The sequence below is a fragment of the Magnolia sinica genome, chromosome 11 (assembly GCF_029962835.1).
Source record: "Magnolia sinica isolate HGM2019 chromosome 11, MsV1, whole genome shotgun sequence".
Lineage (NCBI taxonomy): Eukaryota > Viridiplantae > Streptophyta > Magnoliopsida > Magnoliales > Magnoliaceae > Magnolia > Magnolia sinica.
In genome coordinates this window covers 30,032,859-30,104,947 of record NC_080583.1, presented here as the reverse complement: position 1 = coordinate 30,104,947, position 72,089 = coordinate 30,032,859, and the positions used below count along the sequence as shown (strand labels likewise).

General features: G+C 40.8%; 1 protein-coding gene across 3 annotated transcripts; it reads left to right on the top strand.

Moving 5' to 3' along the window:
* Positions 1–29,836: 29,836 nt before the first annotated feature.
* LOC131218994 (protein SYM1-like) lies at positions 29,837–61,840 on the top strand. 3 transcript variants are annotated; one of them, XM_058213933.1, is made up of 6 exons: positions 29,837–30,337; positions 57,410–57,638; positions 58,899–58,993; positions 60,904–60,990; positions 61,145–61,269; positions 61,389–61,840. In XM_058213933.1, the coding sequence occupies exons 1-5, from the start codon at positions 30,035–30,037 to the stop codon at positions 61,175–61,177; spliced, it is 747 nt and encodes a 248-aa protein (XP_058069916.1). In that variant the 5' UTR covers positions 29,837–30,034; the 3' UTR covers positions 61,178–61,269; positions 61,389–61,840. The 3 variants fall into 3 exon arrangements, with proteins under 3 accessions (XP_058069916.1, XP_058069917.1, XP_058069914.1); XM_058213934.1 differs by lacking the exon at positions 60,904–60,990 and having other exon boundaries at positions 29,838–30,337; positions 61,389–61,839; XM_058213931.1 differs by lacking the exons at positions 58,899–58,993; positions 60,904–60,990 and having other exon boundaries at positions 29,841–30,337; positions 61,389–61,836.
* Positions 61,841–72,089: the final 10,249 nt, after the last annotated feature.

The following is a 72,089-nucleotide window of genomic DNA, read 5'->3' as shown; positions in this document are numbered from 1 at the left end:
AGCCTAAATAAGGGCTCTGTTGGTTAGACATTTGTAGCCTAAATCAAGGTCTGATGAAAGCCCGATTTTGGTTCAGTTCTCAGCCCATTCAAGGTCTGATTTCAGCATGATTTCTGGCCTCATTTCAGCATGATTCAAGGCATGGTTTCAACTAAGATTGTGGCCTATTTTCAGCTCAACTAAGGAGCATTTTCAGCAGCGTTCCATGGCTCAACTGAAGCTCGTTTTCAGTGTATGGCACGACCTAGATGGCGGCCTGACTCTAGCTCAACTCAAGGCCCTATGAAAGCCTGATTTCGGACCCTCTTCACGGCCCGATGAAGGCCGATTCTGGCTCCCTGTCGGGGCCGATTTCGGCCTAGTTCTAGGCTGTTTTTAGTCCAGTTTTGTGTGGCTAATATGGCCCTAATCTTTGCACCTTTTAGCCATTATTTTTGGCCCACACCACGGCCCAAAACGACCTAGTTTTGGCCCACTATGCGGACCATTTGAAGGGCGATATGCATGCCAGCAACACGGCCTGCCAAGGGTGTTCTCACTCCAAATTTTTGGTCTGATTGAGGGCCATTTGAAGGGTGCCTTTCGGTTCTGCTTTAAGGCCCAGCTGAAGACTTATCCAGCTCAGGTAATGGCCCAAGGTTCAGCCATTACACGGCCTGATCGAGAGAGCCAAACGGCCCTATAGTAACCGGAATCTCAAATGGCTAATGAAGGGGGGACGTTTACTGTTACCTGGATTTTTAACCTGTTGGGGTGTACCAACAGCTCACCCGATTGTTGTAATGACTCAGGGTTGGCCCACGCTGACCCGGCTCAATCCGATTTAAATGAATTGACTCGGTGTAGTGCAGAACCAACTTAGCGCGTGTGCTCTTACTCCCTTCTTCCTTACTTTCTCCCGCCTTTTGTTTATCCCTCTCTTAATTCTCAGAGTGCTACTGGTCTGCACTGGTTTGACTCAACCCACGTGGTCCGGGTCGACTCAGTGCAGCACCGAGCTCGCTCTCCTCGAACCTATATCTCTCCCACTCTCTCAGCTCTCTATTTCTTTCTCTCACTGTCTCTCCTGGATGCTGGTGGAGATCCTGAGATGAGCCACCAGATTTTATAAGGCTGAGGCACGTGTGGATGGCCCATCCAATGGCCACGATTCAATGGTCGAATGCACACATTTATCTCAGATTTTCACATGCATGGAATCCATCCATCACAAGGGGTGGGTTCCTGCTGCTATGGCCCACCGAAAAAGCATATTTTTATCTTCAGTGGGGCTCATTCCATGATGGTGGGTCATTAGATTGGATGGAGAAGCTAATGTGGTTGGCAATGGCCGATTTTTGTCTATGGTCTATTTTCGTGATCTGGTCCATTTGAACGAATCAGATGGGACCCATGATCACAGTGGGGCCCATCTTTACCACTCACCATCGTCGTTTGCTCACACCTAGTGATATTTTCCACCTCATCTGAATTTCTTGCGAGATGAGAAGTTCCTAACGAGAGAGCAGTTGCAGCCTAAGAAGGGACGACTGAGAATCCATCCATGGAGTCCAAGGCTTGCTTTGTTTGCGCCAGCTAGGATTTCCCAGAAGGGAAATGTCTCCCCACACCGCTCTCTCCTACGGACAGCTGCCTGCTCACTTTCGGCAGTGAATGGAAAGCTCGGATTACTGTTCTAAGGGACGGTTGGGATTGAGGGAGGCTTGTTGACGCGAATTGCTGACATGGAGGAGCCCACAACGGCTCTATTTTTACAAGAATACAGCCGTCCGTCTGAGACCATCTGACGTTGCCCAGACAAGTGCACATCCACGCATGCATGGGGCGATTTGGGCGACATGGGACTGGTCGTACCGAGGTTTCCCATCTAATGGACGGTTCAGATTTGTCAAAAGATGGTTTGACCGCCTTGGTTATTCATCGAGGTAGTGACAATTTGACCGCCTTGGTTATTCAGTGCACGTCGGGTGAAAGTTCTCCCAGTGTATTCTCCCTCTGCTGTGGGGTCCACGGCCGTATATCTGCCTCATCTGCACCGTCCATTCTTTTTGGGGGCCATCATCAGTGTTTCCTGGCCATTGATCTTGAGGATGGGGCCAATCTAAAGGTCTAATGGGCCGTTCTTATCGCCTGTATCTCGATCCCTTGGCCTGCGCCGTTTATTCTGGCTGGTGGGCCATTCAGTCCATCTTGATGTAAGTGGGCCATGTGTTCTTTAGTTCTAAACCTGGTCTTAACCTAATCCCTCTATCTATCGAGGTGTCATCTAATGGTTAAGTTTAGTTTAGATCATGAGAATGTTTAAGTTGAAATTTTGTTTGTGTTAAGTGGAGATTTTGTGATAACGCCCGAATATTGAAAACATGGGGCGTTACAATCTACCCCCCTAAAAAAAATTCACCCTCGAAATTTACCTGCGTCGTGTCGCTGAATAGGTGCAGGGGGTTCTCCTTCATCTTCTGCGGTGGAGATGGCATACATACGGGTAGGGAGATCCCTCTGCTACACTGGGGCTCCAGCTCTGGGTGGTTGCGGCCTCGCTGCTAGCCTGACTGCTGCCTAGAAGGGGGGAGGACGATTCCCCCTGGGTGGAGGCGCAAGGCCCTTATCCCCCATTCTCTTATAGCAGAAGCGAAATGTATGCCCTTCTCTCCTACAATAGTCACAATGCCTGTCCGTAAGTGCGGGTGGGGCGGCAGCTGGTACGGTCCTGAAACATCTCTCTGGCAATGGTGGAGCAGGTGGGGCCTGCCTTGGCCTGCCCCGAGGATCCCTAGCTGGGAGGGGCGTCCTCGTGATGCACTCAAAATCCTTTTCGACCCTCATGGCCTTGTCTACCAGCTTCGCGAAATCCCTAAAATCCTAGGTGCATAGTCATGACTGAATTCCCGGCCTGAGCCCCTCTTTGAACTTTTGTAGTTTGTACTCTACATCCTCCAGGGCCTTGGGCAAAAACCGAGAGAGCTCATCAAATTGAGCCTCATACTGGGCAACAGTCAAACTGCTCTGCTCCAGTTTTAAAAACTGGGCTATTTTCACATTCCTGCATGACCGGGGGAAGTACTTTTCCAGGAACTTCGTCCTGAATCCAGCCCATGTCCATGCGTATGTGGCTGGGACGCCACGCTGTAGACTCTGCCACCAATTTTCCGCTTCTCCCTCTAACAGGTATGTGGCCAAGCTCACCATATGTGAATCGGAATAATCCAGGGGCCACATCATCTTAGTAATTCTTGTTAACCAGTGTTCCACCTGCACTGGATCTGGCGCCCCTTCGAATGTCGGTGGTCGAAACGTCTAGAATCGTTCGAAGATATCCACAACCCTGTCATCTCTGTCTCGTGATGATTCCTTGCGGTCCCTATTTCGTAGGGTTTCCATCATGAGTGCATGTATGTCCTGTTACTACCACGCGAATGGGTCCTGCTGCTGCTGCATGGTTGCAGCCATCTGCCCAATGGCTGCAAAAGCTGCGGTCCTAGTCTGTGCGTCTACGAATGCCTCAGCAGTAAGCATCCTATAACACCCTGTACTTTCAGTACTCGGGTACTACCAAGTAACCCTACTTAGTGTAAGTACACACCTAGCTCAAGTGAATGTTCACATGCATTCTAGTCAAAATCTAACCATTGAAAACGGTTCCCGTCAATATATCATGTTATCCATCCGTTATTCTTCTAGACGGGCCATCACGTCATCAAATAACCTATCCTTAGGATTCTAAATTCATTGATAAACAGATCTAACCACTCATTGTAAGTTTAAATCTAGGGACCACAACATCCACCGTTTGTCAAGCTCGCAGCTTCCTGTGGGATGATTCGACACTTGCCTACACGGCATAACCACCCAATCCTAAAAGAAACAGTTAGAGTCCGGCCATGATAGCCTGGGGACACTTAGAAGCATCGATTAAAATATTGGGAAACAAATGGGTACACTTCATAAATATTTAAAAATTCGTAATAAGTTGATATATAATTACAATCCATATTATAACTAAACACCTGCGACATTATTTATATGAACTTCAATTATAAAAATTTGTATTACGTAAATTAATAAAATTTATGATAAATAATGTATTTCGAACAATTTAAGATTTTATATAAAAATTTAAAACCCAAAACATATATAAAGATACAAATAATATATATTAACCATTGTTTCTTCTCGTTACTATTCATATAACTAACAATCAGTAACAAATACAAATTATACATATATAACAAAGTACATTATTTCTTTTTACTAATGTAATTTTACAAAATAATGATAATAATAATAATGAAAAAATGATATTAATATTAGTATATGGTTGGTATTATGTAAAAGGGTCCTACAAATGATCCACTAGGATCTTTTGACCGTTGATGCTCGGGTTGAGGTTGATCCGACCGTTGAACCTATGGAATCGCCCCTTAAAGAACGTAAATGAATTCGTATGGCCCATCTAAGCCCTGGGCCCACCCAATCTTTGGCCAAAGTCCCTTATAAGGCCTTCCAAGATGAATGGACGGTATGGATTAGTCACAAAACATCACGGAGGTCCCCCACACGAAGTGAGAGTGCACTGAATGCACCATGCACGAAGTGCACGGAACGGGGCAGCTGGTTTGACCTGCGCTTTCCATAAATGGAGAGTTTTTCTCTCTCTCCCTCTGTTTTTGCCAACCGACGGACGGGCGTCCATTTGGAACGTCCGTGGCCCACCATGATCATCCATCTGGATGATCTAAACCGGCCATCCGGTGCAAAACAGAGGCCTGACCAAAGCCTAGTGGGTCTCACTGGTAGATGGACGATGCGTGCACACAAACGCTGGCGCAAACAGGACCTGGAAACACAAAGTTTTCGAAAATGGAAACTATCTCCACTGCCAGCTCAGTGATTCGTGTGAGAGGAGAACCTGCAATCCCAGTCATCCGTCCTGGAGAGATCCTAGCCGTCCTAGCTAGGTCTTTAGAAAAGGAAAGAGGCTGACAGAGGGAACCAGCCGTTTCCTTCTCCATCTAAAAGCACCGCCCAAAACCCTTCCAACCTTCGAATTCTCTCCTCCACGAGTTCCTTGGAGCCAGCCCAGACTGTCCATGGAGGACAGATTAAAGAGAAACACCGCCATTTGGAAACCGCCATTAACGGTGGAGCTTCTTCCTCGTTCGAGCTGCACCAAACCGAGTCGATTCAGGTCGAATCCGATGGTCCAGTGATTCTGATGGACCTGAGCAGATGAAAGAAAAGAAAGGAAAAAGAAAGAAAGAAGAAAGAATCATAGGGAGGGAGAGCGTCAGCCAGCTGCGGCAGCAGCTCGAACCGAGCCGAATCTGGGCCGAGTTAGGCCATGATTTGCTATGTCCGTTGCTAAACATCCCAGCATATGCAGAAGAAAGAAGGAGAGAGGCAGAAGAAAGAAAGAAAGGAAATGGAGGAAGAGTGAGAGAGGGTGCACCGGTGCTGCACCTTGACTCACGGCCGAGTCAGCCGAGTCCGGCCCAAGTGAGGACAAGCTGGATCGTCCCTAGACGTTCGGTTGTTGTCGCTGGACCTCCAGCAGTAGTAGAGGAAGGAGAATAAAAGAAATAGAAGAAGAAACAGAGAGAGAGGAAGGGAGAAAAGAAAAGAGATGGAGAGATGGGTCGAGGCCGAGATGGGACTCACTAACGCAACTCGCCCCAATTCAAGCCAGTATAATGGCTGGGTTTTCTTTCCTTTTACGGAAATAGAAAAGAAAAGAAAAGAAAAAGAAAGGGTAGAGGAGAAGAAAGGGAAGAAGAAGAAGGAGAGGAACGTTGTCCTCTTCGTGGCACTCACTGCCAAGTCGACTGGGCTCGACTCGGCTGAGTCATAAGGCCTGGTCCAGTCCAGCTCCTTGCTGGTCATTTCCAGCCGTGGGAGTTGAAGAAAAGAAAAGGAAGAAAAGAAATGGAAAGAAGAAAAGGGAGAAGAGTGGTTGTGTTGGGCCGAGTCAACTCGACTCGAACCGAGTCAACTTAGTGAGATTTTTCATCTCGTTTCATCAATTAAGTTACCTTGGCTATCAATAACATTTTTATTATTCCTATCTGTGATAGCGATTAAGGTCATTTTAATGCTGGCTAGAAACTGTAATTAATATTGCAATGTAATAATTGGTGATATTGTTATCCAACCATCATTAGGTTTCTATTTTTTAATTAGTAATATCATTAATATCGTTGTTCGATCAACTAAGAATTGAATCCAAAAACCTAAACCTAAACCCTAAACATCTAGCCTAGGCGTAAACCCTAAGTAATCGAAACTCTAGGCTAATACCCTAAACGTAGATAATGTGTTAGGACCAGGCTAATTATAGAATTTTATAATTCATGATAGGTCATAGTATCTATCATCATGGGTAGATTCATTATTGATACTTAGGACTAATAGCAGTAGAAAACATTTATCATTTTCCTTATGAAATTAGTATAATACGTAATTATCAGTAGTAACCCTTATTGTATTATCATTGGAAAATATTCCGTTACTATTACTTGTATTATTTAATAGATTATCAGTCATCATAAGAAGACTAGATAATGTTGGTATATCTAAAAGTGAACTTATGAACCACCATTATTCATATTGATGGATTAATATCCCCACAAGGAATATTATTTGACCCATTGCACAGTATTAATAGTAATGATAATATTAAAAATAATTTAGGATTTAAATCCTAGCATTTAAGCGTTTAACTAAACCCTAGGATGAAAACCCTAAGTCTACACTAAAACCTTAAAGATAAAATAATTAAAACCCTAGGCAGTATGTAGAACTTGGATCTAATTGTACATCCTGATTTATGGTAGGATTTGATTTTAAGGGAACGCGCATTCCCTAGAAATGCTGGTAGGCGATGCAAATTATAAGGTGATGATTCTTCCCTTTGAGTTTTCCATCTTCTCATTGCTTAAGTTATAGTTTGTATTTTAATTTATAATTAATATCTCCTTTTTATAATCACATACGTTAGCTGGTAGAAATTGAATTGCTATATTACATGCTTAATGTTCATCCTGTATATTTGTTCATGCTTGTGGATTATTCGTGGATTGCTTATGGAACTTAAACTAGTACATCAATGGGAAACCCCCACTTATAGATGTACACCCATGGGATGTAACTTGACTGATAGTGTTTATAATGGACCTTCAACTTGGTGATTATTGAATGGTGGTTTAAATTAAATGTTGATGTGGGCCTACCATCCAAGGGTCGCTGTGTCTAAGTGGTTTTCAAAGATGGTCTTTTATCGCATGGTTTTGATACTCACTACATGTGGCTTATTTTGATACTCGCCCTACGTGGCTTTGTTTTGATATTAGCCTTACGTGGCTTTATTTTAGTATTTTCCCTATACGGGTTCGATACTTTATACTGTGCAACAATGCGATGATAAATCCCATATATTGTAATATGATTGGCCACTAGTCGACGAGGTTCCATTAAATATCCTAAGGTGGTAGTCTCAAGAGCCGGGGATGGTGGTATGAGACTTATGCCCAAGCTGTCGGCCTATGCTGGCAACTAACTGTGACCTTTGATCTTATGTAAATTAGCTGGTTGTAATCGGACTAATAATGGGTTGGCTAATCATGCATACATGGCACAGACCAGCATCTATTGATATCGTACGTGATGTACGTATCCGGCCATCCGGATGTTTTTCCCGGGTCGATGATTGTATGGGTGACGAGCCCCATGTCCGTCTGGATATTTTTCCCTAGATAAGATTGCATGGGTGATGAGCCCAATGTCCGCACGAATGAGCATCCCTGGGATAATGATTGCATTCACACATCCATACATATAATAAGACTGCATTTATTTTATTTTGGCTGTCTGGATGTTTTATACTATTTCTTACCTAATGCGGCGGTGTGTAATCTTGAGGGGAATTCACACTGAGTTGGCTACTCATCCATCAAATATATAACCGTACAAGTAGCACAGGTGGCCAAGGTGACAATTCATGTTTATATTGATGAGGAGCAGGCTATAATTGACAAGTATGCATGATTGTAATTACTAAAGGTTGCTACAGGATTTCACATCCCAAGACTGTTGTAATTTACTTTGTTTCACATGTAATTTATTTCATTTTGTAATTGTAAGAATTGAGGCATTGTTTGTATAAGTCATTATGGCCTTTATGTTGATTTGTCCACTCTACGCTCATCTGCTTACTCTGAATGAATGAAAAAAATGTATACTCGAATTTGACCATCCTTTAAGGTTAACACTCAGGTTTTTGGTAAATGGGTCATATGCTCGAGTCATGAAAAGTCGGGGCGTTACACGTCCTCTGTTCGAAATATTGTGAAGGCAATCCTGACCGGATAACTTGGGGGAGGGAGAATCCCCCATGGCTTCAGACCTGGTATCCAGGTTTTTCACACCTGGTGGGAGGCCTAGCGTATATTCCGGACTACGCTCTCTCTGGCGCTCTGGCGACGGGAGGGGATGTATGTCGACCATTCTGGTCTGCTATGACCATAGCACGGGCGACATGGGTCCCTATAGTGTCAGAATTTCATGGTTCGGATAATATAGTGAATCACCATAATGTGTCTATAACAGCAAGATTGAACACGCGATGTTACATTGCATCTAGGCCATGGTTAATTTCTTTATAGCCATTAGTTGGATGGCCATATGGGTAAGTCATACCTTTAATAAGTATTATGGCACTCACGTAAATGGTTTGTCTAAATCAATGGGCATGTGGTTATGAAACTTTCAAATGAAGCTTCTCCAAACTAAATGTGCTGGGACTATGAAACGTTGTGTGTGAAAGTCCTAGGAAATATTTACCTTTTGCAAGGTCATGGAAAACAAGGCATTTGGAAAGGTTGTTTCCAAATCCTTGCGTTCTTGTGGGGGTCAAAATTTTCCGTTATCAACATAACCTACTGTGATCAGCATAAGGAAGTACCTATACTCAAGTCACTAATATGTATGATGTGTGTTCGCAATCTCTCCATTGGTTCTACGCACATTTTCTTCTAGGTATTTGTGGAAAACAGACTGGGACTCCTAATACACTTCTCTTACTAAGCCCATATCATCCCAGCTCCTTGGGACGTGTTTTAGTTCTAAACCCAAGCCCAAAAAACCAGCCACATCTTATATGTGACACGCAAGATCGCATATTAAAAAAATAAAAAAATAAAAAAAGTGTGGTAGCAGCGGTCCCAACACAAGTCTCATTTTCTTTAACCCGTTCATTGTTTTTCATGCAAGTCTAGATCGCCTAATCAGTAAGGTACCTATTATTGTGTGCTGAGTCATTCGTATAGTGGGGCAATCTAATCTAATCCATGGTTTAAATATCCCATACACTTGTAAGGTTGGCACGTATGCCTCCTTAAACTTTGAAATACAAGTTAGAGCATTAGATATAGTCAATAGGATATCCTGTACTCTTAACACATATTTCATCTATCCATATACAAACATTATATGGATTTAACGAAATATGTATGTTATTGTTGAGATTGCCTACAATCTAACACATCTTCTGTGTGTTTTTGTGATTCTTATAATCAATGATATACAACTATAAATTCTCTCAAATGTAGGCTATAATCTTAATATAGCATCAAAGCTACGATTTTGATTTACACTGGACCCAATGCTTATGAACCTAGATTTGTTACCCATTAGCTAGCACATGGAACTCTACGATCATATGTAACGTATTTAACATCACTTAAAAAGTCGTTTTAGTGAACCCAGGATTCTAAATTCCTTCTCGATACTAGGGATTCCTTTATAGGTTCAAGTGTTTACTTTACTAATATTTGGGGAAGCCTAAGTGTTTCGTTTCTACGTTTGTTCATCCTAACTGCTTTCTACAGGGAAATTTCCTAGATTTCACCTAAGTTATTTCCTTATAAATTTTGTACGTTAATCCCACAGCCTGGCTATCTCAGACTCCGCTCTGATACCAACTGTAAAGACCCGGTTTCCAGAACCCAAGTACGAGACTCGTTCCAGAAACCCGAGGGTTAATAGATCCGAGAACTAGCGGAAGTATCAAAATTAGAGTGCGATAGTGTAAGCAAGCATGGATAATATCATAAATTCTGAATATTCGGCCCACTCAACTGAGGGCCATAGTACAAAATTTTTAGAGTATCAATGTATCAAGTCAAACATAAGAGAACTACTACTACTGATTAAGCCCAAAGTAATCGACCGCTCCTTGCTACAGCTCATCTTCATAATATCCGTCTTCAGGCTCCACCATCGCGGCGTCAGGGCTAATGCAACCATCCTCTCTGTCTACACCTGTGTACTTTGTACAGTTGAATATTCGATGAATGAGTGGCCAACTCAGTGGGAACTCCCCTCAAGATTACATACCACCACATTAACCAAGCGTTATTCCAGATAATAAAATATACAAAACATTTCATGATGATCTTGTTTAAGTGTATGGATGCATGAGTGCACATCAACTGGGGATGCACATCTAGTTGGCCAAATGAATAGACCTTTTAAATAGTCAGTCCACTCATGCAAGAGAATGGGCTTTTCAAACAGTCAGCTCATTCAACTTGCAAGGTAGTGGGCCTTTCAAACAGTCGACTCACCTAGACATGAATGGGCCTTTCAAACAGTTGACTCATCCATGCCTAGGGATGGGCCTTTCAAATAGTCAACTCATCCCAAATAAGGGAATGGACCTTTCAAACATCCAGTCTACCCAGGCAAGAGAATAGGTCTTTCAAACAATCGACTCATTCAACTTGCAAAGGAATGGGTCTTTCAAACAGTCAACCCACTCAAGTAAGATAGTAGGCCTTTCAAATAGTTAACCCACTTTTAATAAGCGAATAGACCTTTCAAATAATCGGTTCATCCTTAATAGGGGATTGGACCTTTCCAACAATTAGTCCATTCAAAAATAGGTGTTCCATGTATGCATGATTAATTCTAGCCATTATAATCCGAATTTGTAAGCAGCCAATTTAGGCAGACACTCAAATAGGTGTCATAGTTCAAGCTTTATAAGCATGTATTACATAATTATCCTTTGAGCAAAATTTGGCATACTACATATATAGGTTTCCACAAATAAATATCATAGTTTAAGGGTTATAAGCACGTATTATATAATTATCCTTTAAGCAAGATTTGGCATACCATATATATGAGTTTCCACAAAATAGATATTAAGCATGCAATTAATTTTAATAACTATCGCAAATAACCATAAAAGTAAAGTCATTAATTATTAGGTAAAATTAGAGTTGAACTAACACATAAGTTAACATGGGAGAGGAAAGATCAAGGGGTAGAATCCTCACCTGAAGTGTTGCAGTCCTGTTCTTGATTCAAGTTCCCAAGAATATCTTACGGCCTAAATTTGTGAAAGTAACTTCCTAGAGGACAGTTTGCATTAGTCAAGTATTCCTAAGGTATTTGTTTACTAGCATATTGGGGATTTTATGGGGTTTGAAAAGGGCCCATAATTAAGGTTATTTGGGCCCGTACCTGGGTGACCAAGCCCATCAACCGTGGCCCAACAATATGACTTGGACTGGGCTTAGAACTGTCCTATACCAAGGCCCGAACTGGGCCTTTGTTTTGGCCCAGCTGTTGGGTCCAATACAAGCCCAAAATGGGGCTGTTAGGTCCGCTTTCAAATGAGTGTGGCCCGCCTACACTTAGGTAACGTGCGGCCCACCTGCTTTTTAAAGTGAGTCCCACTGTAGAAGGTGAGGCCCACTATGGTGTGTGGCCCACTGGATTTGGACTGGGCCTGATCTTAGGCCTGGACTGGAGCTAATTTCAGCCCAGATCCAGGGCTGATTTCGGCCCAGCTCTGGGCTAGCTTTCAGCCCAGATAATGGCCCTTCTGAAGGACTGTTTTCAGTCTGTTGAAGAGCCCAGATAGAAGCCCATTTCCAGCCCAAATAAGGGCTCTGTTGGTTGGACGTTTGTAGCCTAAATCAAGGTCTGATGAAAGCCCGATTTCGGTTCAGTTCCCGGCCCATTCAAGGTCTGATTTCAACATGATTTCTGGCCTCGTTTCAACATGATTCAAGGCATGGTTTCAGCTGTGATTGTGGCATGATTTCATCTCAACTAAGGAGTGTTTTCAGCAGTGTTCCATGGCTCAGCTGAAGCTTATTTTCAGCGTATGGTACGGCCTAGATGGCGGCCTGACTCTGGCTCAACTCAAGGCCCTGTGAAAGCCTGATTTCGGACCCTCTTCACAGCCCGATGAAGGCCGATTCTAGCTCCCTGTTGGGGCCGGTTTCAGCCCAATTCTAGGCCATTTTTAGCCCAATTCTGTGTGGATAATACTGCCCTAATCTTAGCACCTTTTAGCCATTATTTTCGGCCCACACCACGGCCCAAAACGGCCTAGTTTTGGCCCACTACGCGAACCATTTGAAGGGCGATATGCAGGCCAGCAACACAGCCTACCAAGGGCGTTCTCAGTCCTAATTTTCAGCCTGATTGAGGGCCATTTGAAGGGTTTCTTTCGGTTTTGCTTTAAGGCCCAGCTAAAGACTTTATTCAGCTTAGGTAACGGCCCAAGGTTCAGCCATTACATGGCCTGATCGAGAGAGTTAAACAGCCCTATAGTAACCGGAATCTCAAATGGCTAATGGAGGGGGACGTTTGGTGTTACCTAGATTTTCAACCTATTGGGCTGCTCCAACAGCTCACCCGGTTGTTGTAATGACTCAGGGTTCGTAGGGAATGCTGATGGGTTTATTAGCAATAACGGCAATAGCTTCGGCTCACGCTGACCCGGCTCAATCCAATTTAAGCAGATTGACTCGGCGCAGTGCAGAACCAACTCAGCGCATCTGCTCTTACTCCCTTCTTCCGTACTTTCTCCCACCTTTTGACTATCTCTCTCAATTCCTGGAGTGCTACTGGTTTATAGTGGTTCGACTCAACCCACGCGATCCGAGTCAACTCAGTGTAGCACCGAGCTCGCTCTCCTCGAACCTATCTCACTCTCTCCCACTCTCTCGGCTCTCTATTTCTTTCTCTCACTGTCTCTCCTAGATGCTGGTGGAGATCCCGAGATGAGTGACCCAATTTTATAGGGCTAAGGCACGTGTGGATGGCCCATCTAACGGCCACGATTCGATGGTCGAATGCACACATTTATCTCCGATTTTCGCATTCATGGAATCCATCCATCACAAGGGGTGGTTCCAGCTGCTATGGCCCACCAAAAAAGCGGATTTTTACCTTCAGTGGGGCTCAAGTCATGATGGTGGGTCATTAAGTTAGACGAAGAAGATGATGTGGTTGGCAATGACAGATTTTTCTCTACGGTCTATTTCCATGATCTGGTCCATTTGAACGAATCAGATGGGACCCTTGATCACAGTGGGGCCTATCTTTACCACCCAACATCACCGTTTACTCACACCTAGTGATATTTTCTACCTCATCCGAAATTCCATGAGATGAGAAGTTCCTGACGAGAGAGCAGTTGCAGCCCTAGAGGGGACGACTAAGATCCATCCACGGAGTCTAAGGCTTGTTTTGATCGCGCCTGCTGGGATTTCCCAGAAGGGAAATGTCTCCCCACGCCACTCTCTCCTACAGACGGCTGCCCACCTGCTTTCGGCAGTGTATGGAAATCTCGGATTACTATTCCGAGGGATGGCTGGGATTGAGGGAGGCTTGTTGACGCGGATTACTGACGTGGAGGAGCCCACAATGGCTCTGTTTTTAGAAGAATATAGCCATCCGTCCGAGACCGTTTGACGTTGCCCAGACACGTGCACATCCACGCATGCATGGGGCGATTTGGGCGACATGGGACTAGTCGTACCGAGGTTTCCCATCTAATGGACGGTTTAGATTTCTCGAAAGATGGCTCTAAATGGGCCACAACACGTCCATAGAGGACGTCTCTCTGTCGTTCCTCGCCCGCACACGAGCATGTTTACATGGACCTGGCTATTTGTCATGGTTCTGGTCGCCCGGGTCATGTAAACCTGATAGACGATTTAGATTCCTTGCATGCTAATCTAAGGTGGGTCACAAACCGTCCAAATGGACGGTTCTCGGTCCAACCCGACGTTTGGAGGATTTCCCTTCTCTTTTCAGTAATTTGTTGGGGCAGCGACAGTTTGACCGCTTTGGTTGTTCGGTGCACCTCGGGTGAAAGTTCTCCCAGTGTATTCTCTCTCTGTTGTGGGGTCGACAACCATGCATCTGCCTCATCCACACTGTCCATTCTTTTTGGGGGCCATCATCAGTGTTTCCTGGCCATTGATCTTGACAATGGGGCTAATCTAAAGGTCTGATGGGCTATTCTTATCACCTGTGTCTTGATCCCTTGGCCTACGCCATTTATTCTGGTTGGTGGGCCATTCAGGCCATCTTGATGTAGGTGGGCCACGTGTTCTTTAGTTCTAAACATGGTCTTAACCTAATCCCTCTGTCTATCGAGGTGCCATCTAATGGTTAAGTTTAGTTTAGATCATAAGAATGTTTTAGTTGAAATTGTCTTTGTGTTAATTGGAGATTTTGTGATAACGCCCGAATATTGAAAACACAGGGCGTTACAGTTCAACTTTTTTCGGAGGCTACTTGCCCCACTATCGCCGCCGGAAGCCCCCTCCCATGAACTCAAAGAGTCAGACGTGGTGAATTTTATAGATGTAGAGAGTTGCTTTAAAGGGAAAAAGAAAGGAGGGGGCGAGTGAAGAATGGAGCTCATCGGATAAGAAAAGGATGCCCGGCTGCTGGTGAAAACAATCACTGGAAATCACCTATGTGCGCTAAGGAAGATGACTGGAAGGGAAAATGAGAAAATGCGGATGAAAACGACTAAGGGTTAGAGCTTCCTCTATAGAAGGAAGCCACGTGGTAACTCTTGAGTATGCCCATGAATGCAGATTTCGTACAACATCCCCTCGACTATCCCCTTTTGACACGTGGCGCAACCCTATGCGTCACTCAACCCTAATATTAAGAATTGGCCATGTGTCACGTTCTCATTAGTCTGACACCGAAACGGTGGCCTGGCGGACCACATGACCTTGAGCCATGAAACATTACCTTGGTTACGCCGTACATAATTACTGACACGCCTTACCTATGGTGCTGGCTACCATATTTGGCATTTATGACAACATAACCCGACCTAAGCTATATGTGACTTACTTTCCAAGCATCCGAAGATTGACTCAAAAGTAGGGGGCTTACTATTGGGGGAAAAATAGATCGACTTATGGAATGGACCAACTCTACAAACCAGCATAGACCTAATAGGGTTAAAACCACTTAACAGGCATCTACTAGCAAGGAGAGATCAACCTTCAAGCAGGTCGATGCAACTATAAGCCACTCAAATAAGATGCAACTGTAAGTACATTCAAATGGCCGGTTGCCGACCTAAACCATAGGTCGCCTATAAGTCGACCTAAACCATAGGTTAGATATAGCTCAGTCATGTATCAACTACAGGTCACCCTAACATAGCTCGGACATAGCTCGACATAACCTCTGAACAAGATAAATACTGATTTGACGGCAAACTCAATATTACTTGCGTCTACTGTATCTGATGCCTCTATCACCCAACCTTTTCCCGAACTAACAATCTAGGAATCCCTCCAACGGCCCAAAGATCTTGGAGATCTCTCCAAGATCTTTGGGAGTTAGAATCAGATCCCGAGGAACTCGGACAACCATAATCTCGGAAAGATCCCAGATGAATCTGGAAACTTGTGCGAGAAGATCTCCTACGTATCAAGAAAAACTTCCTACGACGCGGTTTTTCTTCCCCTATAAATAAAGATACCTCTAACCAATGTAAGGTATGCATACTCTATCACAAAATATGGCTGGTGATTCTTTTTAAAGGGATCATCTCCTTTAAAAGACTAGATGTAAGGTCCGTATCCCAGTCCATACCGTTCCTTAGAATCCCGCGGTCCTCAAGGTAGAATTTCGGTGACTCGTGACCTGTAACCGACGTTTACGCGTAACCCTAAGTCGCATCCCGTATATCTAAGTCAACTTAACTCAAAAATTGTACCCACATCTCGCGCGCCGATGTGATACCCAGGCCAGGAGTTGTAAGCCCACGTTTATTTCAAAGAAAACGTCGCGCATTGCGAATTCCAAGAGAATCTCTACAACCCATCACATCAATCAATCAATCACAAGTCAAGTACACAACCCATCCCCCTCTCTTACACAAGCCTTACCCAAAGTCAACTCTCTCTCTCTCTCTCTCTCTCTCTCTCTCTCTCTCTCTCTCTCTCCACCCATACCTTTCCATCCCATCTCTTACACAACACCACTCCACCCATCACTCACACATCACTGACCTATCCCTTTTCATCCCATCACTTCTCTCTCTCTTTCTCTCTCTCTCTCATTCTCAACCCATTCCCCAAGCAACCCCAAGAGAGAGGCAACGTCCAAGCTCTTCCCAAAGAGAGCCAAGTGGGGCCCACTTCCTACCTCCCTAATCTCCCATCTCCACCCTTCAATCCTCATCTTCCTCCATCAAAATCAAAGCTAAGGACTTAAGGAAGGCAAGGGACCAAGAAGGAGTGATATAGGTGGGTGATCCACCATTGATTTTCATTTGAGGGCCCACTTGTAATGGGACCCATTTTGATGTATGTGTTGTAAACAAAGAGGGGCCCATAGTGGCGGGGTCCCTCCACTACATCGTTTCTCTCTCTCTCTTTCTCTCTCTCTCTCTCCCCCTTGTATGATGGCCGACCATGATGTGCATATTTTATTTATGCCGGCCACACGTGTGGACCCACCTTGATGATGTGTTGGATCCACACCATCTAAGCAAGTACGGTGGGTCCCACGCAGCATGCAGCTGCTGCTCTGTTAACGGCAGCAAGATCTGTGGCTGACCGTGAGGTATATGTTATATCTAAGCTATCTGTCCACCTGACAGTAGGTGGGGCCCACAATGATGTGGTGTTATATCCAGACCGTTCAAGGGACGGTGGGTCCCAGCAGCACCTGCTACATCACGCTAGCAAGTTATGTGTCCCATCATGAGGCATGCGTTCTATCCATACCTGTAATGCCCCGTGTTTTCAGGACCCGAGTATATGACTCGTTTCCTAAAAACACGAGTGTTAACCTTAAAGGATGGTCAAATTCGAGTATTTTTTTTTCAACTATCAGAGTAAGCAGATGAGCGTAGAGTGGACAATCAACATAAGAGAAATTTCATTTTCATTGAAACATACAACCAGCCCATAATGACTTATACAAACCAATGTCTCAACATTAATGATTACAAGGTTTGTGTACATAAGAAATAACAGAAAGCATATAAATGTAAGTTGCATGACCACGCAGCTCCTCTTAACAATACGGTCGTGCGTCCATGACACCTGTACAACTCCTCATCAAGTCCGATCATATACATCATCTGAGCCACCTGTTCTACCTGTACGGTTATATATTTGATGGGATGAGTGGCCAGCTCAGTGTGATTCCCCTCAAAATTACACACCGCCGCATTACGTAAGCATAGTTATAAAACAACAAAGCAATCAAAACAATACATGATGCAATCTTTTTAACTACATGGATGCATGAATGCACATTGGCCAGGGGATGCACATCCAGTCGGACTTGGGGTCGTCACCCATGCAAATCATTGACCTGGAAAAATCATCCAGTCGAACAGGGGTCGATAGTTGATAGTCGGTGGTCTGAAAGCTAGCGAAATGATACCTTGAAGATCCTAATGGTACGTGCTACAACATCCAGATTAGTCACCCGTCATCGCCAACATGCTATGGATGCATGATTAGCCAAACCGTTATTAGTCTAGTTACAATCAACTAATTTAGGTAAGTTCAAGGTCACTACGGGGAGCTCAGAGCCCAGCGTAGGCCGACAGCTCGAGCATATTGTCCCATTACCACCATCTCCGGCTCATGAGGCTACCACCTTAGGATGTTTAATGAAAAACCGTCAACTAGTGGTCAATCATATTATAACATATGGGGTTTGCCATCGCATAGTTGCACAGTATAAAAACATCGAACCCATATAGGAAAAATACCAAGACAAGGACACATATAGTGATATCAAAATAAGACACATAAGGCAAATATCAAAATAAGCCACATAGGGCGAGTATCAAAATCATGCGATAAAAGACCATCCTTGAAAACCGTTGGACACAACAACCCTGGATGGTAGGCCCACATCACTGGTTAATTTAAACCACCATTCAATAACCACTAAGCCGAAGGTCCCTTACTATCACAACCAGTCAGATTACATCCCAAGTATGGGTGTACACATATAGGTGGGGGTTTTCCACTGGTGTACCAATTCAAGTTCCATAAGCAATCCACAAATAATCCGCAAGCATGAATAAATATGTAGGATAAACATTAAGCATATAATATAGCAATTTACTTCCAACAATTAACACATGTGACCATGAATTGAATATATTAATTATAAGTTAAAATAAAAACTATAACTTAAGCTAATGGGAAAATGGAAAGCTCAAGGGGAAGAATAATCACCTTATTTATTGACTTGCCTTCCAATGTTATTAGGAAGAGCGCACGCCCTTAGACTTGGATTCTATCATAAGTTATGAAATCATACCATTAGATCCAAACTTAACTTACTATTTATATCCAAGGTATTGACCCAGGGTTTAGACCACTTAGGGTTTTATCCTAGGGTTTAGTGCTAGGCTTATATTTTAGGATTTGTACTCTAATTATAATCATTATTGTTTGCTATTGTTATTATTATTATTTTTATACCATGAATGAAGTAATAATCATAATAGAAGTATTAAATAACCGGTATTAACAAATATACCGACGTTACCTAATACTCTTATAGTGACTTATAATCTCGTATATAATACAAGTACTAATAATGAGATTTTTACTAACCATAATATAATGATGACTAACATCCAATAATCATATTAACAAAATTATACTAATACCATGATAATATCATTTAATGAGGATGTTCATAACTATAAATAGTAATCTTTGAGAGTGAAGACTAAAACGCTTTATGTTTAACACTTGTAATTTGCCTGTGATACTAATATTAGTATAAGTGATTTGATGATGGTCAAATAATGCTCCTATTAGTGATAATTATGGTAACTTGGAAAAATAAATTCAATGAGGGCTCACCTTGTTGTCTCAGTGGTTCCACCTAACTTAAATCTGAACCGACGACCTGCTTCCCAACTCAACTCAACTCAAGTAAGTTGATCCAACACACTGACTTAGCAAGTCAACTCAGCCCAGTCAACTCGGTGCTTCCAAGCACCACCATTCTCTCTCACTTCCTCCTTCTCTCACCTTATTTTCCTTTAACATCTGAGGTCCAGCAAGCTGGCTAGGTTAAACTAGACCCAAAATGGTTGGGGATTTGAGTCAGCCTTCAGCCCAGTGAGTTGACTCGGTCGAAACCAGGTCGACTTAGACTCCTCCCCCTCTCTCCTCTGTTTCTTCTTCTTCTCCCTATTTTTCTTTTCTTATCTCTTTCTCTTCCTCCATTTCTTTCCTGATCTCTCTCTCTTTGCCTGCTGGAAACGTCCAACGGGGTGTTGGGTTTGGCCCGACCCAGCCCAACTCGGCTTTGTTGAGCTTAACCTGGCAGCCACTCCCTCTCTCGCCATTCTCTCTCGTCTCCTTCTCTATCCTTCTCCCTCTCTTTCTCCCTCTTCTTTCTCTCATTTTCTTCTCCACTCAGACCCCCACACCAGCAGGGTTGCAAGACCGAGCCTGACCTGCGGTGAGCACCAGCGAGGCTATTGGCGTGGTGCAACAGCCACAGCCTCATCTCTCTCCTTCATTCTTTTTCTTTCTTTCTTTCTTCTTCTATTTTCTCTCTCTTTTTCCTTCATGCCTCTCCTTTCTCTCTCTCTCTCTATTTGGACTAAGACAGCTTGAACAGTCGCACCAAACGTGCTAGTCGCGGTGGGGAAGACGACCACTGTTAATGGCGGATTAAGAATAACAGCTTCTTCCCCCAATCTGGTCCTTTTAGAAGACTCGTATGGGTCCTAAGAAGCTTGTGGAAGGGTTCTTTCGAAGCTTGGGAGAGACTTGGGTGGTGAGTTTGGAAGGAGAAGGAAATGGTCGGTTTCCGCTCGAGCTACAGTAAGAGGTGGAGAGCAACTGCGGCTGCTCGATCCTCCTTATTTATGGAAAAACACTAGCTCTCTAGAGCCATTGGATGAGAACTGGATGGCCCGGATTGATTCCACTGACTGGCTTCTCAAAACAGCTGGTGAAATGGTAGTTTCGGCCACTGGTTTTCTCCCCTGGTTTTGAGGAACTGATGCCCTCAGTTGGACGACTGAGATCTCTCCAAGACGGACGGTTGGGATTGGAAATGGGAGAGGGCACACGGATCGTGCCAGCAAGCTGCAACAGTTTCCATTTTCAGAATGTTTGTATTTCTGAGACCTATTTGCGGCGAGATTCGTGTGTCCACATGTGCAGGAAAACCTGTACTACAGGTTGGATTTTGGTCAGCTCTACCTCCTTAATCAAATGGACGGTTTGGATATTGAGATGACCCCTCGTGGTGGGCCATTTCTTGATCAAACGGGGGAGGGGAAAACACAACGAGCCATGTTTTAAATGGCAGCGCAGCAGGAGAATTCCTATTTTCGGGAAATGGTGGGTCAGCGTCTGGTCTGACTATGCATGCCATTCAGTGTGCTGCTGGTGCACACGTACCGTGTGCACACTCTAAATCTAGAGGTGGGGTCCACCAACTCCTTGCCAAATCTACTTCATCCATTGAGTTCTAGAAGCTCCACCAACGGATCTTGGTCATTGATCAAACTAATCTAAGGTCTAGGTGGGCCATACGGGTCGATTCCTAGCTTTAATGGTGGATTCTGGTCGATCTAATGGTCAGATTGTTCTGAAATTGAATGTCAACGGCTAAATAATCCCTGGAATTTACCAGAAGATTGGGTCCACATGTTGCAGGGACATGGTGGTAGAAACCACAGTCACTTCCGGTTTCTGAATGTTTCTTCACGTTGCTGTTCAAAATAGGTGGGGGTCCGCCTGTGATGATCTTTCAGAGAATACATGTCATTCACCACTTTTGTATCACTATGTTAGGACACGAGGTCAAATATGAGATGATTTAGTTAGTCGAGGAAGTCGTACGGTGTGTCCAATAGCAACCAACACTCACCGTTAAACCCCATGCACGAGAGACATAGCTTGCTGTGAAAATTTGAATGAATTGAGTTATTTTGTATGAAGTCCACTTTACTACTTGTAGTTGTACGATCCGCTCTGTTCATTGTGTTTAACATGTTCTGCTAGGATTAAGGTCGAAAAAATGGGGCAGATCTGTTAATTGGGTGGGCCATACTATCCGATCAAGCATCAATGGTGGCATGCAGTGGCATTCACTATTTACGAACTCGCCATCCATTTCTCAACCAACATTCGACGCCCGTTATGTCGAAATATGCCATCCGAATGTCTTAAAATTTGGCGAACATGCATCATTTTTCGTACTCTTTCCTGTGATCTAGTTTGGGTCCCGATGTCCCGAGGATGAATAAGATGTTCTTTTAATGGCTAAAATACTTCAAAATTCCAAAATAATATTTGTACACCTCTAATTAACAAGTTACCGGGCAGTTTGAACTTAGAACTTAAGATCTTCATGATGATCAGTTTACCGTGATGTTCTTGTGGCCCGTTTGGTAGATCCGAATATGATTGGGGGTCAGATGACTAGCTAAAAATAAGGGAACTTAATGGTTAGCACTCTTACTATGTATGTAGGTGGGTATATGGTCAGTTTCGTAAACGGATAATATGTAAAGCAGGTTTCAGGAGGATTAGGGGTAAAGCATTTGTATCGTTGGATTAGAGTGTCTTATTCATATGTATAAGTTTCTCAGATTATAATTCTAATGGTGGGTTAAGCATATTCATATGGTGTGAACAAGATGAACGGATCAGAATCTTAGTCTAATAAGTGTACGGACGAATGTAGGGATTAAGTAGCTAAATTAATATGATCTAAGGGCTGAAATTTGATGTGTACGGTTAATTTATGATAATTAGGCCTGGTATAAAGTTTCACATGAAACGAATCATGAGAACCTTGTGAGTTGGAATTCAGGGTATGGGTTGATGGCATTTTCGTAATTATTGCTGATCTAAGAGTTTTGTGAAATCTAATGGCTCCACATAGTTATAGGTACGTTACTAAGCAATTCTTACAAAAGAACGTATATCTAAATCATTATGGATATGGAGTTTATTCGTCGTTTCGTTCAAGGAAAAATTACTTACATCAAATCGCGTGACGAATGGCCTTGTTTTGAAATTTAAGGGCCGGATGGCTTATCGATGGAGATTATACTAGACGGCTAAGATGCATAGATTGAGGGTCACTAGATGATGATGTGTAAGGTAAGTCACGTGTGTTTCCACACACGTGTAGACAGATTTAGACTTCCATTGTAATGCCCGAGTATTGAAAAGTACGGGGTGTTACAATACCGCCCATCCATTTTTAGCTTGTGTGGGTGCATCACGTGTGGGATGGAACCCACCTTGTTGTACGTATTTTATGGCCGCATCGTCCATCCATGGATGGTGCTATGAGGGCCAACCGTGATGTATATCTCCAACCGTCCGTCCGTTTTGAGTCGTGGGCCCACCCCACACGTGTGACACATGTGGGCAGGTGGGACCCACGTTGATGTATTTATTTTATATCTGCACCACCCATCTGGACGGTGCTTGTGAAGCCCATCGTGATGTTTTATTCTATTCACACTATCCATCTGGACGGGTGGTGTGGGGTGCACCATGCTGTATGTTTTTCTCCACACCGTCCAACATTTTGGACGGGTGGGACCCACCCCACACATATGATGATCCAGACCGTCCATCTGGACGGTGGCCAGCAGGCCACACAGATGTATGTAACCCAGGCCATCCAGGTTATGTGGCCCTACCATGATGTATATGATTGGTCCACACCGTCCAGGTGGTTGGACAGTGGGCCACACCGTGGCGTATGCGTTGATCCATACCGTCTATCAAGTGATCCATACCGTCTATCAGGTGGACCACACTGCAGAAATTAGTGGAGATTGAACGTCCACCATTAAAAACTGTTTAGGGTCACAGAAGTGCTGGATCAATTTGAAATTGTTTTCCCTCCTATTTCAGGCCTTTGTGACCTTATGAACAGATGGGATGGAAAATAAACGTGATGGTGGGCCTTGTGAAGTTTTAACAGTTTAAATCATTTTCTCCACTGCTATTTTTGGTATGGTACAGATGGCCTTCCGATATGATTCATTTTTTTTTTTGTGGGAAATGCTCTTAAATTATCTCTGAAATGTGGAAAATGCTCTTAAATTATCTCTAAAAATAGATGAATGGTGTAGATGGTTCGGTCCATGTGATGAGGCCCACTTGATGTATTTGAGGCCCAGATGACAGGCCCATTGTGATATGTTGGAGGTCCATGGGACGTGGCCTATTATGATGTATTTGAGGCCTAGATGAGAGGCCCATGGGTTGTGGCCCATTGTAATGTATTCAAGGCCCATGGGACGTGGCCCATTATGATGTATTTGAGGCCCAGATATGAGGCCCATTATGATATATTGAAGGCCCATGGGTTGTGACCCATTGTGATGTATTCAAGACCCATGAGACGTGGCCCAATGTGATGTATGTGAGGCCCTTGTATAAGGCCCATGGTGATGTATTTGTGGCCCTTGAAGGAAGCCCATTGTGATGTATATTAAGCCCTTGTATAAGGCCCATTATATTGTATATGAGGCCCTGATGTGAGGCCCATTATATTGTGCATGAGGCCTTTGTGTGCGGCCTAATGGGATGTGTATTGGGCCCTTATGTGAGGCCATGGGCCCACTATATGTTAGGCTCTATGTGGGTCACTTCTTGGGAGCAATGTTAGTTAAATGTCCACATCGATGGGCAATGATGGTTAAATGTCGACATTCTGACCTTCCCTTAGGCCTTGATAGGCCCATTCTCATCATTCTCTAAGTGGGTTAACCCAAATCATTGGACCTTGTTGATGTTGCATGGTCCATCATCGCCGTAGACAGATGGCTCCGTGCTACCGGATTTGGCATATCCACGGTCGATGGCCGATCTCTATATTATGGTTTAGATCGGCTATTCATCTATGGACCCTGCCTTGCATATAGGCTAATTATCGAGGCTGATTATCGATGCCGAATATCGATGCCGGTTATTGATACCGATTACGAGTATGCTTAACATATCATTATGATACATTCCTATACGCATCATTTGCATGCTTGATATGAGATGTGGTTGACGATTGCATATGATATTAGGCAGGTTGTAATGGTACTCCCTGATAGGCGGAGATTGTCTCACATGAGCGCACAATATGCGCAGGATTGATACATGATTGGATTGGATGACTCATGTATCTTGCAATGTGTGTTGTGATTACTGTACACCCTAGCGACATCAAGGTTGTAGCCTCCATAGGCATATTGTGGATGACAGGATTTGACACCGAAAATACTGTTATTAGCATCGGGGCGCCATAGATGTCCCTAGGTGAAAATCCCTAAACCCGATAGTACCAAAGAAAATCCCTAAATCCGATGGTACCAAAGGATGACTTCAATGTCGAGACCGAGTGGATATATGAGCGCATAAGGACCGAATACTAGGAGGCCACATCTCCCACTGTATCACGGTCGGTTAGAAGGGGGTGTGGCCTTCCCTATCCGAGGGTATGGGGCAATTGCTAAACTGAGTCTGACCAGCTCGTAAATGAGTCCACTATCGACGTGCCAGATAGGTATTGACAGACTATTGATCAGGCAGATAGTGAGGTTTCTTACGCTCACTTGGATTGCGCGCCTGAGGAAGGAGCAGTGCCATCTGGAGTTTACTAAATCCCGGTGATTATCCAGAGTGAAAACTGTACTGATATTTGATGCTCTATTGATGAGCTGTATTGATATGTAAATTCAGATTAAGACTAACATACTTGAGTTGCATCTTGCATCGCATGGCCTTGGTATAGCCGATAGCATTCACGCCTTGTATCGCATGGCCTTGATATGTCCGATAGCATTCATGTCTTGCATCGCATAGCCTTGGTATGACTGATAGTATTCATGGATTCACCAGTATATTTCGCATTACTCTGATATTGCATTCTGAGCACACTTATATTGCGCACACACTCTCACCACCCTCTAAGCTTTCTATAAGCTTATGCACGATCGTTGGGTGCAGGTGATGCTAGGACGCCACAACAGCATTAAGCTTAGAGCATACAGCCGACTTCTAGAGCTTTTAATTATTGATATTGTATTTCTCTTACGCATTGTACTTAAAGTTTTTTTTTATCATAGTGGATTTGTGATGATATTATTGGTTGTTGTTTGTGGGTTATGCTTATGGTTATGTTTATTACGGAATAAATTCGTACTAAAAAAAATCCTCCTTATAGGATCTCAGGATCGGAAACTGGTATATGGGTGCCGGGAGCCGAGAATATGGTACTACGGAAGTTGTTGGCGCCGGATTCAACGATAAAAAATTTTGTGAACCCAGTTTCCGAGTTTAGGGCGTGACACCCAAGAACCTGACTTAGGCATCGGAGGGTCCCCTGCACTAGCAAGGGTCTCCTTTATCACTTACCTTCTTCTGTGCAGGTTCCTGAGGGTTAGTTAAGGAGAGTCAGCCGAAAAACTGCATCAACAATTACCAAAGAAGTGATATAATATTCACTTGATATCTGACACATTATCATAATAAGCATGTCCATCAGCAAAGGTTAGGTCTACTATCAAAGTTGTTATAGTATAAACACCCTCTAATTCCATATGATGCGTCAAACTTTTTCTGTTTATTAAGACAACACTCTAAAATCATATAATGCGTGCATAGGGTAATCAAGGGAATCCTCGATAATGGATTAGAGAAATCTTTCTGTCCATATCATGTTAAGTATACCTCTATTTGATATTATCTAAGCAACTTATTAGATCCAATCAACTTGTCACAATAAAAATAAAAAATACAACTAAACAATTCTGAAGTCACTGTGATAATCATCTCATCATATAATGCTCACAATCAGTCCTAATAAAACACATCATTCCATTAATAGGCATACATGTTGTCAATGGAAAGTTTTTAACGGGGCATTAAATTATCACTGATGTGGTGTGGCCCCCTAAAATTTTGAACTGCCTTATTTTTAGATAATGCTGGCAAAATGAATGTAAAGCTTACATAAAACAAATAAATTGTGGTGGGCCACACAGCATTTCCAACGTCCGTCCATACTGTAGGTGTCACTGTCAAAATCAGGGCGCGGATTAGATACTGACAAGGTCAGTATCCAAATCCCTACTGAAGTGACGTCACCAAGCTCTGTGGGCCCCACCATGATACATGTGTTATATCTATACCGTTCATCCATTTGGAGAGATCATTTTATGGCATGATAAAAATAATGAGATAGATCTAAAGTTCAAGTGGACCCCACCATAGAAAACGGTGGGGACAGTGACATCCACCGTTCGAAACTTCTTAGGGGCCACAAAAGTTTCCGATCAAGCTTATATTTTTGTTTTCACTTCATCTATCTACATATTAATTTATGAATAGGTTGGATCTAAATAATACATCATGATGGGCCCTATAAATGTTTCAACGGTGGGTGTGACTGATCCCACGGTTTTCTGTGGTGGGTCTACTTAAACTTTAGATCTATATCATTCTTTTTATCATGTCATAAAACGATCTATAAAAATGGATGGGCAGTATAGATACAACACATGCATCATGGTGGGGTTCAAAGCTTGTGACGTCACTTCAATAGCCATTTGGCTACTGACCTTGTCAGTATCTTAATCCGCGCCCCAAAATCAAGTCCTATTTAGACTGCCTTAAGATAGACAATGGCGCATGGTGTGTGTGCGAGATACGTGGCAACACACGTGGCTATAACACGTGAGGTACATTGTGGATTACCAAAATAATCGATTGGTCGGTAAGAAATAGGAGCATGCCACCTCTCAAATGGCTAGGATTATACAGTCCATACGTTTTGAACCGCTTCCGGTCCACATCCAGATTAAAAAGCTCTGGACGGACATCCTACCAAGTGTACGGTGGAGATATGATGGCTCTACCAACCTATACCACGTCATCCCCCGCAGAAATCTTGGCTGGCCACGACGATTCTCGTGTCGCGTCCGGACTCCAGGAGATCAATTTATACACGTCGCTGCCGTGCAAGACCATCTCGGATTTTCCTATCCTCGATCTAAATACAATGAGAATATCCTCGGGTTTGCAATTCTACAAGTGGGGTCTACGGTTCAGTTATCTAGACCGTTGGTGTGATGTAAATCCTCATGGATTGATCACGCTTCAGAAGTAACACGGATCCGAAGATCCTAGCCAGCTATCTTTGGCAATTTCCTCGGTAGCGCCCAAGAGATGCTGGTCAAGATCACTGAATCTCTGGTTCTCTCATGCAAGCTGCAAACCCGAAATAATCATAATGGTAGGGACCAGAGGATCAACGGTCCAGATCTTCGGATCCTCATGTAGGAAGGGACCCTTGGCAGAGTATGTGCACGTGTGATCGGTTTTCTGATTGGACCAGCGTGGAGTCCAAAACCATTCATCGGTCGGCGCATGTCAATGGACGTTGCCCTGAAATTCTGTTGGCTTTTCTCAGATGAATGTGGAACCTTTTTGCAGCATCAACCGTACATTTGTGGGCCACAAAGGATAGGATTGTCCTGTCAAGAAGACCTATTAGGGAAGAAGGTCCTGTCAACGGTGGGATCCAAAATCCAACGGTGTGGATCACGGAAACACTGGCCCAAAAATGTGGAAATCAGAGACGTCTAAACAAAGCACGTCCTCGGTTCAAGGGTCATGCAATTCGGAACTGTATAGTCTATAACACCTGTTGACGCTGCGTAAAACACCCAGCTCTGTGTGGGCCCCACCATGTTGTATATGTAAATCCAAGCCTTCCATCAGGTGGTAACCACCCTTATTTGAACGGTTCACACAAAAGGTCATCCTAATAGAAAGTTACAAAGACTGTATAGTGGAAAAAATGTGAAATTGCTTCTAAAAACTACAAGATCACCTACTGGGGCCCGCCTAAATTTTGAATAGGCCTGATTTCCGTATATTCAGTCCATCCTTGTGATTTAAACCTTATTAACGGCTTTGATAGAATATAAACACTATGGTTACCCCATATGAAAACCTATGGTGGACATCCTATCCCCATTAATTCTCTTTTGTGTCGTCCATCCAGGTTTCTTTTGTAAAGAGATTTACTGTAGGAGACTAGATTTCAGTACAGAACCTGATGGACGGAGTGTATTTTACATCCAAAACTGATGGGTCCTATAAAACTTAAAACATAGTGTGTTTTAAGCGCAGGCGTTGTGCAGGATTCTAGTCCATACAACTCCCTGGCTCCGCAAAATTTCAGTATAGATGTTATTAATTATACTTGCCGCTCTCTGCCGCGCAAGTAGTTCAGTCATGCGGCAATGCTGACCGTCCAAAAATCAGACTGGCCGTCTGACGTACCAGTCGGTTACGCTTGCCATGAGTCTTATAGCCACGATTGGATGGCTAGAATCGCTCCATCAGCGGTGATTTGCAGGTTGTGCACCATCCACAGCCTGCCCTACTGATTGCATCCTACTCGACCGAAGCAGATTGGCTAGTTATCCTGCCACCATCTAGTGGTCGGTGTGTATATATATATATATATATATATTTGTTAGCTTGTTAATCAAGTCCAAATGCCATATACCCCATCACATGGAATACTAGTAACCGAACACTCACAGTAAAAAACTTGGGAGCTATATAAGGGGTAGTTTGGCATCATGGATTTGTAGGGATTTGAGGGGGATTTAAATCTCCTGGCTGTTTAGCAATATAAATTAACTAGGGTTTCAAGTGCAAGAGCTAAGATTATACCTAAAATCCTTTTGATAGTTGAAGGTGTAACATGTGTGTCACTATATTATTATTCTATTGGGCACATGGCCTATTAATGATGATCGGTACCATCTAATCAACATTGTCCAAACATTATTCATGTAAATCAATGATTAAAAATTGTTAGCTAGTCACTTAGACATATTCTTGTACTTGTGGCCTACTCGAGACTTGGATTTTCATCATTTTTGGGCAAAGCTAATATTCCAGTAAGCTTATTAAACCATTGTGTCAAAAATTAAATATTTCACTAATTAAAGATATTAAAGTTGATTTAGTGGTTAAATTGAAACCCCCCTAAACATATCATCCATAGCTACTTTTGAATTAAAGTTGATTCATAATCCAAGGAGCCAAACACATTAAAGAGGATTTCAAATCCAAGCTCCCAAACAGACCCTAAGTTTTGGATAAGTTAATATTTGTTGTCAAGAGGTTTTTAACAGTGGACATTCAATCACGGCTCTTTTTCTACTATTTTTTCGTGATGTGGTGTATATCTGCCTCATTTATGGGTTGAAGCCCTTAAATGCTACGGAAAGAAAATATGAATAGACGCCTGGATAAAACACATACACGATGGGCCCACAGAGCGCGTCCAGTAGCGGATTGCATGCTGACATTGGTCGGTGCTCGCTGGGCCCACCACGAAGTATGTGTTTTATGCACGCCGTACATTCATTTTTACAGCTCATTTTAGGGCACGGATGATGCACGTGTTTCCTATAAGAGGTGTTGAGGTCCGGTGTGAAATACCAGCAGATTCTTGTCAGCTTCCGAAGTGTCTGCCATTTCTGGCCTGTAGCAGCACGTGCAAGTGGTGTCCCACCAGATCAACTGTCCCGATCGTCCCCACTTGGTTGGAGAAAAAGCTTCTCTTTTCCCACCTAACGTCCCTCTACAAAACCCATCAAAAACTCCGTCCATCTCTCTCTCCTCTCTCTCATTCATCAGAAATGAGTAGCAGCAGCAGAAGAAGCATCATATCCCTTCTAAGGAAGAGCAGAAGCGCTCATCTAACTCCTTTTTTCTCTAATTTCACCTCTCATATTCCCACAAAACAGCATTCCAGACATTTCATCCCCTTCAAGAAGCTTCCCCAATCCTATTTCCCTTCCATTTCTCCCCCTTCTTCTTCTTCTTCTTTTTCGAAGAATGGATTCATAGGCTGGTATCTGCGCATGATCGAGACGCGGCCCGTCCTCACGAAGAGTGTCACGGCCAGCGCTATCTTCACCGCAGCCGACGTCACCTCCCAGGTAAAATAACAGAATAAATAAAGAAAGAACAAAACCCTAGATTTCTCCTTCGTTTCTTGATCGGCTGGCACTTGCTGTACCCGTATTCATCTACATTTATTGTTTTCTTTTAATACTTGTGTGAATGAGTAGGTGTACTTTTAGCCCTTATGGAATTGGAATTCAATTCTAGAGCAAGTTCCCATGTTTGGCACCCTAGAATTGCGGTGGATTTGTTGAGGCAGTGACCATTCTACTGGATTAAGTCGTTAGAGTGTATACATACATGCGTTTCCACCTCTTTCCCCTCTTGAGTATATGTGAAGCTTAGTTTCTTAGGCTTTAAGCAATTGTCTAACTGTGGAACTTGTTGTCTATATAAGGGGAATACATGTAGAGAGAGACAGAGCATCTTCCTGAAGGATAGTTCCTTAGTGAGATTCCTTGTATAGTGGAAGAGTAGGAGAGAAAGGTAAGCCTTGTACTCTTGATTTCTCTTGTTTTAATGAAGAAGAAAGCTCCATGTTGCTGCCTAGTGGATATAGGCATATTGTCGAACCATCTAAATCTTATTACCTCCCATCCCCCACCTTTTTTTTTTTTTTGTACTCTTTGACTTTGGGTTTTGGTATGGCTCTTTAATTTTGTGGTTTTTCTTTGCTTTCATCAACTGTATGTGGGTTTTTTTTTTTTTTTGTAATAATTAGTACTAAGCAAAAGTTCAAAAGCCTTTGGCATAAGAAAAGAAAAGAAGCCCATAGAAATGAAAAATAAGGTTTTTGAGGTGAAAAATTAGTTAGCCATAGCGGATCTTCTTCTTGCACGAAATGATTCAGTTTTGTTCAATTTGTCCAATTAAACTATTGCTAAAGGTTTGTGGGACAAATTGTGGAACTTGTACAAATGAAATTTAATATTAAATAAGATCTTTTTTTGACGAATGAAATTTAATATTAAATAAGATCTTTTTTTGACGACAAAAGTTAGACTTGAATGCGAAGGGTCCTCTCTGCAAAAACGCTTAAATGAGTTTAATACCTTGAATTACAGATTAGTGGCTGTAGATTTGAAGTTTGATGATGAGGAAAATGTTGTATTTCAGCTTTGTTTGATGCTGAATTCATGGTATTTTTTGATTATGAATCTCAGCAACAGTCCAGTTCTCAATATGGAGTCAACTGTGCCTATGTTGCTTACCAAAGAGTCCCGTAGAAAAATACAAAGAGGGATTTTCTGGTGATTCTATGATATTCAAATGAAGATCTATGAAGAGAGGTAGCAGTGGGAGAGGTTATACAAGATCTAAGTGAAAAGGGTGTAAAACAGAAGGTATTAGAATTGTGGAAAGAATGGCCCTTACGCAAAAATTGTAAACTCATGAAATAAAATCAGAAAAATTTTAAAACTTGATTTGCATGATCAAACATCAGATTCAAAAGGTTTTCTTGATAGGCGATTCATCCAAGGATTATGAATTGTTATTGTTTGGTAGTTCCGTAAGAGAATCTAAACTATTAATGGATTTTGCATTTGGGGGCTTCATTTCATATGACACCACATATGGATTGTTTTTTGCACATCGATTATGTAATGACGGCATAATTTACATGAGTTGATGATAACACTTGTAAAATCATGGAGATTGGAGATGCCAGAATCACTATGCTTGATGTTGCGGCATGTACTGGACCTATAAAGAGTCTTTTGCTATTAGAAAAGTTTAATGAAGATGGTTGTAAATTTTATGGTGAAAAGGGTCAATTGAAGATTGTAAAAAAGGTGATGGTGGTGGTGAAGGAAGAGTTGATGGGCGGACTATATTGGTTAATAACAGATATTCTAGTTGATGATTCTATTATTGCCAATGCCATGACAAGCTTTGCTACAATTTAGTATAGTTTATTAGGGACTATATTGGTTAATAAGAGATATTCTAGTTGATGATTCTATTATTGCCAATGCCATGACAAGCTCTGCTACAATTTAGTAGTTAATTAGGCCACTTGGGCAAGTAATGACTAAATGTACTTCTTAATCAAAATTTACTTCCTGGTTTAAAATCGATTGATTTAGATTTTTGTGAGGATTGCTTGTTTGGAAAACTCCATAGTGCTCGTTTTCCCTTGCTTACTGCTAGAAGTAAGGATGATTTAAATCTAATTCAATCTGACATTTAAGAAGCTTTTGTCAAATTCTTAGGAGGTTCGAAGTATTTTGTTTCTTTTATTGATGATTTCTCTAGTAATACCGGGTTTACATGTTTAAAAGAAAGAGTGATGCTTTTGCTTGTTTCATTAAATTTTAAGCATTAGTTGAAAACCTAAAAGAAGATTAAGTGATTGAGAACCGATGACAGAGGAGAGTGCAACTAGAAAGAATTTAAGGATTTTTGCATTGAGCATAGCATTGAGAGGTATTGCACGGTCCCTGGTACGTCATAACAGAATGGAATGGATGAATGTATGAATCATATGCTTATGCATCGTGCGAGGGGCATGCCGAGTTTGGTTTAGCTTAAATACTTAGAAGTTGATTATGACTCTCAAGTTGAAGTTCAAGAAAGGCATTTCTTTCTTGATAGGAGCTAGATCTAAAATCAAAATTTGGGAAGATGAGTGGTGCGACGATCTTCCTCTATCACAAGTTTATCCCAATTTAACTCAGTCAATGCCTTCAATAGACATAAAAGTAGTGGAATGCTTCTTGGTTACAGGTCTCAATATATGTTGATCTCCCCCCTTGGAGAAGGGTCATGACAAATTTGGAAGTGGAAGAATTTTTTTTTTTTTTTCCTTCTCTTGGAGACAATGTGTTCTGTAATGATAACGGTGGCCGTAACGGCCACCACCGTTACCTTTACGATACGGGTCGTAACGACCATTATGGTCTCTTTATTTTTATTTTTATTTTTTTATTGGGAAAAAAATCCTGAAAAACATGTATTTGCCCCGTAATGTTGATTAAAAAGTATGGAAAACCTGTATTTACCCCATAATAGACAATTATGGGGTTGTTATGGCCTTTATAGGGGACGTAACATGCCGTTAACGGTAATTACGCGTCATTTTTTTTTTCCATAACGGTTGTTTCGGCTGTTACAATCTTGTAACGTGTAACAGTTGCCACCATTACCTTCACGTAACGGCCTTTACGGTCCCGTAACGGCCTTTACGGCACACCGTTCTTGGAGAGGCTTAGACATGTGTCTCCTTCCGATGGTAAAGATGAAATGGTTTGGAAAGTTTATAGCTCAGGGAAGTTTTCAGTTAGCTCATTCTACTATATGCTTCGTTCCTCCATGTCGGGTTTTGGTGATAACCATGCCTACAATTTTTGGTATTATGATATTCCTCCTAAAATTGTGGCCTTCACATGGTTGGTAGGGAGAAGGAAAGTCTTGACAATAGACAATTTGCAAAAGCAGTCTATGGTTATTCCTAATAGATGTTATCTTTGCAACCAAGCAACAGAATTGGTGGATCACCTATTCATTTTATGCTCTTTCACATCAAAGGTGTGGTCCCATTTCTTATCATCTTTCAACTCCTCACGGGTTATGCCTAACAATGTTAGAGACCTTTTATGGGTCTGGCATGGAGGAGGCTTGGGTGTCAGGGAAGGGGGCCTTTGGCACATGACCCATCCGACTGTTTGGTGGGTGACGTGGAATGAGAGGAATGGGCAATGTTTCGCATTCAATTGAGACAATTATTTCTCTCGGGAAGGCTTCTATTTTTGAATGGTCCTCTTTCCTTTAAAGCCTTGATGGATAACTTCTCTTGTATTCTCATGTTCTTTTCCTTTTCTTCGGGTTCGACCCTCTTTTTTTGTATTCTTTTCTTACTGGTTGTTGCCATTGGGTCTTTAATAAATTTCCATTACTCTTAAAAAAGAAGAAGTTTGGTTAGCTCAAGTAGTGTTTTTGGGTTATAGCATTTAATACGACGTGCTACTTGGTGAATTATTCCTTTACGATTACACTAAATTGCAAGATCCCTAAAGAGGTATAGTTTGAAAAACACGTTAATTATTCTTTCTTTCATACTTCTGGTTCTGCACGTATGTGTGGATCCCTAAAGAGCAAAAGACTAAGCTGGATATGAGGATTAGAAAGTGTATTTTGTCTTAGCTATGTAGATGTAACAAAGGGGTACAGATTGTGGGACCCTATTGCCCACATGTTAGTTATTAATAATGAAGGTTCAATGTAGAGATATATGAAATCGTCAAGCTTAGAGTTGCGAGAGATAATTGAGTTGGAATCTTCAAATGCTGTTCAAAATCAACTTATTGACCTAAAAGATCAATGAGTTGATATCGTTGAAGATGAAGCCAATGAAGAGTATGCATATGAGATACGGGTTGCTAAAACTTACAAGTGATCAAGGCCGACTAAAGAAAGCTAAAAAAACCTTATGTTTAGCTCAGAGATTCCGTTACGAGTTATGCTTGCATGACATAAGAGCATGAGCCTTGTTCGTATCGAAAGACATGTGAATTTCTGGATGCTAGCCAATGAAGAGTGTCCATAGAGGAGATGTAATGAGGACATCAGGCCCTTCAAAGTTTATCAAAGATGAAGGCGGTTGACGAATACATCTTTATGGCTCGACGATGGTTTGTGGCACAACCAAGGAGGATTTTGAAGACCTTACACGTGTCCCTAGATTAATTAAAGGCCACACATTAGGAGGATACACATGTAGGATAAGGTATCCCGTATCGGTATCGGTATCGGTTGGCGTACCAGTGCCTTCCGATACCGATACGGATACGGGGGTGTAACGGCGATACGGGGGCGTAACGGCTCGTAACGGTGCATTTTTTTGGCCAAAAAAATGAAAAAATATGGATTAAATCTGGAATATTCTAAGCATTCCAAATATGCATTCATTTATAAATTGGAACATGTTTATGGTGGTGTAACAGTCTACTCTTTGGTGAGAAGTTGTATCGGATTGTCTGATAAATTTATGAACCAGACAACTTGGATTTAACTGCAAAACTCATATATTTAATTTTCTAACTATCTACTATCAATGATAGATATATTAGAATGAATGTAATATGAAAATATCTTCCATGTGTAATATATTCGAATTAAAAAAAAGGCCAAAAATAGTTCGTAAATAGAAAAAAATTATAAAAAAATATAAAATGACAACAACAATCTGTAAAATGGACATTAACATGTTCTACTATGATTAACACATCATATTCTACCATTAAAATAGCAAAACATTCAATAAAAAAATGATATTTCGAATTAAAAAAAAGGGCCAAAAATAGTGCGTAAATAGAAAAAAATTGTAAAAAAATATAAAATGACAACAACAATCTGTAAAATGCACATTAATATCTTCTACTATGATTAACACATCATATTCTACCATTAAAACAACAAAACATTGAATAAAAAATGATTTTTCGATTTTTTTTTTTAAAAGGCCGAAAATAGTGCGTAAATAGAAAAAAATTATAAAAAAATATAAAATGACAAAAACAATCTGTAAAATGGACATTAACATGTTCTACTATGATTAACATGTCATATTTTACCATTAAAACAACAAAACATTCAATAAAAAATGATTTTTTGAATTAACAAAAAGGTTGAAAATAGTGCGTAAATAGAAAAAAAATTATAAAAAAATATAAAATGACGACAACAATTTGTAAAATGGACATTAATATCTTCTATTATGATTAACACATTATATTCTACCATTCAAACAGCAAAACATTGAATAAAAAATATAGATACTTATTTTTGAGGAATTTTTGGAAAATGGCCCATGGAGCTTCAAATCAAGAAAATCCTTAATATAAGTTGTTTTCATCTGTAATATCAAGCTAAGAGTGGTCGAAAATAGCAATAGAATGATTCAGGAAGAGTTTAAAAGAAAGAAGCTTCAAAACAAGTGAAAAAACAGACCTTAAAAAGCAAAAGCAAAAAAAAAAGGCCATTTTTTTACCGTTACACCCTGACCGTTGCGGGGTAGTTATGGCTACAGAATTGGGGGGTGCCCCGTTACGGCCCCATATCACGTAACGGCCACTGCGGGTACTGATACGTATCCGCCGATACGGCCGTATCGTAACGGATACGGGACACCCTGATGTAGGATGAGTTAGAAGACCGATCTGTTATGCGGGTTGTTTTTAGAAAGCTTTGTTTTGCGCTTTTTTTTTTTGGTTACAAGGGTAGTTTAGTCATTTTTTTAAAATCCGAATTTTATAAATTGGGTGTTTTCTACCCTAAACCTAATGATGATTTTTAATGAAAGCTTGGTGCCTCTTTCCCCTTTATCTTTGTGGTAATTTCTTCCATGCTCCTAATCTCTTCCCTTCTTCTAAATTCTGTTTCTAACCCTCCAACCTTCTTCTTCTCTTTCAATGCCTAGTATTCTTTAATTGCTATTATTTACAATTAGATTCTTTGAAGTCCCCTTATCCTGAAAATCTGAGAATTGATCTCAACCCTCTCAGATTTTCTAGCAGTCTCTCTTCCAGAAATCCTTTGATTTCTTGGATTAGAAAAGCTGCATTGACTGTTGGATTGAAAACATGCAAGATCGGGAGGTCACATCCCTCATTGGATCCAATTCACGCATGATTTGAATATGGTACTGCAGGATTGTGATGATAGTCTTAAACCATTGCATGTTTCCTTTGTTATTATCTTTACTATGATGTGGAATGTTGAATATTTTATTCGATTTGCTTAGTTTATTTCGTTGGATAATTTCTGTGCTCATACATGCATTTTAGCTTAGACTGGCCTGCATTAAATTTGGTGTCAAAGCTTTAGGTTTTGCATGATTTTTGTTAGATTTGGTTATCTGAACTTAGGATCATCTGTTTTTTCATCTAGGATTGTCTAAATTATTCCAGATCTACATCCCAGAGAAATTACAAACCTAATTTTTCAGATTCACAATCCTGTGAGATATAAATATGAATTTTCATATTTGTGTTTTCATTCTAGTTAAATCTGAAAATATGCAGCATTCATACATCATATAGAAATAGGATCATACATCCATATTGAGGTCTGTTCAAACCTTATAGTCGAGCTTAGGAAAATCGAGTTCGAGTTTTTGGTGCATGCCTACTAGAAGAGGTAAGGGTTTTGGCCGACACCCCATCATTAGTAACAAGCAATTAACCGATCACCTCGCTCAATTACTCCAAAAGATAACTGCCATAGAGATATTTAACAAAAATATCGAACGAAAACTGACTGCCACCGAAGCTAGACTTGAGCGATTAGAGGCATCCCAAAGGGAGAACCCCACTGTTGGGGGAGATGCGCAGTCGCATGTAGGTGGTGTTGGTGAGGAGCCAGCCCTTAGACAAACCCCAACCAATGGCAGGCATGTGGGTAGAGAATGGGCATATCAGGACCGCTTTGATCCTGACGAGAGGGCCATGAAGAATGTCAGGATTGATGCCCCGAGCTTTGATGGTTGCTTTGAACCCAAGGCATTCCTTGATTGGTTAGCTGACATGGACCACTATTTTGAGTGGCATGAGATGTCAGAGAACCGACAAGTGTGGTTTGCCAAAATGAAGCTTGTGGGGCAAGCGAAGATGTATTGGACCAATACAGGGCGTAGGATTGAATGGGTGAGAGGAGCTTCTGTTACCCAATGGAGCGAGATGAAAGCTATGCTAAGAGAGAAGTTCCTCCATCTTTCTTATCACCAGAAGCTCTTGGAACAATGACAATCTTTACACCAATGATCCATGCCTATCACGAAATACATCGCAAATTTTGAGGAATTCATGATGCGGTGTGACATTGAGGAAGACCCTCTAGTAACGCTCACACGTTTCTGGATGGGTTTTCGATCGGATTTTTAGCGCGAACTTTGGGCTCGTCTCGTGACAGATTTGGACGAGATGTACCAAGTGGTGCAGGAATTAGAGCAATATCTGAAGACTCATGTCACAAGACGGTTCGATTCTCGAGACTCCAATGTTAGGATTGGTTCTCAGGGAACTAGACCCAACATTGGTAATCAACCCAAGGCGCGGGCGAATGTTCCGCCTAGGCCTAGGGATGAAAAAGGAAGAGTTATCCTTGATGTTGGTCCAGGTGGAGGACAGAATGTGCGATGCTACGAATGTGGGAATATTGGCCATTGCAACTCAATGTCCCACTAAGAGCAAGGGAGAAACCTTAGTCATAGGTGATTCCTAGGATAGCCTGTATGATCAGGGCGACTTTGAAGTTGAAGAATATCAGCCCGTAAGATCATCGAGTGATAAGGATGAGTTGGGTGATGATGCCATACTAGCAGTTGTCAGGTGTTTGTTAGCCCAGACTAGAAGTAGTGTTGACTGGCATTGCAACACTCTTCTACACGATTGCCAAGTGTGATGAGAAAAATTGTAAGGTGATAGTAGACAGTGAGAGTTGCCAGAATGTAATTTCCACTAGCACCTTAGGCCGTCTAAAGTTAGAGGCCACCCCTCATCCTGACCCATACAAAGTCTCATGGGTAGACAAGACTTCCCTTCTTGTCACCCATCAATGTCTTGTACCCATCTCATTCGGGTCTTATAAGGAGTCCCTACGGTGTGATGTGTTGCCCATGGATATTGGTCACATCATCCTAGGCAGACCGTGACTATTCGATAACGACGTCACAATCTACGACCATTCTAATGCGTGTACCTTCATGCATAACGGCAAGAAGATCAAAATTAATCCTATGCCACCACAAAACACTCCACAGAAGAAAGGTGAGAAGGCTAGTGAGCCTAAAGAAGTGAGGAAATCCACACCCAAGTCTCTCCACATCATCATAGCTAAAGAGTTTGAAAGAGAGACTTAGGAAGATTCGACGGTGTATGCCTTAGGAGCTAGAGAGGCTACACCAGAGGTACCAGTAGGGTTACCCCACGAGGTAGCCCCGGTCTTAGAGGAGTACAAAGATGTATTCCTTGAGGATTTGCCGGATGAGTTGCCACCCATGAGGGACATCCAACATGCCATTGATCTTGTCCTTGGGTTGACTCTACCAAACCTTCCTGACGCAGGACAACCCTAATTATGATGCATGCTCATGGAGATAATTAAACAGCGGAAATAAAAGGAATAAATGATCTAAAATTCTAACAATAATCATCATAACTGAGAAAATCATAAAGGAAACATGCAATGGAGCGGGCCATCACTACAACCATGGAGTATGGAATTCAATTACTACTTAGGTTGGATCCGGCGAGGGATGAGACCTCCCGATCTTGCATGGTCACACCCAATCGATCAATGAAGATCACTAGTCCGAAGAACCAAGAAGTTTCTCGGATTAGGGATTTGAGAATTTGGGGATTTAGGGTTTAGATCGGTTCTCAAGATTTTGATCGAAGAGGAATTAGCCAAAACAAAAAAAATAGAAGAAAGAAAGTTATTACCTTGAGGAAGTTGGAGGGGCACAAGAAGAAATTAGAAGAAGAAGATCAAGGGGAGAGAAGAAGCACCATTAGAGAGAAGAGAGGAAGGAGGCAACCAAAGGGTTTGTTTTTCATTCATCAATAGTTGAAATTCGTGTTTAGGGCTTTACCCCACTTAAATAAGCACATAAAGACATAAAATTACTAAAATACCCCTAGGATAAGCAAATAAAGATATAAGATTACTAAAAGACCGCTAACTAAGTCAAAAAATGTGCAAATAACATAAGTATGGGAAAGTTTGGGCGCTCGGTCCTCTTTCTCCAATCTTCCTTCACATGTGTCTTCCCTAAGTGGGGTCTTCTACATGTCCAATCACATGTGAAAGGTCTTCAGCTCCTCAATATTCGCCTATCCACAAGGACGGCACTTGTGGTTGGCGCTTTCTTCGTTGGTACACCTTGAATGCACCCGTGTCCGCATCAATTCCCCTCGGGTGAGAAAAACTCGACCCCGACGAGTTGAAACTTTTGTAACGCTCAAGTAGATCTGGATCAATACCCTGCAATGCGTCGCCCGACAGCCACGTAGATTCAGACGATGGTTTGTTCTTCCACTTGACAAGATACCTTTGGAAACCCCCATCTCTCGTGGATACTATCTCGTCATCCAAGATTTCCTCAATTGCTTCTTTATGGGTAATGGGTGGAGGTGGGGGTGGACGGGGTTGGGTAGCAAACTCAGAAAAAGGCCATGAAAGGGATGATGTATCAACAATGGGAGTATGGGCACGGACTAGATCTTCCACATTAAAAGTTGGATTAATGCTCATTTCAGATGGAAGGTCAACCCGATACGCGTTGGACCCAACCTTTTGTAATATCTTGAATGGTCCAGCACTACGCGCTTGTAATTTTTTTGCAGATCCTTGAGAGAATCGCTCTGGCCTTATTCGCACCATTACATAGTCTCCTTCTTGAAATTCTTGCACTCTACGATGAGAATCAACTAAAACTTTATAATCATCATTGCTCTTATTTAACCGCTGTCTAATATGTGTATGCAAATCATGAATATGGCGTGCGAATGCATCGGCTGACTCAGAAGACCTTTGGGTAACAGACATAGGTAAGAGATCTATGGGCATTCTAGGTTTATAACCACTTACAATTTCAAAAGGACTCAACCCTGTAGATCTATTAATTGACCCATTATAAGCAAGTTCAGCAATTGGTAAAATTAGGTCCCAAGTCTTAACATGTTCACCCACTAGACAACGTAGAAGATTTCCAAGGCTACGGTTTACCACTTCAGTTTGACCATCTGTTTGTGGGTGGTAAGCAGTAGAAAATTGCAAATGAGTTCCCATAATGTGCCACAGTGTCTTCCAAAAATAGCTAGTAAATCGAACATCACGATCAGACACTATGGTTTTAGGTAACCCATGGAGACGCACCACACCATCAAAAAAAAGACGAGCAACATGAGACGCATCACGTTTTCGAACATGGGAGGAAATGCGCCATTTTAGAAAAACGGTCCACAACGACAAAACGGAATCGTGCTTTTTTATAGTCTTGGGAAGCCCGAGCACGAAGTCCATACTAATGTCCTGCCACGGAGCATGTGGCACTGGCAATGGCGTGTACAGCCCGGTATTTTGCTTTCTTTGCTTTGCCAGCTGACATGTTCGACACTGCCCTAAAACTTTGGCTACGTCTCGCTTGAGGCTTGGCCAATAGAAACGATCTTCCACGAGGGCAATGGTCTTATCACGACCAAAATGGCCAGCTATCCCTCCTGAATGAAGCTCCCAGATGAGGAATTCACGAAGGGACATACGGGGAATACAAAGTCTGTCTCCCTTGAAAAGAAAGCCATCTTTAAGAACATATCCACCCATAATATGCTGGTCACTAGAGAGCGACGTGTAAGTACCCCCAAAATCAGGACATATGGGGTATTCATCTTTCAGTTGCTCAAATCCGACTACCTCTACACTCAAGGAGTTGAGCAACGCCACTCTCTTACTAAGGGCATCTGCTGGTTTGTTTTCAACCCCGGCCTTGTGTTTTAAAACAAACGAATATTCCTGAAGAAACGCTACCCACTTGGCATGCTTTGGGTTGAGTTTCTTCTGAGAATGCAAATATCTCAAAGCCTCATGGTCAGAAAACAAAACGAATTCTTGCGGTAGGAGATAGTGTCGCCAATGTCTCAGGGATTGCACTACCGCATAAAATTCTTTGTCGTAAGTGGAGTATTTTTGTTTTGCCTCATTCAGTTTCTCACTGAAATAGGTCAACTGGGTGTCCTTCTTGACTCAACACTTCACCTATACCGACACCAGACGCATCACACGCTACTACAAAGACTTTAGAAAAGTCAGGTAGAGGCATGACAGGAGCTTCCACCATCTTGCCCTTAATTTCTTTAAAAGCCTGGACGACGGCTTTAGACCACACAAACTCCCCCTTTTTCATGCACTCGGTAATGGGAGCCATGATCGTGCTAAAACCCCTAATGAACCGACGATAAAAAGTTGAGCCGTGAAAACTTCGCACCTTATGAATGTTCCTTGGTTTTGGCCACTCAACTATGGCCCTGACTTTTTCAGGGTCTGCGCGCATCCCTTCAGATGACACTATAAATCTTAAGAACACAACTTGGCTAGACATGAATGCACATTTCTTAAGATTATCGTACAACTTTTCCTTCCTAAGGACACTACAGACCTTTAAATGTTCAAGGTGTGATTCCTTAGTGGTACTTTAAATAAGAATATCGTCAAAGTACACCACTAGGAATTTTTCCATGAACGGCCTCAAAGCTTGTGTCATCACCCGCATGAAAGTACTGGGTACGTTAGTCAATCCGAAGGGCATGACCAACCACTCATACAGCCCATCTTTCGTCTTAAACGCCGTCTTCCACTCATCTCCTGGGCGTATACGGATTTGGTGATATCCACTCTTGAGGTCTATCTTAGAGAATATAGTGGACCTGGCCAACATGTCAAGCATATCATCAAGTCTAGGTATAGGGAACTTATACTTAACAGTAATTTTGTTTATGGCACGGCTATCCACACACATGTGCCACGTGCTGTCTTTCTTTGGCGTCAACAATGCAGGCACGACACACGGGCTCATACTCTCTTGGATGAAACCCTTTTGCAGAAGCTCATCAACTTGCTTCTTCAACTCTGCATGCGCTGCAGGGTTCATCCTGTAGTGAGGAAGGTTCGGTAGAGTAGACTTTGGGACAAGATCAATGGCATGCTGTATGTCCCTCATAGGTGGCAACTCATTTGGTAAGTCTTCAGGAAATACATTATTGTATTCCTTCAGGACCGAGGTCACCTCACAGGGCAACTCTGATGGAACCTCAAGTGTAATTTCTCTAGCCACAAGGGCATATACCATAGAATCCTCCTTAGCCTCTTTTTCAAACTCTCTTGCGCTGATTATATGTAAAGACTTAGGTTTGGATTTCCCCATTTCTCTAGGCTCACTTGTCTTCTCATCCTTCTTCTTTCCTAGTGTATTCTCAGGTGGCATGGGATTAAGTTTGATCTTTTTACCATTATACATAAAAGTACACGCATTCGAACTGCCAAAGATCGTGACATCATTATCGAATAGCCACGGTCTACCTAGGATAACATGCCCCACATCCATAGGTAAAACATCACACCACAGGGACTCTTTGTATGACCCAAACTCGATGGGGACTAGACATTGTTGGGTGACAGGTAGGGATGTCTTGTCAACCCAAGAAACTTTATACGGGTCTGGATGAGGTGTGGATTTCAGTTTTAAGCGATCTAAGGTGCTAGTGGAAATCACATTCTGACAACTTCCACTGTCCACTATCACCTTACAATTCTTTTCACCACACTTGGCAATAGTGTAGAAGATAGTGCTTCGACGCCAGTCAGCACTACTTCTAGACTGAGCTAACACACGCCTGACTACTGCAAGTGTTGCTTCTCCATCCACTTCTTCATCAGTAAGTCCTCCTTCAGGGTGATACTCTTCAACTTCATAATCACCTGGTCATCTCCACCCTCGTGGGATTCGCCTATAACTAAGGCTCTCCCACGGCTCTTCGTAGGACACTGATTAGACATGTGGCCAAGGTTGCCACACTCATAGCACCTCACTTGGCTCATGTTACTAGGACCGGCACCAAGAACCCCTTTGCCCTTGTCCTCCCTAGGCCTAGGCGGAATGGTCGCCTGTGCCCTAGGTTGATTACCAATATTAGGTCTAGTTCCTTGGGAATTAGATCTAGTATTGGAGTCTCGGGACTCAAAACGACGAACGACAGGAGCCTTCAGATACTGCTCTAACTCCTGCACGACTTGATATGCTTCATCTAAGTCCGTTAAGGGCCGAGTAATAAGCTCGCGCTGAAGATCCGCACAAAGGCCCGTCTTAAAACGCGAGAGCGTTACTAGAGGGTCTTCTCGGATATCACATCGCATCACATACTCTTCAAATTTAGCGATGTAGTCAGCGGCAGGGATTGCCATTGGTCAAGGAGCTTCTGACGGTATGAGAGAGGAAGGTACTTCTCCTTCAACTTCTCTTTCATCTCATACCAATGTGTGATAGGGGCTCTACCAACTCTCTCTACTCTACGCTCGGTGTTGGTCCAGAAGAGCTTGGCTTGACCCACAAGCTTCATCTTAGCAAACCGCATTTGACGGTTTTCTGACATGCCATACCACTCAAAGTAGTGGTCCATGTCAGCAACCCAGTCAAGGAATGCCTTGGGATCCAAGCGTCCATCAAAACTCGGGGCCTCAACTCTCACACTCTTCATCGCACGCTCATCTGGATCATAACGGTCTTGATGACCACATGTGGTTCGTGCCTCTCGCACCACACCACGACCTCTATCCTCACTACCACCACGTGTGGCAGCACGTTCTTCAATGATTCCTTCCACTTGGGAGTGCGCATCTTCCCCTACTGCGGGGTTTTCCTTTTGGGACGCCTCTAGTTGCTCCACCTTAGTCATGGTGGTGGTAATTTGGTTCTCAAGGCGGGCAAACTCACGCCTTTGACTCGCTTCTAGGGCGGTTATCTTTTGTATCAATTGAGCAAGTTGCTCAGATAACTGCTCGTTATTCATGGTAGGTTGAAGTCCGAAACCTCTACCTCTTCTCGTGGGCATACAATGAAGACTTGAACCAAACTCTACCTAACTAGACTACTAGGTGTTATGACTTTCAAGATGAATGCGATGAATGCAAAACTACTATGAACTGACACAATTAAGTTGAAACAGGAAACAACTCAAATCTGAAAATTTTCCAGATTAGAAACTTTCTAAAATTGGAAAGTTTCGAAAATTGAAAACTTTCTAAACTTGAAACTTTCCCAAGTTAAACCTAAAAATCAAAACCCTAATTTGATAACTCGATCTAGACAAAAACCATGCAAGCCTAGGCTTTGATACCAAATTTGACGCAGGACAGCCCTAATTATGATGCATGCTCATGGAGATAATTAAACAGCGGAAATAAAAGGAATAAATGATCTAAAAGTCTAACAATAATCATCATAATTGAGAAAATCATAAAGGAAACATGCAATGGAGCGGGCCATCACTACAACCATGGAGTATGGAATTCAATTACTACTTAGGTTGGATCCGTGAGGGATGAGACCTCCCGATCTTGCATGGTCACACCCAATCGATCAATGAAGATCACTAGTCCGAAGAACCAAGAAGTTTCTCGGATTAGGGATTTGAGAATTTGGGGATTTAGGGTTTAGATCGGTTCTCAAGATTTTGATCGAAGAGGAATTAGCCAAAACAAAAAAAATAGAAGAAAGAAAGTTATTACCTTGAGGAAGTTGGAGGGGCACAAGAAGAAATTAGAAGAAGAAGATCAAGGGGAGAGAAGAAGCACCATTAGAGAGAAGAGAGGAAGGAGGCAACCAAAGGGTTTGCTTTTCATTCATCAATAGTTGAAATTCGTGTTTAGGGCTTTACCCCACTTAAATAAGCACATAAAGACATAAAATTACTAAAATACCCCTAGGATAAGCAAATAAAGATATAAGATTACTAAAGACCGCTAACTAAGTCAAAAAACGTGCAAATAACATAAGTATGGGAAAGTTTGGGCGCTCGGTCCTCTTTCTCCAATCTTCCTTCACATGTGTCTTCCCTAAGTGGGGTCTTCTACATGTCCAATCACATGTGAAAGGTCTTCAGCTCCTCAATATTTGCCTATCCACAAGGACGGCACTTGTGGTTGGCGCTTTCTTCGTTGGTACACCTTGAATGCACCCGTGTCCGCATCACTTCCTCATTATATGATGAACCCTACAGAGCATACAGAGTTGAAGAAGCAGGTAGATGAGATCCTACGAAAGGGTTTCATCTAAGAGAGCATGAGCTAGTGTGCCGTACCACCCGCTTTACTGACACCTAAGAAAGACGACACTTGGCGCATGTGTGTGGACAGTAGAGCCATCAACAAAATCACAGTCAAGTATAAGTTTTCCATACATGGGCTTGATGACATGTTAGATATGATGGCTAAGTCCACCATTTTCTCCAAAATAGATCTCAAGAGTGGATATCACCAAATCTGTATACGCCCCGGTGATGAATGGAAGACAACCTTCAAGACGAAGGATATGTTATATGAGTGGTTGGTCATGCCTTTTGGCTTGACTAACGCACCCAACACTTTTATGAGGGTGATGACCCAGGTCTTAGGACCATTCATGAGGAAATTCTTAGTGGTGTACTTCGACGATATTCTGATCTATAGCACCATTAGAGCATCACACCTTGAACATTTGAAGTTGGTCTGTAGCGTCCTTAGGGTGGAGAAATTATACGCTAACCTTATGAAGTGTTCGTTCATGTCTAGTTAAGTTGTGTCAGCAGAAGGGATGCGTGCAGACCCAGAGAAAGTCAATGCCATAGTTGATTGGCCTGAACGGAGGAACATCCATGAAGTGCAAAGCTTCCATGGCTTAGCTACATTATATTGTTAATTCATTAGGAGTTTTAGCACTAATATGGCTCCCATTACAGAGTGTATGAAGAAGGGAGAATTCGTGTGGTTGAAAGTCGCAGCTAAGATTTTCGAAGAAATTAAGGGCAAGATGGTTAAAACTCCTGTCATATGCCTTACTGACTTTTCTAAAGTCTTTGAAGTTGCGTGTGATGCGTCTGGTGTTGGTATAGGTGGAGTCCTGAGTCAAGAGGGTCATCTTGTTGCCTATTTCAGTGAGAAACTGAATGAGGCAAAACAAAGATACTCTACCTATGATAAAGAATTCTATGTGGTAGTGTTGTCTTTGAGACATTGGCACCACTACCTCCTACCGCATGAATTTGTCTTATTCTCTGGTCATGGGGTCTTACGTTATCTTCACTTCTAGAAGAAACTTAACCCAAGGCGTGCTAAGTGGGTTGCGTTCCTTCAAGAATATTGGTTTGTCTTGAAACATAAGGCCGAAGTAAAGAATTAACTAGCCGATGTCCTTAGCCGTAAAGTGGTGTTGCTTAATTCTTTGAGTGTAGGAGTTGTTGGCTTTGAGCAACTGAGAGACGAGTACTCCACATGCCCAGATTTTGGGGGTACCTATATGTCATTCTCGAGTGATCAGCAAAGTGCGGGGGATTTCGTGTCGAGAGATAGATTCCTTTTTAAAAGAAATCGTTTATGCATTCCCTGTACATCCCTTCGTGAATTCCTCGTCTGGGAGCTTCATTCGGGAAGGATAGTTGGCCACTTTAGCCGTGATAAGACTATTACCCTCATAGAGGATCGTTTCTATTGGCCAAGTCTGAAGCGAGATGTTGCTAGAATTTTAGGGTAGTGTAGAACATGTCAGATGGTGAAGCAACAAAAGAAAAATTCTGAATTATATACGCCATTACCTATGCCACATGCTCTATGGTAAGACATTAGCATGAATTTCGTGCTTGGGCTTTCCAAGATGATTAAAAAGCACGATTCCATTTTTGTTGTTGTGCATTGCTTCTCTAAGATGGTGCATTTCATCTCACGTTTTAAAACTTCGGATGTGTCTAATATTGCTAAGGTCTTTTTTGATGGTATGGTCTATCTCCATGGTTTACCAAAGACCATAGTGTCTGACCGTGATGTCAGATTTACCAGCTATTTTTGGAAGACACTATGGCACATGATGGGAACACATTTGCAGTTTTTTACTACATGCCACCCCCAAACTGATGGCCAAACTGAGGTGGTTAATCGCAGCCTTAAAAATCTTTTATGATGCTTAGTGGGTTAACATGTGAAAACTTGGGATTTGATTCTACCTATAGCTGAGTTCGCCGACAACAGGTCAGTCAATAGATCTGCAGGGATGAGTCCATTTGAAATTGTTAGTGGGTACAAACTTAGGATGCTTATAGACTTGTTACCCATGTCAGTTACCCAAAGATCTTCTGAGTCAGCCGATGCATTTGCACGACACATTCATGACTTGCACGCACATGTTAGACATCGAATAAATGCGAGTAATGATAGTTATAAATGTTCAGTTGACCAACATTGTAGGTGGATAGAGTTTAATGAAGGGGATTATGTAATTGTTAGGATTAGACTAGAGCGGTTTCTTCAGGGTTCCGCTAAGAAATTACAAGCTTGCAGTACTGGACCATTCAAAGTATTGCATAAAATTGGGTCTAATACGTACAGGGTAGACCTTCCACTTGAAATGAGAATAAATCCAACGATCAATGTGAAAGATCTAGTCCTCTGTTCTAACCCTTCCATTGTTTCTTCTTCCTACCCTTGGCCACTTTTCAACTTTACTTCTCAACCCACTCCACCCATTCCACCATCAATTGACCGTAAGGAAGAGATTGAAGGGATAGTGGATGAGGAGGTTGTTTTCACACGAGATGAGGGCTTCCAAAGGTACCTTGTCAAATGGAAGAACAAGCCACCATCCGATTACACGTAGCTTATGGAAGCAGAACTGCAGCGGATTGATCCATACCTTCTCGAGTCGCACAAAAGTCTTAGCTCTTTGGAGCCGAGTTCTTCTCACCTGAAGGGAGTTGATGAGGACATCAGACCCTTCAAAGTTTATCAAAGACGAAGGCGGCCGACGAATACATCTTTATGGCTCGATGATAGTTTGTGGCACAACCAAGGAAGATTTTAAAGACCTTATACATGTCCCTGGATTAATTGAAGGCTCCACATTGGGAGGACACACGTGTAGGATGAGTTAGAAGACTGATCTGTTACACGGGATTTTTTTAGAAAGCTTTGTTTTGCGCTTTTTTTTTTTAGGGGTAGTTTAGTCATTTTTTTAAAATCCGAAATTTATAAATAGGGTGTTTTCTACCCTAAACCTAATGATGTTTTTTAATGAAAGCTTGGTACCTCTTTCCCCTCTCTCTGTGGTAATTTCTTCAATTCCCCTAATCTCTTCCCTTCTTCTAAATTCTATTTCTAACTCTCGAACCTTCTTCTTCTCTTTCTATGCCTAGTATTTTTTGATTACTACTGTTTACAATTAGATTCTTTGAAGTCCCCTCATCTTGAAAATCTGAGAGTTGATCCCAACCCTCTCAGATTTTTCAGTCGTCCCTTTTCCAGAAATCCTTTGATTTCTTGGACTAGAAAATCTGCGTTGACTGTTGGATTGAAACCATGCATGATCGGGAGGTCCCATACCTCGCCAGATCCAATCCACATTTGAATACGGTATTGCATGATTGTGATGATGGTCTTCAACCATTGCATGTTTCATTTGTTATTATCTTTACTATGATGTGGAATGTTGAATATTTCAATCGATTTGCTTAGTTTATTTCGTTGGATAATTTTTGTACTCACACATGCATTCTAGTTTAGACCATCCTGCATCAAGATGGTTGCTTTGCATAAAAATAAGAAATGAGAATTAGTTGAATTATCCAAAATGTGGAATGTTATTAGTTGCAAATGAGGTCATAAGTTGAAGAAAGACACTAATGGAAATGTTGAAGAATACAAAACCCCTACTAGTGGTTAGTGGGTATGCTCAGAAATTATATATAGACTTCAACGGGATATTTTCTCCAGTTGTCCGATTGAGTACTATTCATACTGCATTGAGTATGGTAGTAGTGCTTGATTTGAAGCTTAAGGCCCTGTTTGGGAGCGTGGATTTGGAACCCCCTGGATTTGAAATCCTCCTATTGTGTTTGGCACCCTGGATTGGGAATCAACTTTAATCCTAAAGTAGCTATGCATGATATATTTACAAGGGTTTGAATTTAATTAATAAATCAACTTTAATATCTCTAATTAGTGATGTATGTAATGTTTGACACAATGGTTGTAATAAGCCCACTGAAATATATTCTTTGCTCGAAAATGATGAAATTCCAAGTCTCGGATGAGCCACAAGCACAAGATCATGTCTGAGTGACTAACCAACGATTTTTAATCGTTGATTTTCATGGACAATGTTTGGATGGTGCCGATCATCATATTAAAGTAATTACAGTGATGCAATTGATAATCTAATTGTTTTGGGATATCATTAGTGGGTCATGTGCCCAATAGAATAATAGTCTGGTGACACACATGTTACATTGGCAACTCTTGGAAGGATTTTAGATGTAATCCACGCTCTCATCGTGGATTTCAAACTCTCTCTTTGAGGGGATTTGAAATCCCCTGGATTTGAAACCCCCGGTTACTTTATGCTGGCAAACAACTAGGGGATTTGAAATCCCCTCAAATTCCCCCAAATCCATGGTGCCAAATGACCCCTAAGTAATAGAATGTAAAAATTGCCTTTTTACATTAAAATCTTGATAAAGAAATTTATATGACTCAACTTGAAGGCTTTGTGAAGAAAATAATAAGAATTTCATTTTTTGGCTAAACAAATTGCTTTATAGTTTAAAAACAAGCTCAATGTGTTGGTTCAAGCAATTTGATTCCTTTATTTTGAGCTTCAAATTTATATGTATAAGGCAAATAATTGCGTCTATGTTCATAGCTTTGGCAATAATGGCTTCATTATCTTGTTATTGTATGTGGATGAGATGTTGGTTGTAGGTACTAAGTAGAGATACTATTGCAGCATTAAAAACTTATTTGACTAGGGAATTTGATATAAGGATTTGGTTACCATTAATAAGATTTTTGGAATGACTATACTTAAAGATAAGCATAACAAAACAGTCTGGATAACCTGGATGGGTTATGTTGAAACAGTTCTGTGCCACTTCAATATGTAGAATTCTAATCCAGTCAGTACTACATTTTGTGCTTGTTGTAGGTTGTCTTCGGATCAATGTCCTAGCACAGAAGCAAAAAAGGCATATATCTTAAGTACCATATTCATTAATGGTAGGGATCCTTATGCTTGTTATGCCGTGCACTAGACTAGACATAATACAAGTAATGGGAGTAGTCAGTAAATACACGACGAACCTAGGTAGAGATTATCGGACAATGGTTGTGGTTGATTTAGAGTTGGTTGGGTTCGTGGATGCAGATTATGCAGGAGATCGAGATAAAAGAAGATTTACCATTAGTTACGCCTTCTCTTTGGCTGATGGTGTAGTTAGTTGGATGTTGAGATTGCAGTTAGGAGGTGCCACCATCTGCCATAATCGGCTAGAACCCCACTTACCTGTTCATATTCATTATCCCGTGGAGATACACAATGGAGTTCCAAACAATTCTGCCCCAACATCCAAACACAATTTCTAAATTCCATAGAATGAAATTCCAGGTTGCCCAACACAACTGATAGAATGAAATTCTCAGGGAATCCAAATCCTTTGGATTCTTAAGTGATTTTTCAAATTCCAAGTTACCAAATGACCCCTTAGGGAATTTGACGTCCACAGTTTTTTCGGAATATTTCATATTAACATGTATATGAATTTGAGAATCTCATAAAAATAATCAAAACAACTCTTTGATTGTAATAAACTTATATAATAGACTATTAGATAGTGCTTGATTGTAATCAACCTATGTATTAGTCTACTACATCGCCCCTATGGAAGTTTTTAGGTCTCATTGCCATTCCCAACTCAAATAAAGGAGGGGGGTTTTGCATCACATTGTTAGCTGGCATCAAACTTTGCCATAACTTCCATCATAAAAAATAATTAAAACAACAAAGAGTAGGGAAAGAGAGGAAGTGAGAGGAGAGAAAAGGGGAAGAAACAAAGAAGAGGAGAGGAGAGGTTAAGGGCAAAAATTACTTGTGTTAGTTAAAAAATGACTAACACTCTTATAATGACTAGAATATAGGATTGGTACTCCACAAGAGTACACAAAATAATACATACATACATACAAACAATTACATATATTTCTCCACACTCTCCCTCAAGCTGGAGCATGAATGTTGAGCAGCCGAGCCTGGAACATAAATGCATTGGATGATGATGACCAAACTCCTTGGTTAAATAAAATGTTAGCAAGCTGATCACTGTCCTTCGGATATGATAACTGAACATCCTTTGAGGCTAACTTTTCATGGATAAAATGTCAATCAACCTCAATGTGCTTTTTATGCAAGAGAGAGAGAGAGAGAGAGAGAGAGAGAGAGAGAGAGAGAGAGAGAGAGAGAGAGAAGCAATGAAAATGGACACCGAGCACCCAATTGGAAAAGTGCTGTGTTTGGAAAAGCAATGAAAATGGACACCATTGCGAGCTGGCTCTTTTTTTGCTGCCCAAAACCGATTCCACTTATTTCTGATTGACTAGAAATTTGTTGGCTATTCTTGTTCTGTAGCTTCTGGTGGAAATTGATCCCACACAACTTCTATGTCATGATATCCAAATGCATCCTTATTCTATGGGGATGTTTTCAAGTGTTGACCTTGCACATTCTGCAGATGCCATGGAATGATATCTTTGATATTGACAAAATTGATATGAAAAAGCCACATTTATGTTGTCTTGATAGTGTGTTTATCCATTGAATATATCATCATTGTGGTTTCTTGGGGAAGGGGAATCTTAGTCACAAGCTAATGGTAACATAATTTCCAATAAGCCCAGGAGATAACCAGATGCCGTGCATAACAGAGTTTTCAAGTTCAATGCTGCTTGCTGAGCTGCATTTGTATTCACCAAACCCAGATGCCCAAATGTGCATGGGACCTTTATGTGCCTTGGCATGCAAGTCAATATTTTAAACAATAAAATATGATAAATAGCACATTGTAATTATATATGCCTTTCAAAAAAAAAAACATTGTAATTATATATGTAAAACTCTAAATAATAATAATAATAATGAAATTGAAGATATATATCAATTATTTAAACGCAAACAATATTTAAAAATAAAACGTAGCAATAAAAACACATAAAAAGTTAAATGAGCTGTGTTTAGGAGTGACGGACACACGAACGCATATGCACCCACGTGGCTTACGAAACAGGGCCTTTTGCTTGTTGCAAAAGTTATCAGCGACAAGCAACATGGAACAATTGGTTGGCTGTTCCATGTTGCTTGTCCCTGACAACTTGTTGGGGGAAACTGTGGTTTGATAAGCTTTTGATGGGATCAAACCAAGAAAGTCACCCAACTAAAAAGATGTAGTTGTGCAAGATATGCTTAATATTTATTTATGGAGCATGTACACCTGATAGGACTTGGGGACACCCAAGTCATAATTCCAAGTCTCCCACATGGCCATGGTTGCTGAATGCATGGTACATTCATGGGGCTATACCAAAAATTGGCTTCCTGCTCATGACTGTTACTCATAAACACGTTATTATGATAGGTTTTTGCTCAGTCTGGCTTGCCCTCCATGATCTATAGGTTTTAGCCGCAACCTAGCTTTCCCGCTGTGATTCTATAATGGGGTGGCTTCCCACCAGTTTAAAAAATTCTTGAATTCAAGTATCCAATTGTTACTTCATTTCTACGATTTTGTGATTGAGGCTAGCTTCACAACATATTCATAAGGTTTTGCTCCCACTAATCCATGGACTTACCCTTTATGAACATGTCACCATCATGATTTTTTTTTCCACGTTTAATTGATATATCACTCATGATTAGACAATTGAGTGCTTCGAATTTACAACTTGGGTATCCCAAGTCCTATCAAGTCTACATGCTTTGTAAACAATACTAAAGTTATACTCTTTGACAAGGGATCAGCTAGTGTATTTCCAAAGATATGTAACTTATGTATGGGTCTGTATGATTTTTCATGCTTCCACGGGTAGCTGATGGACCCAATCCAATTTTAATGGGCCTAGGTCCCTTTTTTTGGACTCGTTGTTGGGTTTGGGTCTCACCTTTTGGACCTAGTTAAAAATCAGGTCTAGTTGGGTACGGGCACTGTTTTAAATATTGACGATATCGGCTGATATATCCCACGATATATCTTGTATCCCACTAGTGCGATATGAAACGCACAAGAAGTGCGATATATCCCACATGTTCGATCTAGTGAGCATTTTCGAATTTCGATGCTCTTTTTTTTCTGTAAATCATGTTAAATTAGTGTCAAACTGTTACAAATTCATGATTTTTCATGTTTTACATGAAAAATTGTGGATTAGGAGCTTTGATTTCGAGATTTGGAGATGGGCCGAGTTGCGAAAAATTGAAAAATAAAAATAAAAATTTCTCAATTTCTCGCAAATCGTTTGCAATCTTTGTGTTCAAACATCACATCAAACATGTTTGTAACCTAATCTAGTGATTATTCTTTTGCTTTTGAATGTATTGCTTGTGTTTCCACACGTTTTCTTACATTTATAAAATATATGAATAGACATTGAATATACTTGCATCAATTCAATTAGACAACGCATAGATTAAGACCCCATACAAAGAAAACCTATTATGTATACTTGATTTTTGTAATGTTTTGATTTATAAGTGTGTATTGATGTCTCTTTTAACCATCACCGAAGTTTCATCGAAAAATTCAACCAAATTCCCAATGTTTCCCCATGTTTCCAACAACAATGATACATTACACGATACAACTGATATATCCCATGTGATAACCGATATGTATTCGTATCCCAAGAATGCGATACGTAACGCAATACCGATATTTCGAACACTGGGTACGGGTTGGGTCAATCTATGGACTTGGTTAAGTCAGGTCTATTTAGGTCCTAGTCAGGTCTTTTTCTTTCTTCTTTTTTTTTTTTTTTTTAAATTTTAATTTTTATATATATTTTTTAGTGCAATTATATATATATATATATAATGGGTTTTGTTAACGTCCCCAGGCTTTTTAAATGACATGTGGGACCTGCAATCATCAATTGGAACTGTTCATTCAGTAGTGCCATAGGGAGCAGGCCATGGTGCAAGAATCATGTCGATCGTATGTCCTAAGCCTTTGAATGGGGAAATTTTGATACAACCATCCATTGTTAAGGAGCCATAGATCACATGGTTAGAATCATCACACCAAAGTGCTACTTTGGAATCATAAGTAATAGAAAGTGGGATCTATCAAATACATGTTTCAAGACGATGATTGGACCTATTTTGTTTCTCTGCTCGGTCTCAACTATCCATTTTTCATGCTATTGATAAGATGTTTAGGATCATTCAACTGGCATGATTTTTCCACAATGACTTGCTCCTAGATGTATGAATGAGTGAATGGTTTAGATCCACGATTGGGCATCCCATGTGTCGTTTAAAAGCTCCGGGGATTGCTAATGTCCCATAAAGGTGGGACGTTATCAAAATCCATTATTTAATATATATTGATGATTTAGATAACAAAATGAGATCCTAAGCCACACACATGAAAGAGAGCCCATGTACAGTTGATACACTTGTCAAAGTGGCACATATATGCGTGATCTAATCCATCCATCATCTGAGCCCAACCATGTAAATGCTCTTATTTTTCCAACCCAACTAGAAACCTATATCAAAATATCCAATTGGTACTTGATAGTTACCCAAATCCGACTGGATCTTGGTCCAGGTATTCAAGAACTAGACCTGGACCCAGCAAGACCCGACTTGGTTACCCTAGGTACGGTTACTATAGAACCCAACCCTAACTTGACCTATCTACAACCCTACTTCAAACCTCATATATAGCAAATTGTTCATATCATAGGTTGTAGCTGTGCTACAAGCTATATGTTCAGCTTCCATATATCAAGACTAATTCCATTAAAATTTTCAATTTTGTTAACCCAGTCATTACAAGTCTCAATTTCCCCCTTTCAAGAAAACTTTACAAATTTAAATATCCCTTTTTAATTAAATGTACCATCAACTTTTTAGTTTACCAAATTTTAAAATAAGAGGAGGGGTGAATATAGAAGAACGACCATTCACGCGATACTTTACCGCTTTTGGTGAAGGTCAGCCCTATGCCCATGTGATTGATGATCTGGCAGTTGGTCCAAGCTCCACATGGTTAATGAGCCGATGGTTGATTCAACTTTGTATCCTTGATATTACACTCTCATGGCATACAACCCGAAGAGATTGATCATAACGATTCAGATATATCGAAAACCTTAGTTTGAAGGGAAAAATATATGGCTTGAGAAAGTTATATGTAAAATTTTTGGCTAATGAGCTTGTTCTTAGGCACAGCCCTAACTATATTTTTCTATCTTGTGTCCGGGTTCAAGCTTGGGCCTGTGATTGGGCCTAGGCCTGGGCTTGGCTGTGATTGGGCTTGAACACATTCTTGGACCTAAGCTTGGGCTCATTCTTTGGGTTAGTCTTGGGCTTTTATTGCACTAAATAGATGCACTCAAAGAGCACCATAAACACAAAGCCCCCTTTACACTTCCTTCATGATGGCATCCAGGCCCAGATTTGAGGTAGAATTAACGCAATGAAATTAAGGAAAATTCAGCACTTTGAGTGAAAGACCAGAAATCTCCTGTAGATGGGGATTTTCTCCCAATTCTCTTGATTTTATTGTGATTGGAACATCCTAATCTCCTCCTTGAATAGACATTTGTGCAACCCTTCAAAGAGAGGTTGCAAGCTTTCATGAATCATGAGTTTTCTCCTCTATCACAAGTAAAAAGCTGCCTCTTGATTACATGTCCTTTTGGTTTACAACAGTTTTCAATTTGGTAATAATTATTTAATATATAATTAAGAGAAAACAGCATAGGATTTCACAAAAAAGAACAAATACATGCCTCATGGCTACATGCCAACAATATAACTGTTTACATTCATTACTGAGGATTAGTATTTCTCAATATTGTTTATTATTTTAAAGTTAAGAGAATCATATCCTTGAATGCTGCTTATATTTCTATTCCATTTAATTGAAATGCAAATTTTAGTTAGTTTAACATGATACCTCAATGGTATCTGACAGATGCAACAACTCCAAACTTTAGATTATCCACTTGTTACTCTAATAATTTTGAACTGCTCATCTGCTTCCTTTTTTTTCCTTACTGCTTTCTTCTCTTCTATTTTCCATTTGAATCTATGAATTCTACAACTTCATTTGTGTTTAAATGAATTTGCTCCAATTCCATAATTCATTAAGTTAAATCACATCATTTTAATGCCATTTCTGGTGTAATTCTGCCTGGTAGAGCTACTGACACATTCAAATTATTAGGTCATGATGTCTATTCAATTTTCTTTTTGAAATCTCTACAAATCTGGTTCCTTCATAACTGACTGACTAATTTATCTATCAAAATTTATTCGTCAGATGATTACTCTTACCTCCTCAGATTCCTTTGACCCAATAAGGACGTTGCGTATGGCAGGATATGGGCTGCTAATTTCGGGACCATCATTACATTTATGGTTCAATTTTGTCTCAAGAATTCTACCAAAGCGGGATTTGAGCAATACTATGAAGAAACTTTTCTTGGGGCAAACTACCTTTGGACCCATTATGACTGCTGTGTTCTTCTCTGTGAACGCAGCTCTGCAAGGTAGTGATGTACTTTGCTTTCATGACAATGCCTTCCAATTTTCATTTCTTTGCCATCTAGTATTGTTGGTCGTATGGTTTATATGCATTTCGGTTATTCTAGGTGGCAGTCATTTTACTTAATGTTCTCCCTTGATACGTTGAGAATGAAAAAATAAAGTTTTTTTTTTTAATTTTTTTTTTTTTTTTTTACTTCATTTTCCATCAAATAATGATTCAACTGGTTGGTGGATGTTAACATAACTTCAAATAGGGAAATTATTTCACTTCAAACTTTTTTAATGTGGGTACAATCAAAGAACTTCAGTTTTGTAATGGCACTGAAACTGAATCCGGTGGTTACTGTTACCCTTTGTTTCATTTGCTTGATTGGTTGATTTAAGCTGTTAACCACAGCGGACATGTGCAAGGCATGTATAGGCAACCCCTTGTGGGTCCTTACTCTTGCTCGGGTGGTAGACTCTCAGGAGTTTCAACTCCCGGTCAAGGGTTCGAGTGCCCATAGGTGGTGAAATTCCACTAGCGTGAGTGTGTGGGGTGTGTGCGCGTGTGTAAAAAAAAAAAACCCTTGTGGGTTTTGCCAGCACGTGCACCAGCCACCATCACAGACCTTCCTCTCTCGGTTCTCTAATTAAAACAGGGAGAGGTGCAGGGGTGTGTGTGTCTTCACTTTTATGTGGTTGACATGAGTGGGCTGCCAAATTCTTTCCAATTCAATTATTGGGTAATCACATAACTTGATCTAGAATAGCCCCAAAACATAACGTGCCATGCATTCCTTGCACGCCCAACAAACCATGCACCAACTGAATCCATTATCAGTTGTCTCAATCATTATAATTGTTTTCAACATCTCAATAGTTGTTAGGTATCCTGGGTTGGTAGTTTGGATATTAAAACTTTCTCAACTCATGCAAGAACAGATTTCTTGAAAATGCCTAGGTTAGGATTTGACAGGAAGGTTCCCAACATTTCTAGGATGTGAGAATTTGGTGTTGGATTGCACTGCCATACTACACTCACTGTTCTGCTTATTGTGCTAATCTGTTATCATCCTGACCTATTTATTTTCTACTAATCAACTCATGGCATTGTAGTAAACAATTGGCAATTGTGGATTCACAACTTCCTAGGCCTTGGCCCTGGTTTGGAAATTGTGGATTCACATGGATGTGCCAAGCTGGTTCTCTGGATAGATTTCTGCCATACTTGTACTCATTTAGAACCATAGTTGGTTATCTTATTAATTTTGTGAATGTAGTGGGCTATCATGTGGAGAGGCTTGGTTCAATTGAGTGGGCCCTTGACAACGGATCCATTCTTGCTTCAGTGTTTCTGATTCCTTACACTCCTTCGGTAAGTGAGTGGAATTTTAGTTGCCCTTAATGCTACTTGTTTGTTTGCATGTGAGCATATTGGCTTGAGTGATAGTTAGACTCAGGATTATCGGGCATTCTAGGTCTCAGTGTGGCATGAGGGCATGGTTTGGGTAGTCAAAAGATTTGGCATAAACATTTTACATTAGCCATAATAGAACCAAAAAAAAAAGAAGTATGGTGTAGGTGGGCACTTGGTGAGTCAGCTGACCCTGTGACAAGATAATTTGTGTGCCTACTTACATGCAAACATTGTTTAAAGTATCCCCGATATTATCTTTATCTCCAACCTAGCGATACCGATAACACTAGTAGTATTATAAATTTCAGGTATTAACAATGTATCGCTTATTATTGCCAACGTATCGCCAATATTTTCAACTGTGTAAATTCCAAGTGTCGCTTGTATTGCTATTGTTTCAATATTACCAATGTTTCGCCAATATTTTCGACTGTGTAAATTCTAGGTGTCTCTTGTATCACAAAGTGTATCGGTGATATTTTGATAATATCGCCAACGTGTCGATATCACCAAAAATCTATTTATTAAAAAAAAATCCATTTCAAAATTTTTTATGGGCACATGGTTGTATGTAGTGTTCAATTTGTCGATGATGATATTGATATTATCCTGATATTATCGATTACGAGACCACAATTTTTCGTTTCCTTTTCAAATGTTGATGATTTCTTGGCGAAATATCATGTGTTGTCAATATTCTAAAATATCAATGGATGTTTGGATGGATGGTTGGATGGTTAGATGAGATGGTGTTGGACTAATTTCTTATGACAGCACATGTTTTTAGTCTCCCATTAAATGAAAACGTATTATGTATGCATTCTTTTTACAATTGTTTATTCCTAAGTAGCAAATGTGTATTTTAGCATCTCCTGAAGCTTCACTGAAAATTCCGCTGATTTTCCCATGTTCCCTGCATTTCCACTTATCAGCGATTTGGATATTGTTTCCATATACCAGACCAGCAAAGCTTGTAGCGATTTCAATATTGTTTCCATATACCAGACCAGCAAAACTTGTAGCGATACCAATACTTCGAACACTGCATGCAAGGCTAGAAAAGACCTTGCACGCCCTATATGCTTATTGTAAGGTATGAATGGAATCTGTTGTTAATAAAATAATATAAAATCTAAACATAGGGCCAAACCATCCGAGGAGTTAATCTGAGAGATGCATGGTGGAACGCAATTGCATAATTTCTAAATCCCATGACTGTTTCAATGCAATCATTTTGCACTGGGAGACGAACCAGAACAGTGCAAAATGGCCACTGGGTTGGTCCATTTGGCTGTGGCACAGCAATGAGGTTTGTGAATTTGGTGAATTAGTTTGGTCTTTTGTTTTGTTTTATAATATGGTTTCAGAAACATGCAGATGCTATAATGCCTTGGTTAAATAAACTGATAGTGGATTAAAATCCCATTGAACTAGAAATGAAGGTAATTGATGTTGGTTTTCCATATGCTTCTGCTTTGTCACATTTCTAGTTTCCATGGTTTGTTGTGTCGGAGAACTCCCATCCTTGTTGGGAATTGAAATCTGGTTCAATATCTGTCCAATATAGTGTAAGTTGATTATCATCCTTGCACAATACACTGAAGTTTCTGAACATGTTTGCATGCATTTATGACTCTTCTGACTTCGCCTACCAAATATAAGAAATATATTATGTTGATCGAGAACAGGCCCAACAAACCATACTTGTGGGGCCTTCATTTTTGTGATCCTAATCGTTCATATTGTGGGCCCATAGTAGATTTCATGTGATATACCAGAAAATCTTGCCACTGGATGACCCAACTGTCTGATTGGGCGCTCATTAGAGGAGCATTTGTCATTATTGTGCATTTTCATCTAATGATTAGGATCATGATCATCTAATGGAGTGGATATTGGGTGTGGCTGACTGCTTGAAGGATTCCACCAGATACAATGGCTTATGTTACCAAAATGTAGGTGCATTTGTGCCATCAATGGATTGAACAAATCAATATGTTTCTTTCAATCGAGCATCAAATAATACATTCTCAGTACTTGGCTACAAGCAGTCTTTTATATATTTTCTCAAAATTCCATACCGTTTCTGATTATGGGTCCGTCAAACAGGTGAAAACAGTCTGGAGATTGTTGCCAGGTTGAAGCGAGACATGATTCCTACACTGATTAATGGGCTTCTGTACTGGCCTATTTGTGATTTTGTCACATTCAAGTTCATCCCTGTCCGTTTACAGGTAATTTTTATGATTGTAGTTATCTTGCATGGCCTGCTTCAATGCATAAAAAATGCACATTGAGAGTCCTCATCTGGTAGGGGAGCAGGTTGTTGATAATCTTCATGATGTTGTTGCAGCCATTGGTAAGCAATTCGTTTTCATTCCTTTGGACCATTTACATTACATACATGGCAAGCCTGAAGAAAGCGGACGTGAATAAGATCTCCACTGATTGATTATACATCACCAGCTCCTAACTTTTGTCGTCCTCCATCGTTGGAAAATTTCCCCGCCTGCTGATTAGACATCAACAGCCACGTGATGGATAAAAAGGCCATATCCATCCTGTTCTTTCCCCAGATCTGCCCATATATAACCATTGCAGCAGCCAATACGATTCAGTTAACATAGGTCATATAGCTTTTATCATCATTTATTTACTTTTTTTGAGCAAATGATTACATGTAGTAGATTCACCATGCGTTGCATGTATTTGGATCAATCTTCAGGTGTGATTTGTTGGAATGTAGGTGTTTGACATGTCACATGATGAGAATGGAAAAAAAAAAAAAAAAAACTCTTTAAGCTTTCAAGTGGCTGCTGTGAGTTAATTACCTTTCTGTTATTAAAGCCTAATCACGAAAAGGGAAGAGTGAATAGAAAAGCGATTCTATTGACTGTCACCTCCCTTCTTCCTCGTCGCTGTTGCACCATTGCATCTCTTCATCTCTACATGGTATCGGAGCATTAACATGATTTGCTGCTGGTGGCTGCGATCTGTGGAGCATTATTTTTTATATGAAGAAGAACAGGGCCCTTATGGGCAGGGTAATGAATACAAATAAAAATTCTAATTCTAAAATTGAAAACTTGGAATCATTGGCCAAGGGACCCACAGGTAAATATAAAGGGTTGAAAAGGTACCAACATTTTAGATTTAAAAAGAAAGGTTAAATTGAAACGGTGCCAAGGGCTTTTAATCCATCTATTATTAGTCTAGAGCCAATCTCTAAGGCAGAAGCCAATGGAAGTACAGGAGTTACAGTTAAAGCTCCCTCATTGGAATTTTCTACAACAGGAAGGTTGTAAATTTAAAAAGCCTATAAAAGACACTAACCTTCACCAATTCTACATATAAAGAATAGCAAATTAATGAGCCCATTGGGGGAAATGCCTCATCTGTAGCATCTGTAGCATCTTTCCATGAGAGGGTGCTCATTCAAAAGGTCCTGAATTAGTGGGTTTTTTTTTTTTTTTTTTTTATTTAAATTTTAAATTTTAAAGTTAGCTTTCATTTTAACTTCTTGAAAAAAGTGTAAAAATAAAAATAAAAACAAAAACACCCAAAATAATATGGTAAGAAAAAATAGAGAGAGTAAAGAGGGAGAAAAACAATGAAGAATCCAATGGAAGAAAAAAACAATGAAGAATCCAAAGGAAGAAAAAACAAAAAAGAAAGAAAAAAAGAAAAAGGAAAAGCAAAGAGAAGGTAAAAAGATAAGAGAAAACAAGGAAGAATCCAAAGGAAGAAGGGAAAACATACTTGTGCAGAAACATCAAGAGGATACATATTTTTGAATGAATAATGTGCCAAGATTCGTATTTGCCTTTAAAAAACGCAAGCTCATTTTCATAAACACGACAGTTGATTTCATAGATCAAATATCCACAAGCTTAATTATCTAAAAATAGTCTTTAAGTCAATGCTTCCCTTTATTTCAAGAGTCGTCCGTTGTCTAAGATAGTTATAAGCTTAATTAGGTTTGATAGTTGGAACATAGATAAGTAATTGTACGTTGCACACTACATCGCATCTGATAAACGGGTAGTCAACTCTACAAACAAGGGAGCCAAATGATATAAGGTTCTACTTTACGAAATTGCTGTTAAGGTACAAAGTCCAATATAGCAAGAGTGACCAAAAAGAAGAGAGTAAAAAGAGGAAAAGATGAATAGAATGAGTTTATTAATTTGATCTAAAGCATGGTTACTAGTCATTGTCATTACCATTACAATCCTATGCTTTTGTGCAAAGTGAGTACATCAAATTCTTTGGCTATCAATAAGTACATTTTGGAAGCATGTTGACAATACTACATGACCACTTTGATACCTTGGGTCAATAATTCTTGAGAGTAGAGAGATTGAGAAGGATGCTGCCCATAAAATTCAAGTTGGCTGGAAATAGAGATGTGCCTCTTAAGTTTTATGTAGTCATTGTATACCACTCAAATTGAAAGGAAATTTTTATAAGATAGCTATAAAACTAGCCCTGCTTTATAGAATAAAATGTTGGACAATTAAGGAACAACATTTTCATAGGATGGGTGTAGTCAAAATGAGGATGTTGAGATAAATGATTGGAAAGACAAAGAAGGATAGATTTAGAAATAAACTTGTTTGGTGGAACTTAGGAGTAGCATTAATAGGTAATAAGATGAGGAAAATTTGACTTGGTTGGTTTGGTCTCATGCAATGGAGATTAAAAAATAAAATAAAATACTACGTGGATTAGAGCGAGTTAGTGCAAGTTAAAAGGCTCTAAAAAAGAAGAGAAGTTCTAGAATGCATGGATAAGGTAGTAAGAGAAGACTTAATTAGCTATGGTCTAACTCAAGGTTTGGCCTTTGATAGAGGGGAATAATGAAATAGGATTCATGTAGGCGACCTGGTTACTTGGGATAAGGTTTAGATAAACCACCGTCATGTAAAAGAACAAGAAGAAAAGTAAATCTTTCTTCTTCTTCTTCTTCTTTTTATTTATTTTTTATTTTTTAATTTTTTTGTTTTCTTGTTTTTTTGTTTTTTTTTGTTTTGTTTTGTTTTTTTAAAATTCTTTTTTAAAGTGAAAAGAAGTTGCAATAGTGCACAAGTACTTGAGACCTTAAAACTATCTGTGAGACTGAAAATCTAAATCCCCAATTATTTCACTCACCTCAATGAATGTTGGGTAAGTTATGTTAATGTGGACACACCTTTCTTATAAAACCATCATACTGTACTGTACAGTCATGTTTGTGTACATAGAATCCAAGGCAAAAGAAAGGGCGTAAAAATACAACAAATTATTTAATGATGATTTCTATAATAACTGTCGAAACATGGATTCTTGTTTTGAATTTTTATTTAGTGGCAAGTGGGGTCTCATACTCCTCTCACAAACTTGCTTCTTGTTAAAAAATCCAAATAATGAAAAAGTATAATAATTGCTTGGAGTTTTTCCTTTTCTTTGCTATTCAAACAATATATATGGTCTTTTATTTATTTATTTATTTATTTATTTATTTTATTTATTTTTTTTTAAATGTTTGGCATGGAATTCGTAATTTCAGACTTGGGCCCAGCGAGCCCAAAAACCAGGCAGATTTGAACCTCAACTCAGGCACATCACAAGAAAGAGTGGGGATTAGACGCCCACAATTGAAACCGTCTTGGGGCCCTTTGAACACTAATAAAGAAAACGTTGGCAAGAAAAACAAGTAATGCTGAGGGAAATGAAATGGTAACACCTCAACCACGGGAATACCAATCAGGGCCGTGCATCTAGTGGGCCTAATCACGGATGGCTTATCTTTTAAAATCAGACCTATAAAACAGTGCCCATAACTTTTCTAATGTTCCTGTACGTAGGGCTTCTTTGGCATCTCTAGTATAATTCAAAAAGAGCTACTTTAACGAGCTTTTTTTTTTTTTTCGCACTTATTTTGAATAAGCTTGTTTGGTAAAATCATGTTTTCAAGTCTAAAATAGCTCTTATTTAAAATAAGCATGTTTGGTAAAACTTTCAAATATATATATATATATATATATATATATATATATATATATATATATATAGATATATATTAAAGGGGTAGTTGACGTCATTTTTAAAGATTACAACAACTTCATTATAAGAGTAATTCAAATAGTTGTTTGGGTGGATTTCATCATAGCCGAACCATGCCCAAAATGACAAAAGAATGGGTGGCTACAATCTTTATATTTTAAGACATTTGGGTTATTCATTATGTTGTACATTAAATGTAGATCAATCAACATATGGAGCCCACCTTTGATGTGGACTGTCCGTTGTGTGAGCCAAACCTACAAAGTGGGCTGTCCATCATATAAGGCCCGTCTTGGATGTGGGCTATTCATCCTTAGGGGCCCACCGTGATGTAGATCATCTATCATGTGGAGCCCACCATCAATGTTAATTGTCCTTTATGCGGGGTCCCTCAATGCCCACTATCCATGTGTCCATAATGTGGGCCTACCTTTGAAATGGATTGTCCATCATGTGGGGCCCACTTTTGATATTCACTATTCATCATGTGGGGCGCACCTTCTATGCTGATCATCCATCATGTCGCCCACTTTGGATATGGGCCATCCATCATGTGTGACTTTGGATGTGGATTGTCCATTAGGTGGGGCCCACTTGATGTGGACCATCCATTATGAGGGGCCACTCTTTGATGTGAACCATCCATCATGTGAAGCCCACTCCATCCATTACGTGGGCCCACCTTGATGTAGACCATTCATTATGTGGGGCCCCACCTTCAATATAGGTCATTCATCATGTGGGCCTACCTTTAATGTCAACTGACCATCATGTGGGCCCACCTTCAATGACCATCATCCATTATGTGGGTCCCACCTTTGATGTGGATTGCCCATCAAATGGGATCCACTTGATGTACATGTTCCGTCATGCTGGACCACACTTTGATGCTGGCCATCTATCATGTGGGCCCACCTTTGATGTGAATTGTTCATTACATGGGCCCACCTTAACATGGGGTCCCACGTTCAATATGAGGGGCCCACCTTTGAATTCCACCATTCATCACGTGGGTCCCACCTTTGTTGTGGACCATCTATCATGTGGGGCCCACTTGATATGGATAGTCTATCATGCGGGACCCACTTTTGATGTCCACCATCCATCATGTAGGTCCCACCTTTGTTATGGACTGTCCATCATGTGGGGCCCAACCTTCAAAATGGGTCATTCATCATATGGGTCCATCTTTAATATCAAGCTTCCATCATGTGGTCCCACATTCAATATCCACCATTCATCATGTGAGTCCCACCTTTGAAGTGGACCATCCATCAGGTAGGGCCTGCTTGATGTGGATTGTCCATCATGTGGGGCCACAGTTTGATGCACGCCATCCATCATGTGGGGCTTACCTTTGATGTGACGTGCATTATGTAGGCCCACCTTTGATGTGGACTATTCATCGTGTAGGGCCCACCTTCAATATGGGTCGTTCATTTTGCAGGCCTACCACAAAGAAATTTTAAAGAGAAGAGAAGAGGGTAAGATGGGAATTACTTAAAAAGTTTATGGACAAATTTATCTAAAAATTAGTCTAAAATGTCTACCTGCTTAAGCTAAGTAGGCTCCATTTCAAAAAGTAATTCCTCTACAACTTATAAAATGGGAGCTTATTTGTTACTTTATAAATAAATAAGCACTATGATTAGACTTTTACCAAACAGTCAAAAAGATTTATTTCTTTATTTATTATTATTTTTTAAAATAAAAAAGAAATAAACTAATAAACTCTTATTTGTAGAGATGCCAAACAGCCCCTTAATGTAAACCTTCAAGCATTTTGTACTTCTATAATTTTTACCCCCCATCGATCTGTTAGATAGGACAATCCATGGTAGGAACACTCAAGATGGACGATCGTTGATGATAATTCAACCTGCCATGTGTATTGAGAGGAGACAGTTCTACCATTCAACGGTTAAACCGACCCCACCCTATCATTTCCCTATGAGTTTGTTTCGCATCTGTAGTAGCTCAGAGTCCAACGCATCACCACTTACTAGGGCTCACATGCTAAGATGGTGCACCTAATGGGGCCCATTGAAAGTGCCCTTGTTTGTCAATATATGTGAGTGATGAGTCAGTCTGTCAAGTGAGCCCCAAACTGAAGACTATAAGATCAAAGAGTCATCAATCGAAGAAAGTTCGAGTGCTCTACACAGGTAAACAAAGCCTCACTTCCCTAACTAAACCCTTGAGGTATATGACCCCATTTATAAGAACCTAAACTTATCCACAACTGTTTTTGAAAAACTCTTGGTAAGCTTAGTTTAGAATAGTTTAAGTATTTGAGGAAATTTGAACTATACAGGTAAACTTCGTGTCTTGATGATTGCATCAATATGCAATTGAGGACAGTTTCGATGGAATCGAACATGGTTTGATTGCATCGAAACCAAGGCCAAATAGTCCAACAATAAATTGAATATATGCTGGGGATTGACGATTGCATCAAGTGATGTTTGATGGCATCGAACCATAAGTTTTGATGGCATCGAGCCCACTTCGATAACATCGACCTTAACCTCTTCCCTCCACCATATTTGAAATACTCTAAGTGTTCTTCAATGCAACTGAACTCCTATCGATGATATCGAAGTAAGCTTTCGATGGTATCGAAGATGGTTCGATAATATCGAAATATGGACCAGTTTGTCCAGTGAGCTTTCAAGGAAAATCTTTTATCTTCAATTACAATGACAGCCGTTCGATGCAATCGAAATTCAAATTCTGATACCATCGAAGGTCTGATCGATGACATCGAAATATGGGACAAATGGTCCAGAGAGTTTTTAGAGGTAAATTATTTTTCTCTCGATGACATCAAATCAAAATCGATGACATCCTCGATGGCATCAAAACACTAGTCGATGACATCGAAAATGGCTTCAATCAGTCAAACAACCAAAGTGTATTCTTTAAGGAAATCTCAATGGCATCGAACCATCCATCGATGGCATCGAAGTGCACGTCGATAATATTGAAAGTTGCTCGATGAGATCGGACAGAATCTGTCCTGCACTTAACTGAATATCTTGGTGTAGAAAGTTGATGTAATCGGAGAAGGTTCGATGACATCGAAGGAAACTTTGATGACATTGAATACCTTTCGATGGCATCGATAATGTCAGATTCCTGCTCTTTTTTTTTTTTTTTTTTTTACTGTTGGGATTTGTCTTTATATACCACATGGGTTGCTTCATAGACTTTTGAGCTCGTATTAAGGAGAGTTTTGAGTGAGTTATTGCTATAGTTAATACCCTTATTCTTAAGTTCTCTTTCCTATAGGAGTTCATCATTTAATCCATTGCTCAAGCATTCATTGACATAATCAATAGCTTGGATTGAACTATGAACTCTAGCATTCATTGATCTTCCAACAACATTATTTATTAACAAATCATTGTGTTGGGATCCTTAGATGCTAAGCTCATGAGAATCTTCTCTAGGTCTTAATTGCATATCATTCATTAGAGAAGATCAGATCGAACCCTAAACCCAACAACCGCGCATCGTCAATTGGAGCATTTACAAGTGGTTGTGGTTCAAGGGAGCTGAAGACTCTTCATCAGCATGAAGATCTTCAATAATAAGTGCTAAACGGGGCTCACTCATTTATTAGTAAGTATATAGAGTCCATTGAGTCTGAAGCTCTTTCCTTGTGTAGTATTGGGATTCAGAGTTTGAGTTGACAAACTCGGCAAGACCTTTCATAGGCCTCCGATGGGAGAATACGTGTAGGCCCTTGTGTAGGACCTTGGTCCATGTGGCCTAAGGCCCTTGTGTAGGACCTTGGATTATGTGGTCTAAACCTTAGGCCCTTGTGTAGGACCTTGGCTTCTGTGGCCTAAATCGTTAGGTTCTTGAGTAGGACCTTTGTCCTTGTGTAGGATATAAATCTAGAGTCCTTCTGTAGGGCTGTGAAGGTTCATGGTTAACCTGATTTAAAACCATCGGATAGTGAAATCCGGCACACTTTAAGAGAGAGTGTGTCCGCCGAGAGTGGAGTGGAAAAATAGCCGAACCACTATATATCGCTGTGTTTGTGATACTTGCCTTTTCTCATGTATGGTGATTTGTAATATGCTTATTTCATAAACACTACATGTTTAACACAACAAACACAGTTATATGTTTTCTTGTCCTTACTTTTAAAGGTGAATGGTTTTATGATAATTTTGCTTTATTTTGTATAACTTAATTGCATTAATTTCTAAGTAAGATTAAAACCTTAAAACTCTCATTCACCCCCCTTTAGGACACTTGGACATACCTTCGTACTTCTACTATAGTGGTTTACCACAATTTCACCCACATGCTGAGATTGTCAATAATTGAACCGTCCATATTCTCGTTACTTCTGTAAGTAAGATCGAACTTATAATCAAGCTTAATTTGATGATGTTAGATGATACCTGTTGAAAATGTTCTTTTCATTTTTCGAAATTCATCTTCAAATGTTGATAGTTACAATCATTCTTTCTATATAATTTGTTGGGAGCGTTGCACAAAAAACCTTAGGATCTTGCCTTCCAAAACACTAGAATTATGGGATATAATAAATTAATGAAATAAATCAAAACACAAACTACACGACACAAGAGATTTTATGTGGAAAACCCTCAAAGAGGTAAAAACCACGGGACCTAGTCCAGAGCAACAATTCACTCTGAAGTAGAACGTTACAACCGATCACAAGCATACCTCGCTTGGATCAAACCTTCTTCACTAACGTATGAGTGGATGAACAATAAGAAAATAATGAAAACGGAGAGATCTCATCAATCACGAGGACGTAGAAGCGCTGAGACATCGACTGCGCAGTAGATCACCTCCATGAGCAGAATCCTCCTTTCCACAAGCTTCCTCTCTCTCTCTCTCTCTCACCTTGGTCGTGAAAACACCTTAGCATACCCTAGAATAGCTCTAGGGACCCCTGTTTATAGTTTAGGAAACTCCCCTTCCGCACCTTTACGAAACCGCCTGAAATTTACGTAGTCCGCACAAAATCCACGGAGAATCTGCGTAACCCTCTACTAGTTGAGCCAGGTCCTCGACTGGTCGAAGGACCCCTTTAACTAGTCAAGCCTGACCCTCGACTGGTCAATGCCAAAAAATCTAGCACGCTGGACTTCGAGTCGAGCGAGCCTCGACTAGTCGAGCAGCTCCCTTCGACTGGTCGTGCAGCCTCCTCGACTGGTCGAGCAGCGCGGTGAAATAAGATTTAAGACATTCGTTTTACAACAGGCTGCACTACCTTTCTTTTGAACTGAGGAGGAAAACCCCATCAAATCTTTTCTTTTCCGACTTAGGAGGAATTCACCTTCTTCAAGCAGCTAGGTTTCTATAAACCTCAAACTTGCCCTTAAGCAATGCCTTGGTCATCATGTCTGACCCATTATCGTCAGTGTGGACATTCTTAAGCTGTAACACATTCTGTTCCAAAGTATCCCTGATCCAGTGATACCGAATCTCTATGTGCTTTATCTTGGAGTACTGACTTGGATTCTTGCTCAAGTGTATAGTACTTTGACTATCGCAATAGACCACGTGTTGGTCCTGCTTCAGGATAAGTTCTTGTAGGAACCTCTTCATCCAAAACATCTCTTTACATGCCTCTGTGACTCCAATATACTCAACCTCTGTCGTCGACAATGCTATGACCTTCTGTCGCTTGCTCTGCTAAGAGATCACTCCCCCTACAAACGTGAACATGAACTCCGATGTAAACTTCCTGGAGTCTATGTCACCTGCCATATCTGCATCTGTGTAGCCTTTTAACATAAGTTTTCCGTAACCATAGCATAGGCTCAACTTGGATGAGCCTTTAGATACCGCAGTATCCATTTCACCGCTGCCCAATGTTCTTTGCCAAGATTAGCAAGATACCAGCTGACAACACCAACCACATATGTTATGTCTAGGCGCGTATACACCATAACATACATCAAACTTCCTACCGCTGACGCGTAGGGTATCTTCCTCATCTCATCCACCTCTGCCTTCGTCTTTCGATACTGCTTGTCAGTCAATTTGAAGTGACCATCCAGTGAAGTACTGATTGGCTTCGCTGCATTCATATTGAACTGCTTTAGGACTTTCTCAATATACCGCTCTTATGACAACCAAAGCTTTCTGTTGCTTCTATCACGGGTTATCTCCATTCATAGGATATGTTTAGCCAGGCTCAAATCTTTTATCACAGACGACTTACCCAACTCCTGTTTTAGCCTGTCAATCTTCTTGATGTCTTTGCCCATGATGAAGATGTCATCAATGTATAACAGTAGAACTAAGAAATCGCCATATGAGAACTTGTGTGTGAACACATAGTGGTCTGACTCCATCTATTATATCCATGCTTTAACATGAACGAGTTGAACTTCTTGTACCATTGCCTTGGAGCTTGTTTCAGCCATACAAGCTCTTCTTAAGCTTACACACCATATGCTCTTTGCCTTTGACTTTGAACCCCTCTGGTTGGTGCATGCAGATCTCTTCTTCAAGGTCACCATGAAGAAAGACAGTTTTAACATCTAATTGCTCTATCTCCAGATCCATGCTAGTCGCCAACCCAAGCAACACCCGTATGGATGTCATCTTCACCACTGGTGAGAGTATCTTCTCGAAGTCTATACCTTTCCTCTTACCAAACCCTCTCACCACAAGTCTGGCCTTGAACCTCGTTTGTGAATTCTTCTGCTCAATCTTCTTTTTAAATACCCACTTATTGTTCAAAGCTTTCTTGCCCCTAGGCATTTTTACCATATCATAGGTGTGGTTCTTATGTAAGGATTCCATCTCCTCTTGCATAGCTTTCAACCACTCCCCCTTATGCTCGTCGGTTAAGGCCTCAAAATAATCTTTTGGGTCTCCCTCATCAGTGAACATAATGTACTCATGCAACGAGTACTTATTGGATGGGTGTCTGTCTTTAGATGTCCTCCTTACCTGTGGCTCAACAGGTGGATCAAGTGGGGGTTGCTCCCTCAGTCCATCTTCTTTA

What these genes read in the sequence shown, in the direction of transcription:
- LOC131218994 (XM_058213931.1), top strand. Translation starts at nt 30,035, where the DNA reads ATGAGTAGCAGCAGCAGAAGAAGCATCATATCCCTTCTAAGGAAGAGC. An exon ending in TGTGAACGCAGCTCTGCAAG is followed by an intron (nt 57,639 to 61,144) that starts GTAGTGATGTAC and finishes TCCGTCAAACAG; the next exon opens with GTGAAAACAGTCTGGAGATT. An exon ending in TCATCCCTGTCCGTTTACAG is followed by an intron (nt 61,270 to 61,388) that starts GTAATTTTTATG and finishes ATGTTGTTGCAG; the next exon opens with CCATTGGTAAGCAATTCGTT.